This window comes from Homarus americanus, unplaced genomic scaffold, assembly GCF_018991925.1.
Source record: "Homarus americanus isolate GMGI-L3 unplaced genomic scaffold, GMGI_Hamer_2.0 scaffold40248, whole genome shotgun sequence".
NCBI lineage: Eukaryota > Metazoa > Arthropoda > Malacostraca > Decapoda > Nephropidae > Homarus > Homarus americanus.
Window position 1 is genome coordinate 733785 of NW_024712526.1, and position 72089 is coordinate 805873.

The window sequence follows — 72089 nt, forward strand, 5'->3', positions numbered from 1 at the left end:
GAAACCCCACCGGCGTCCCGATTTTCCAGAAAGTCCTTGTTATCGTCGACCGCCTGTCTGTCATCAAGGCGAACGACGTCCGCCACCATCAGCGCCACTACGACGCGTTCTGTAGAACCACGGAGCCCCCACAACGGACGCCCTACCGATGGTCATGTTTTCGCCCATACCGAGTAACGGCACGCTGAGGCTGCCCACACTCATCCTTAGGTGGGAATATTGAAGGCCTTCGACCTTTTGAACCAACACACTCACACGACGCCCCTGGAGGACGCCCTCGTTCTTGCCCTGCTCACCTCAACTTCCAAGGGGCAGCCAAGACAGGTTGACCCGAGCCGCCGTGCAGACGTCGTCGCCCCCAACGACCATGCCGTCCCCCAGGTGAGTGTCGGCACCAGTCCGGTTCAGACCCGACCTCCTACGTGGGACAAAGTAGGCGAGTCACCCACACACACCACACCCAACCCCCCAAAACCCCCCCACCAACCCCAACCCCCCAAACCCCCAACACCAAAAACCCCAACCACAAAAAACAAAACCCAAAACACACCAACAACCCCAAACCACAAACACCCCACCCAAACCGCCTGGCAGAGCAGGGGCCGCAGAAGTGGATTAGGGCTCGTGACAGCAGCTGGGTCCACGACAGCAGCAGGGAGTACCTGAGGGAGAAAAGAGGGGTGTGTGGGTCCGCTCTCAGGAGCAGGGGCGGCGTCTGAGGCAGGACGGGTGTGTTGGGGTCGGTAGTACGTGGTGCTTGGGGCAGGAAGAGGAGCTGGTGTCTGCTTTGAGAAGTAGTGCTGCTCTAGGGTGTCTAACCTGCGGTGTAGAGACAGTAGCTGTAGAGCCGATGAGAGCTGCCTCTGTGTGGATAAGCCAGTCTTCCATGTTGCTTGAAGACTGGGAGCGTGATCTGTTTCTCCTCCATCCTGCGTGAGTGGGTCACTCCGGGGGTCACCATTTGTGGGGTATGAGATGTTTGGTTCACACTCAGGATGGGTTGGAGAAAGGAAACTCACAATGTGCTCTCTATATACATGTTGTATTGGATGTACAATGTAGCTTGGTGCTGGGAAGGCAGCATGGTTACAAGCGTGATGTAGAGAGAGCTGGTTGGTGAGGATGCTCAGAGGAGGACCAGCTTGTGGGTCGCCATGCTCGCCGGCGGGAGCGAGGACCGCCAGGCAGCGGAGGAGGAGGAGGTGTTGCTGGCTGGTTGGTGTAGGTAGAAAGAGAGATATCACCACGAGGTCAGGTCTTAAATAGCTGGGGTTGGCGTGGCTTAGTAGTTGACCCCCGCTCCGTGATGTATGGCGGCTCTGGTTGACCTAGACCACGAGGCACACTGTGGAATTCGCGGGGTCAGCTATGCAGCGACAAACAGCGTTTGTAGGGGAGAAATCCACTACAAGATATCTACATGTACATACGTTGTGTGGCCATGCAAAGAGATAATAGACATCTAAAGAGAATTGACTACTGGCCACAATACAGTACACTACAGTACCTCCCTGTTTGGTAGCTGCCTACTACCTACTATCTAGCTTATACTACAGACGGGTAAGGGGAGACCTACAGTAATTGAGGTGTATAAACATCTCAAAGGGCACTACTCAGTCGAGTGTCTATACCAGAATCTGGCGGACACTCGCCCCACTAGGGGTCACAACTAAAGGTTGAAGAAGCCGTAAGACCAGAAAACTGTGAGGGCGAACTTTTTCGGAGTGAGATTGGTGAACTCTTGGAACAACCTGCCGGAGAGTGTTGTGACGGTGTCGTGCGACAAACCTTCCGTGCGCAAAACCTTCTGGGGTAAATGCTTAAGTAGGGTAAGATTTTGTAATGTTAGGTTAGGGAAGGTTAGGTCAGGATTCTTTGGGTTTCATTGGTTCATTTTTTGTGTTCTTACCCCACAATTTCCATCGACTTCAAAGAACTGCCCACTTTGTGCTTTCATTGTCTTTGGTAGTGAGTATGTTTCATATCATCCTTATACTGTAGTCAGTTTGCCCAAGATATAATGGGAAAGTCATTCAAACCTTCTGTTACCGTATATATTAATATTTTCAGCTCTCACAAATCAACCATACATCTTAGATGTCGACAATGAACATCAGTAATTGCTGAGCCCGGAAGGTTTATCACACCGGAAGATTTGTCGCATGACAACGGCACCAAGTGTGAGCAGGTTCAGGTACATTCAGGAGCTAGGACTTGCAAACAGTGCGTAACAGAGACGTGACCGACCGCCAAAGCGAAGAACGAACCGATCAGTGGCGAAGAGGATAAAAGTAAAAGAGAGCAGTGAAGGGATCCTACGCAGGCCACTGGCGTCCTTCCCTCGGCATGGCCACCTATAGAGCGGGTATGGATCCAGGAATATCAAAAGGGGGGGCCCAAGAAGTTGGTGGGGGAACATGGCGAGTGCAGTGAGCCTGTGGGGTATGGGATGTTTGGTTCACACTCAGGATGGGATGGAGAAAGGAAACTCACAATGTGCTCTCTATACATGTTGTATTGGATGTACAATGCAGCTTGGTGCTGGGAAGGCAGCATGGCTACAAGCTTGATGTAGAGAGAGCTGGTTGGTGAGGATGCTCAGAGGAGGACCAGCTTGTGGGTCGCCATGCTCGCCGGCGGGAGCGAGGGCCGCCAGGCAGCGGAGGAGGAGGAGGAGGTGTTGCTGGCTGGTTGATGTAGGTAGAAAGAAGAGAGATCACCACGAGGTCAGGTCTTAAATAGCGGGGGTTGGCGTGGCTTAATAGTTGACCCCCGCTCCGTGGGCGGCGCTGGTTGACCTAGACCACGAGGCACACACTGTGGAATTCGCAGGGTCAGCTATGCAGCGACAAACAGCGTTTGTAGGGGAGAAATCCACTACAATATTGTATCGGTAGTGTCAGTATGCCTGTCACGGCCTGTGGCCTACAAGTTGTACAACTACGTTACAACAGTACATATTATAAGCTATGGACGAAGTCGCTATGATGGAAAGCCCACTTCCTGGGTATGTCAGTGGCGTAGCTAGAGTGTGTGCGGCCCGGGGCGGCTTCCCGTGCCCCCACAAAAAATACATATTGCACAGTGACTCACTCTTATATATATATATATATATATATATATATATATATATATATATATATATATATATATATATATATATATATATATATATATATATTAAATAGTTTGTGTACCATTATAATATTACTGTACTTTCACATACTCAAATATAGTATGCTTTAAATACACACCAAACATACTTAAACTTTATAAGTTTCCTTAATCCTCAACAGGTTACAGGTTGTGTGTGTGGCGGGGGGGGGGGGCGCATAGCAAGGGTGTAGCTCATGACGTGGTCGTGATGATGTGGGTCAGGTGTTAGGTCAGACACGACAAGGATTAACTTGCCGCCGATACAAAGGGATGGATTAACGTCTCCAGTAGCTGCAGATATGGGTGATGAGCAGACCCAAAAGTGCCGCCCCCCAAAAGTGCCGCCCGGGGCCGGACCGCCCCCCCCGCCCCCCCCTAGCTACGCTAGTGGGGTATGTTCATTAGAATTGTAATAAACCCATACCACACCTAAGCTATTTACTTATATGTTACAAAATGTGTTCTGGGGGAGGAATTTACTCGTGTCAAGATCTTTATCCGTTAATCTAAAATGAGCCGCCCCATATGTTCAGTCGTTTCTCATCGCCCTTTGAAAACTGTTGTCATGACTTCACTGTCTAATTTCATGGACAGTTGGCTTTAATTTATTTTCTTTCCGCTTAATAGGCTTCAATTAGTGGTGTAATATCTACACAATGTATAAAACACAATCTGCAACTAAATTTTGAGCCACCGGGTTAACTCAAGGCGAGGAGCAACAACAACAGTCGCTCGGCCATCTTGGATCATATGGGGTCCTGTGAGAGTGTATCCCCACCATTATCACTTGAAGCTGAGGAATAATGTTAGTTATGTCAATGTTTTATAACCAGAAAAGTTTTTATATGTGCCATGGTGTTTCAGGAAGATTATTAACGTTAAACAGTAAATAGAAATTCAGATACAGGTCTAAAGCATAGTGGCTCATGACAGTGTGATAACGAAAGGAATGTTGATATTTTTTAATATTACAAGTAATCTATTTTCCTGGATTGTAATTTAATTGAAATTTAGAAGGATTTCGAGATTAGGAAATGTTAGACACGTGCAGAGGGGTTTGTGCTCCATACTACTTTTGCCCTGATTATTACCAGGGTTAATAGGGGATAAAATACGGGGTAAGGATTCATAGCTTATTTCTTTTGTTGTGGAAAATGCGATAATATTGTGTATAACTGGTGTAAAATCACTGCTAATATGGAGAACTTTACAGCCACATCCCCCGTCTCAGTAAGGTCAATTTACAGTAGTGAACCAGTCTGTCTTTTGGTATTAGAAATATGGGGTTGACCAATATGGGTATTATTTCACTCAGACACTCACTCACTTTTGGACATAGCGCCCCCGAAAGTTATAAACTACTGAAACATTTAGATCTCACTATTCTGAGCATTTTAAACTCCATATATACATTGTGTAAATGGATAATAGCGACACAAGTGAATTTAATTGATTAAGTAGTTTTCAGTCTTCGTCTCTGTGAGGAGATGTTATCGGCACATCACGCATTCGCAATATTGACTAACGTCATCCAGTCGTGGCCAATGAGGTATCGATATCTTCACGGGAATTTTTTTCGACCAATTACATTTGATTTTTTTTTCAAAGGAAGCAGCCTGGATAATTTAATTGACCAGTCTCACAATGGCCGTGGTGGAGGTTGGTTTTCGTTTGTGCTCCTATGATTATTTTAAGTTTATTGCCAAGTCTTACAAGAAAGACGATCATTCTATGCAATTCTTACGTATCCCTGGTCCTTCCACTTCTAACTAAGGTATTGTACTTTCGGACATGGTGTGCCCCATTGTTTTTAGCTCCTGAAAAATTTAGGTTAGTTTAAGCTAGGCCTACCGGAAGGTCTGGGGCTAGGAGTTAGGTTTTTGTTAAGGTCAGATGACTCATTTTCGTTTTCTCCCCCGCCCCAAAACCCCGATATTCCAGGCTCTCCCCATTAGGAGACTAGCAATTTTCGCCACAAATGAAAGTCAGTTTCTTTTAAAACACCAAAATACACTGGAAAAACATATTGGTCAACCCCAAGGGGCTCATGCCCTAAGGTACAAATTTACCTCAATATGTTTTTATAGTGTATTTTGGTGTGTGTTAAAAGAATCTGATCTTAAATTTTGGAGAAGTACTTCAAACGATAATCGGGGAGAGCCTGGGAAATCGGGGTTTTAACAAAAATGAGTCGTCTAACCTAACCAAACCTAATCTAACCTGACCTAATCCCTAGCCGGGGGCTTCACCCCCGGACCCCCAGTAGGCTTAGCTTAAACAGCAATGAAAGAAATCTATCATGATCTTGTTTACCAACACCTGATACTCTGTCACACACTATGGGGGGCCTCTGGCTCTTCAAAACACAGTCTCTGGTTACTGCACAAAAGAGAGTTGTATGGACAATGACCTACTTGAAAAAAAAATCATCACACAAACGAAAAAAATGCTAAATTGAAAATGTTAAAATTCGAAGATATTAACACCTACTGCTGTGCCCTCTTTGTTTACAAATCTATCAATCACTTGCTTGACACTAATTATTTCCAGTTCCGGGATAATCAGAGATACAACTTAAGCACCCAGAGCTACTAAGATCCGCCCTCTCAGTCCCAGACCTCCATGAAATATCACGGTGTGAAGGTGTGGAACAACTTACCCCCACACATCCGAGGAAAGACTGCTCCCTTCCTTTAAATCACCTCTAAAAAAATATCTATTGTCTAAGTATTAATATTTCTTGAATACCTACTATATTTACAGTACCTTCTTTTATTGTACCATCAAAACCGTTTTATCGGAAATTATTATGTAAATAGATAAGAAATTACCATTGCAATAAACATAATTGCCAACTAGACATACCGGGTAATCCTGACAGCTCTGTCCTCTTGTTCAACCTTATTACTGTACAACCCATGTTGTACTGCTCCCCCATTATACTTATGTTTTTCAATTCCACTGTAATTTATATATTTACTTATAAATAAAAAATGAGGTGATAATCGTGGTAACATTATGAGATGTTCTTATTACCACCATGCTATTGTACTATTCCAGATGATAGTAAATGTTACATAATACTTCCTTGAGATAAATGTATAGTATATATTAGGTGCCTAAAAGAGAGCTCAGGTTCTCAACTGGCTCAGCCATGTTAATATTGTTACAGTATTATTATCCACTCTGTATCTGTGTTTTTCTGGCTAAATAAACTATTTCAATTCAATTCAATTCAAACGAACTTAACATAACCTATCCTATTCATGGTAAAGGTGTAGAAGAGGGTGACCACCAGAAGGAATTGTCCGAATTGTTTTAATTTTTTTCTACACTACAGTAATATGATATTAAACACAAAAATGGAAACGACAATGCATAGAACCTGACCTAACGTACCTAACCTATGGGTATGTTTGGTAGGTTCTATGCATTATCATGTTAATTTATGTGTTAAACAACTTACCTTAGTATTGAGGTTGATATACATCAGCAATGGTGAGGAGGAATAGGTGGAAGCGTTCACCATCATTTCGGAAATGTCTCTTGAACAGGGATTCAGTAAGGTAAACAACAAAAATGGTATCGGGAGGAGAATTGTGAAGCGGGATAGAGTAAATAAAAAGAGTGTCAGGTTCTATTAGGTTCTCTGCATTGTCATTTCCCTTTCTGTGTTTAATATGTTATTCGCATTATATAAAAAAACCCAGTACTGTACAAAATAATGCATAGAACCTAATAAAACGTGACTTAACATACGGTACCCAACCTATCGGTATGTTAGGTCAGGTTCTATGCATTGTCGTTTCCATTTTTGTGTTTAATATGATATTAGTGCGTAGAAAAAATTAAACCAATTCGGACAATTCCTTCTGGTGGTCACCCTATTCATTTCCAACTAGTATAAATGGGGTTCAAAAGACTCAAAATAAGATCATCTAAATGTTTCACTACTTTTAAACTTTGGGGTGCACTATGTCCTAAAGTAAAATAATACTAAAATATGTTTTTCCTGTGGTTTTTAATGAGTTTTGAACGAATATGACATTCTTTCCGTTGGAATTCACTAGTTTTTTTATATTCACCCCCCCTCCCCTCCCCTCAACAATCTTATGGGAAGATATTTGGTAAGTGAGAGTTTTTGGGTGGAGGAAGTGGATACAAGTGAAGTTGACCCTTGGTGACTTCGACTCAGTGAACTCAGCCCAGTTACAGTGATCTCGGCCCATTTTGGTAATCTCGTTCGGCCTCACATAGGATGGGCCAATGTCAACAATGGTATTAAGGGTGAATTTATAGTGATACACCAGTCCTTCTCTCGCTGTTTTTAATATGTATTTCATAATGTTTAGACAATTCTAAGACATTTTTCTTCTATGATATCTCTTCCGGAAATTAAGGATAACCGAGTGTTGGGGTATGTGCCAATTTGGCAACATTGTATGGGTCTGCAAACGGCGGAAGTTCAACTGTCAGTTGACCCATACACTGTTGCCAAATTGGCACGTGCCCCAACTCGGAGATATTAATTTTTCAATATTATTAGATTTCCTCAGTCACAAGTGTCTCCATGATTTGTTTACATCTGGCGGAGAAGGTCTGACCCCACCTCAGCCAGTGCTCCTTACCTCCGTCTTCACTTCTTAGGAGTATACAGGGCATGTGTGGGGGTTGTGTGGGAGTTTCTTATTGGCAAAAGCAATAGGAGATTAATTATTGGGCAAGGGTTTCTTGTCTTAGCCAATGAACAATGCGTGGGTGCGTCAGGAGCGGAGATTTGAATTTTCAGTACCAGATATGGCTGAACAGGTGGAAGAGCTGTGCCGACATTGTGATAGAATATTTTACGTCGATTGCCGAGTTTCATCAGAAAAATAGTGAGGCAATTTCTATTTCTTAGAAAACACAGTGTATTACCGAACAGTGGTAAAGAGTCATCATAGTGTACAAGAGTATCTGAATGTAGCAGTAACATTTTTGCCTTAGAGAAGGCTTCATCTTCTACTTTGGTCCAAACCCATTGAACATCCTTCTTTGGCAATCTATTCAGGGAGGCAAGTATACAGTGGAGTGATTCTTCAGAAATCTGGAATAAAACATTATCAGGCCTAGGAAGGGTTTTAAGGCTGTTACATCTTTAGGGGGTGGAGCTTGACTTATGACAAGGAGTTTATCTTGTGTGGGATGAAGGCCCTCGCCATCTTTTCTGTGACCAAGATATGTGACAGAATTTTGCTCTAATTTGCATTTGTTCTTATTTAATCTGAAACCTGACTCTTGCAACCCTTGCAGAACTTTACACAATGTATCTAGGTGATCCTTCTTGTCTTTTCCTGCAGTGAGGATATCATCTAAGTAACTTATAACCTTTGGAATGTCAGAAAGCATATAATCCATTATTCTCTGAAAAATAGCAGGGCCAGAGTGAATACCAAAAGGCAATCTCTTGTGAGCATTGATAGTGAGATACTGTACTGTACTTACTAGATTCAATCGCTATAGAAATTTGGTGGTATGCTTGTGGCATGTCCAGCACACTGAACACAGAACAATTTCTCAAAACTGAATGTAAATCTTCGACCTTTGGAATAGGTTACATTACTACATCAGCACATTTGTTGAAAGTCACACTAAAATCACCACACATTCTGACTTTATCTGAATCTCTTTTATTCACAGACTCAATGGGAGCAGCACCAAATGGAGCACATGAAACACACTCAATTACTCCATCACTTTCCATTTTTATTAACTCATTTTGTACCCTGGACTGAAAGGCATAAGGAACTGGTCTAGCTTTGTGAAATTTTGAATTTTCTGAAACAGTGAGTTCAACTTCTGGACTATTATAACATCCTAGCTCATCTTTAAACACTTCATTGTAGTTTTCTAGGTTAGTGGAAACATCTGGAACATTTTTAGAGGCATGAAGATGATTTACAAAAAACACATCTTTCCAATCAAGTGCCAGTTTGAACAACCAGCTCCTTCATAGCAAAGCACATGAACCTTTTGGAGCAATCACTAGTGGAAGTTTAAACTGCTTCCCTTTGTAATCAATATCCACTTCTATTTCACCTAATGGTTTAAAGTTTTCACCAGTATAAGTGAGGAGACATACCTTGGATGGCTTTAATTGTAATTTAGAAAAATATTTCTCATACAAGTCATTAGGGGCAATATAAATGGCACAACCTGTATCTAACTGCATGGTAACATCATTCTTTTCAAGCCTCAAAGAAACATTAATGGGAGCATTTGCAGTAGTACTGGTATGTACAGAATTCACAGTATGTATTTGCTCTTGAAGTTGTAGAACATCTTGTACTTCATTGTCTTCAACCCTTACGGTGTGAATGTTCTTTCTGTTACATGCAGCAGCGATGTGTCCCTTGGTGTTGCACTTGTTACACACAGTCGCTGAACAGGCAATTTCTTCTCTGATGCCCGGGTTTAGCGCAAGAGAAGCACTTGTATGTGTAGAAGGTTTGATCTGAAAAATTTCCTTCCCTTGCAGTGGAGTGGTTATACTGCTTGGGCATGGCCCTTGCCTTGCTCACTGGCTGTGGTAACTTTCTTGAACGCTGGACTTGATGCACCGAAACTTCATCACTATCTCCAGCTTCAACTTGGTGAACAGGCGCATTTTGATTCCGGAACTGCTGCTTCTCAACGGCAGCAACCTAATGAGCTTGGGCTATTTGAAGACATTCTTCAAAAGATCTTTTGGCTGTAATCAGCCTCCTTTGGGTCTCAGCACTGTGGATCCCACTTTACAAACTGATCCCTCAATGCTTTGGTGAGGAACTGGCCAAAATCACATGTTGCAGCCATGTGTCTTAGCCTAACACTAATTTGCAGTGGACTCATTTGCTTCCTGAATGCATCTGTGGAATTTAAAAGTTTCAGCAATGTGAAATCTTTTGGGCTTGTAGTGATCTGTCAGTAACTTAATTACCGGTATCTCGACATTTCCCGAGTTATACTAATACATTCCGAGATCATAGCCATGCCGCTTTATATGAAATTACGAGTTATCGAGGATGTACTGTAATGGTTTTTGGTATAAATGAAGTAAAATTATATATCCTGAACACTCACAACAAGGACTATCAGGTAACTAAAAAATTGGCTAGTTTAGTGGCGTCCTTATTTGTAACATTTATTATCTTACCATTCATCTTTTCACCAAAACATTTTTTTTACTTAATAAAGTTGATTTCTGTGAGTGGAAATAATGTACCATGTGCACCAGTTTAACAGGAATGAACCACAGTGTATTGCTGTCAAAGTATAGCCCTTAAATGAGGGCCATCATTGGTGGAGGTTAGCTGCAGGGATGGCTGCCGTCATCTGTGGAGGTTTCATGTTTTTACACCCCCAGTGTACAAATACAGTAATGACTATAGCAGATGGACATTTGTTGATATCTTGTGCTGGTGAAGGGCTCAGGGGCAACCCCCATGTGCCATTCTATAACATGAGCCTTTTAAGAAAGTGGATGCCTATGTTTAATAGTGATGATAATATTACATGTAGTGAAGGATATTCAAATAAAGAATGTGAAGTGGAAAGTTAAGAGACAAAGTTTATACTGTTTAGATACGTTTACATCTGTAATGAAGGAAAATTTTTATTCTCCTGCATGAACAGGGGGAGGTTCTTAGTGCAATATAAGAATTAAACTTGAATTAACTTGAATACCATACTTGTCAATGCCATTCATATGTACAGTATGGTACCTTCACTGTACAGTACTATACTTTGTTTCATGTAAAGTAAACAATACATTACATTGTTATGTACTGTATGCAAAAACTAGTTCTTAATGCCAGTTGTTTTTCCACAGAAATAACCAGGCACAATGTCAGAGAGTGAAGGAAGTTACCACTCAGACTCCGAGCAGGAAAAGTCTGGGCCGGGCAGCGACAGTGAGGTAGGGTAAATGATCCTGTCTGTAGTCTAAGAAAGAAATCAGGGTTGTTTGATTTAAATCCAGTACATGTATTCAGCTAATATGATAACAGTTAAATCAGTCAGTATAAGGCTTTTAGCTGTTTCCTGAGCATCAGTAACTGTGGTTGACATTAACTTTTTGTAGAAGTTAAAGCAGACCAAGGCAGAGATGATCTAGCACAATTGTTCACTGTCTCATCCAGATTAGCACAAATTCATAGTGGGTGGGGCTTAGTGAGTGATAATTGGTTGGTAAGTATTTGGTACTGTATGAGATTTTCAGCTCTACCTTCTTTTGAGGTTAGCAGTGCTGGAGGATGGAATAGTTGGTCATTATATGAATTTGAACTAACATTAACCCTGGCTCAGGCTGGGATGGGATCCTATCCAAGAATTTGAGGACCCCCAACTAAATTGCCCTTTATTATATTAGGGCTGCATGGCTTAGGATGTGCTTGACACTGTCCTGTTATTGTGGAGTTTGTGTGTATCATTATCGTGATCAAATTTTTTGTACCGTTTAGGGTGAAAATCGACGAAGCCGAAGTCGCAGTGCTGGCCGTGAACGTTCGCCAAGCAGAAGCAGAAGTCGCAGTGCCAGTGGTAGTCGGAGCCGCAGCAGGTCAGGTAGCAGGAGCAGAAGTCGCAGTAGGAGCCGGAGCAGAAGTAGAAGCAGAAGTCAAAGTAGGAGCAGAAGTAGAAGCAGGAGCAGAAGTAGGAGCAGAAGCAGAAGTCGGTCTGTAAGATCAGATGAAGCGATGGAAGCACGAAGTGGGGAAGAGGAGATTAGTGGAGATGAAGAACCAGCTGATGGTGAAGATATTGCTAATTCTGTGAGTACTGGACTGTGTTGTGTCAAATGCCAATCTCATGGTCCACATAAGTTTGTATCTTATGTATTGTTGGCCATTATATTTTTAATAATTTTTATTATTTTTTGTAATAACAGAAGGATTCCCCTTTATATGTTAGTACTGTAATAATAATAATATGTTTAGAAGGCACTCCATACTTTTTGAGACTAAGACGTACTGTTTAGTATTTTGTTTTCCAATTACTGTACAGGTATCTGTCACGTAACGGAAATTTGGGCTATGGAAATTCTCCCGTACGGAATTTGTAAATTTAAAAAAAAATTTGGGATAAGCCCCATAAATCTGACCTTAAAGAAATTGGGTAAATTTTCAAAATTCTCAACACAAAAATTGCAATATAGAACAAAAGAAAAAATCACCGACATAATTTATTTGGTGTGGATTTCTTGATGTTTGCTACCATGAAGTGCCGCTGGACTCCCTTTGTTTATGTTTATATCTCCCAGAGTGTACGCTCCAGTGCTTGGCTTTGAGCCTAAATTCCATAAATCAATCAATCAATCAATCCCAGCATGTACGCTTGTTCATTCGACCTCACCTCTTGGATTTAACACTTACAGTCGACCCTCATTAATTCGGACTCCTTTAATCCGGATTTCGGATAATTCGGACGAAATCTGAACTAAGCGAGGGACTGTCCGTATCAAATTTCTGGTTCTGGGATTGTCCGATATATGGCGTGCTCGCCAGACTGCCAGTCATTGTTGACTTAGCGCCATATTCGAGTATCAGTGTTGTGTTGCCCTGCAATTTTCGTTGATATTTCAGTGATTAGGGATCTTTCAGCCTTGTATTTTACATCATGTCTTCAAGGGGGAGTAAAACGCCAAAGAGGAAGTATGTGACCCTTTCTGTGAACCAGAAACTGGAACTTATAAGGAAGTTAGAGGCTGGTGCCTCGGTGGCTAGAGTTTGTGATGAGTATGGTGTTAAAAAGCAAACAGTTTCGGACATATGCAAGGCTAAGGACAAACTCACTGCATTTTCTTTGAAATATAATGCAATATTAACCCCTAAATCGGTTAATTCGGATGATCGGCTAAAACGGACACCCTTCCCCCCCCTATTAGTCCGTTTTAACGAGGATCGACTGTATATACATATATTATTCAAGAGTATCCAGTGTATTATCCTTATTCAAGATGAGTAGAAAGAGGCCATCAAGTGCAAGTGAAAACAGGAGTGCTAAAAGAGCCCGTAAAGGAATTATGTTGGATATAAAACTTGATATTTTATGTAGTTTGATGTGGGAGAAAACTTAATTAGATTACAAAAACATTAGGGCTTGCTAAGTCTCCCAAGAACTCCCATTGCACCACCTCACCTCATGCAGCATTCACCATGGTTTGTGGTGAGTTAAATTCAAGTGTTTTGTGTATTATCATATATAAAATAATCAATATACAGGTATGTGTTTAAAAATGTTTATTTTCATTCATAAGTGTTCTCATATTTCTTCTTTTTGCCAAAAACGTTTCTTTAGAAATACATCTTCAATTATATAATGGAAGTCAATGGGACAGTAGGGTTCACGTTATGGTCAACTTTTCTAGGACGCATCCCTTCCATAACTTGGAGGATGATTGTAGTGTATAGTTTTGATTGTGTTGGGTCAACATTCCTTAGATTTTATGGAAATTTTATTGTACACCAAAAAAAATACTGGTTTGAAAGAAAAAAAATGGGTTGATCTTGTTTCATGGCCACACCAGGCTTCTGTTACTCTCTTCACATACTGAACTCTGATGAAAGACATCTTTTTGGTGAATATGGTGCAATATTGTACTTCTCTGTCCATATATGCTTTCTATCTCCCCTCTCTATTATTTTTTGATTAAGCAGTCTTATTTAATCATAGGAATTTTAAGATTTTATTTTATTTTTATTTTTTTATTTTTTACCTATTGTTGGTTAATATTTGGACTTGAACTCCATTGTAAAAGCTGGCACATCTTTCAGGGCCACTGGTAATACAGTACTAGCTTATATGACAATATAGATGCCCTTGTTCCCTCATCATCAGGATGTTTGCTTCAGGGATAGCCAGGTGTCCAACTTTCACCCTCAGTGCTGTCTTCATATTTCATTTCACCCATATTGTTCATAGGCTTTTTCCTTCGATTCTTACTTTTAGCTTTTCCTTCTGGTCTTACTAGCTATCTGGAGTACACAATTTCTTCATTCTCTTAGTGGTTGTCCTTTTATTTTTTATATCAAAAGGTTCTTTACTTAAGATGTGTTTGTGTGAGTGCTTTCAGCAGACCAGCTTACAACAGGGATCACTATAACACATTGTACAGTATTTGACATGAAGATACCTTCCTAGCAACATTATTTGCTACTTTTGAGTGTTATATAATGGCTCTATTTGGCTACTTGTACACCTAGACAAATGATTAATTAATAAAGCAGGGTATAGGCAGATACACAATGTTGTACACTATAATATTACTTATTAAGTGATGATAAATACATGACTGTACTGTACTAATTTACTGAGTGTTGAACACAGACATTGTGCCAAGCCAATCAGCTGTGTGCCCTTTGTAAACAAATGATTCATGGTGTTCAGAGAGATTAATTTTTCAGGAAAGCTGATTCTTTAAGGATAATATTTTATCCTGGTACCAAATGAATCTAAATTATATGAGAATTATGATGAAAATGCACAAAGAAGTATTAAAAGAATCTTTGGGGCTGGGAGCCACCCCCTCCCCTCCCCTCTGCCAGCTGCTCCTAGATAAACACTGGTCTTCCACATACAATGTACTCCTACACTTATTTGTTGTTATTTTTTTCTTTATAGTACTGTCCTTGTTTAACGTTGCCCCTGATAACGTTGTTTCGTTATAACGTTGCTACTCTTTAGATCTCCAATAATTCGGTTAATGTCCCAACGACTCAATATAACGTCATTTTTAGCGTCATCACTGACTACTTTTTACGGCACATCACCCTCTCTCGTCTTGGCGCGCTATATCTCACTCGCGGAATGTCACCGTCCCCAAGCGGCTTCAGTCTTTGTTAGGCTTCCATTGCGTTTGTGCGTGTTTAAGTGTTTTTGCTCTTAATACTGTTCTCTTGATAATTTGAAATGGCTTCCAAGTGCCCATCAAGTGCTACTGACATTAGTGTTGTGAAGAAGCAACATAAGACCATAAGCCTTGCTACAAAAATGGGGGTTTTAAACCGGGAGGAGGAGCCACCCGCCGGGTCTCAGTGACTCGCCACTTTCTGTATATGTAATGTATTTTATGGGGCAAAGGGAGGCTCAGAACGTAACTCCCGTATTTTATCTATTTCTTATGGGGAAAATTGATTCCGTTAACGTTGCGGTTTTGAGGAACGGAGCCATGACGTTAAGCGAGAACTTACTGTATACAGTTTTATCTTTATTCATAAGACTAATTCTGTGGTTTTACATATAACACTTTACAGTAAATAACAATTATCTTGGTGAAAACAGTTGTTGACAACTAGACAAAGTGTGATTTTCAACCCAAAGAGTTTGGTTTCATATTTTTTTATTGTTGATGTAATATTCTTTTAATAACCTTGTTATACACTTAAAGACCTTAGTTGTTGAAGTGCAGTAATAACATAACAACAACTGATTTTCTTTGAACAGTTCAGATAAGCTGTGTTATCTCCATCCCCCTCCCCCATATATTTGCTTTTTTTCTGACCTTTGCATTTTTCGGACTGGGGTCTTCCCCCAATTAGTCCAATTTATCAAGGTTTTACACTTTAAAAAGTAACCCAGTTAACTTTCCAGTGCTCATAAATATGCCAAGTGACATGCTCAAAATGATAAAAGATAACTTACTGGTACTTATAATGATTCCAAGTGACTCCCAGTTGCTCCCAATAACCCAAAGTGATTCACATGTGTTCCTGTAATGCCAAGTGATTCATATACGGTCAAGATGATGCCAACTAACTCCTAGTTTCTCATGACGATGCCCAGTGAATCATAGGAACTTATAATGATGCCATGTACCTCACATGTCTATAATGACACCAAGTGATTCACAGATGTTCAGATTTATTTTCTCGTTGTGTACCAAGGCTTAATACTTAGTGCATTGTATTTACACTACCACTAATGGGCCTTCAGGCCTATGGGTCCAGTTTCTTTCTGGTTTAGAAATTCCATCGCTGTAACATTGCCCTTGTGTGTATATTGAATTCTTGAGGGCCTTGTCTGTTCTCTACTCATGTTGCATTTAAGCCCTTGACTTTGTTGAAAATTCCTTGAAATAAGTCACCTAATTCTTTGAGTAAGTCACTTAACCCTTATGTGTACAATGACTTAAGCCCCAGAAATCCTAAATACAATGTCATTATAATTAAGGAGTTAACTATGTAAACTTAAACAGGTGAGTGTTTGTATCTTCCTGCTGTGTTATGGTTGACTGTTAGGAAGGCTTTTTCATACATCTAAACGTTTTTCTAGTTTTCACTCTTTGTATGAGAAAGGCATAAGCATATGGTAAGGAAGGCAAAAGACATTTTCTGGGTTTGACTTACTTTTTTCCTAGAATTTTATTTATGTGACTACTATAATTGAACTCGTATCTTTTATTCCCACTAGGAATATGACAGTGAAGAGGAGGAAGATGAAGAACGACATGCAAAGAAGAAGAGAAAAAGAGGTGCTGTGTCAGATTACTTCTTGGAGGAGGCTGAAGTAGATGATGATGAAGGTGAAGATGACGAAGATGAGGACGTAAGTCTTATATATATGCTGATGTTGGACTTGTTATAACTATTTAATATGTTATAGACATTACTCGGTTTCTGGTGTTTCTTAATTTATTAAAGCATTTTTTTTACTAAGAAGTCAATGTATATGCTTATTTTACGATATTCATTTACAGTGGTCCCTCGGTTAACGAACGGTTCGATTAACAAAATTTTGGTTAACGAATTACCTCCCATAAGATCTTCAATTCGGTTAACGAACAAAACTTCGATTAACGAAATCATTACGAAAAACATGTTTTGTTGTGAGCATCGGCTGATGAGCTGATGGGCTAGTCTGCCAATTCAGTAATCTGTTCTATGTTTACATCCGTTTCCAGTGGAGTATATATCAAGAAAGTTGTGCTCTTTAATATTTTTGCATTTTTTTATTAAAATTAATAGTCATTTTAAAATTTAGTTAACATATTGATAATATATGCAGTACAGGGAACTAGCTTTTTGTGCGCCCATCAGCCGCTTGACTCAGCCACCAGGCGTCAGTTTGGCTTTGTTGACAGTGGAGTGAACATCAATTTTGTTGGTGTCTTGAATATTTTTGCATTTTTACATTAAAATTATTGGTCATTCTGAAATTTAGTTAACATATTGATAATATATAGCGCAGTGCAGTGTTGATTTAAATAAAATAATCTTGAATACAGCGAGTGAACTTAAAATTTTATTGTTGAAATTACTGCATCAAGCATGGGTCCCCTGAAAGGTGATTTCTCCTCCATCCCCACTTCCTTCTCTTCTCCCTTCTCCTCCACCCCCACTTCTAATTCCCATCATCATCATCAACCAGGAACCTTCTACATACACACCTCAAAGTAAGTGTACTTTTCTGTGAGGGGACCAATTACTCAATATCCCATTGAAACAATGGATTCGGTTAACAAAATTTTCGGTTAACAAACGACTCTGTGGAACGAATTGTGTTTGTTAACCGAGGGACCACTGTACGTTGCTTTATACCCCAATTTACTGGTTTGCTAGACAGTGTGTTATGTGCTTGGCACTGTAGCCATAAAATGTCCCAGCTCAGATCAAGTTTTCCCAGATTGGAGAATATAAACAAATTTAGCTGCATTTACTGAATTTTATCATAAAGTTCATTGTAGAACTGATTTCAGGGATATGGTAGATGTATTCATATGATCAGGCATAATTTGGTCTAAGAATAACCTGGTTCGGGCAGATAATTAGCAAAGCCATAGGTAATAGCTAATGACATATTAGGTGCTGGATTTTATTTATCTTGTACCTAGTGCTTGGAGTGCTCCAAATTTAGACATGGCTGTCTCCTGCCCTGACAGTTAATTTAATAGAATATACAATAAAACTTTTTTGAATCTGATGAGGATGAAATATTATAGTTTATTTTTATTTATTTGGTTTTGGGATCCCAGACACACAAGCTTGGGATTCAATATCCTAAACTTTCTGGCTCATACGGGACTGTGCATAGTTTCTACATACAAGCTTCATCATGGAATTGGGTTTCAGGATCAATTACTCATTATATCGTAGACATCTGCCAGTATATTGATTCAACAGTAGCTGGAGTTTTATACTAGAGGAAAGCACATAGAGTATTGGTAGATAGTTGTGTTATGCCAGATAAATCTTCATGAAGAAAAAAAATCAGTTATCCATGATTATATTAATAGTTTGAGTTTCTACATGATTTAGTCTGTTTAGCAGAAGTTGTGTATTGTTTAATGGGTGATAAATTGCCTTTGTATTAATCTTAATGTCAATGATGGTATTTTATATTTAATTTTCTTTTAGATATTACATAGAACTTTATCTTATCTGTTGGTTTTGTTTTGCAGGGTGATTATTATGATCTGTTGGGTAATGAGAAGGAGGAGGTTGGCGTAACTGCCCGTGAGATTGAAGCCAACCGTAGAGCACACAGTGTTTGGGAGTAAGTTGCCATCTCTCTTTTTGTTTTAATGGTAATGATAGTGGTTAGTTGAAATTAGGCATGTTGATATATACGTACTGTATATACTGGGTAATTAAAATAAACCAGTTGCCTTATTTGTTGGAAAGAGAAGAGAAATAGCATACATAAGACATAATGTATACTGTATAGATTTTATATGTGCATGTGATTTTATTTATTCATATCTATTGTACCCAGCAACTTTGATCATCTTTCCTGGAAATGGAAGGAATAAGTCATTTATACTTTTATATATTAAAATTAGAAGTTGAGAATAAATTTGTGTGGTGATTTAAGATATTCTTGACAAGGTAATCCTGGAATGAGTTTACAGTAATTAAGAATGGAACTGAAATTGATGTGCTGTTTTCTCTATTGTGAACTATAAGTTGAGTAGAAAGAACTAGAAAAAAATATTGCATATCATTTTATAGGTTTACAGACAACTTACATATTTAACAATTATAGGGTTTTGAGTCTTATTATATATTAATTGCTTAAGTCTATTTTTAAGTGCAGCTAGGAAGCCATTGCATGTCACATTCTTCTGTTTAATTTGAAAGTTAACAGTGAATCTCAATACAAGGTGAGATGTACAGTACAGTATTCCTAAATGTTGGGAAAGTTTGAATTTTATTAGTCTGGTTTAGTTGTTTATATTTTATATATGCTTTGTTTGCACAGTGTACATAAAGGGAACTGAAACCTCAAGATACAGTAGTGAGAAAGTGATAAGGGAGAATGTTGAAAGAAAGGTGTAGAAAGCAACAGGGTGTGGCTGAAATAGCAAAGAGGAACTCACACTATATCCTCAGTTTGCTTATGAATTTATGCAAAGTGATTCCTGAATCCCAATATTGATTGTATTCCATATAAACTTATTCTGCAAGACAGTTATCTGGCACATACTGTACATTATTAAAAGTTTATGAATGAAATGTCTCCAGTGTATACAGCCCACAATCACTCTTATAGCATTATTTAACATAACTCTGCAGCTTGAGTAAAGCTAGGATTCCATTCACGCGTTTGCAGTGGTTGTGCGTTTTCAATCGCTACAGGGAGCGAGTATATATATATATATATATATATATATATATATATATATATATATATATATATATATATATATATATATATATATATATATATATATATATATATATATGAAGAGGTGTGAAGTGAGAATAGGAGCTAACTACTTTATTATTTCAGTAATGAGCGAGAGGAAGAGATTGAAGAATATTATCGTCGCAAGTATGCCGAAGAGTCATCAGCAGCCATGCGTTTTGGTGAGGGAGGTGAAGAGATGAGCGATGAAATTACTCAACAGACTCTGCTTCCTGGTGTTAAGTAAGTTTTGTGTTTGTTTAAGAAGAGTCGGGTTACTACATTTGTTACTGTTTTTGCTCATCCAAATCCAAACACCTTCTCTGTAAAGTTGCTGAACTTGCTCTCAGGAACACAATGAATTAGGATGACAAAGTGGAATTTTTCATATTGATCTCATGTCAATATGGGCCTCTAAAACAGCAATTCCTTCAGCCTCTCAAGCGTGCCCATACATGGTCATAATATCAATGTAAGTTGAATCATTACTGCTTATAATAATGTTCAGTCTTAGCCATATTCACAATGGTAGTAGATTGTTTACATTTGATTTCTTCTGGATACCAAGATCATTTTTTGCCTTCCATCCATTTTCATTGCTGTTCATAATTATCTCGGTTATATCATCACTTGAAATAACTTAAGGTATCTCGCAAATCCTCATAATGGCCTCCATATTCGAGAGTTTTAAATATTCATGAATTTATACCAAGTGTGTATACCATGAGTTTGTGTGCTCAGAGGGAGGTATGCATATGTTGATACAGTGTGGTTGTGCTTATTGAATAACCAATTATCACACTCGGGATCGCCTGAAATTTGTTTAATGAGCCTGTCACTTGTTCTGTTTGGAGCGCTATTCTTGGCTAAGATATTGTCAGATATTTATTCAAGTGATGCCTTCCTACAGTATGTTAAAAAGGCTGATAAATCACATGAAACACTCTAAAATAAGTAAAAATAAAGGCCATTTTGGCGAGTATTAGTGAAAAAGTGAGTTTACTGTTGATTCCTCTTTGTGCAGTACCCACATCATTGCATCAGTAAGTATAAAATTCACTTGGCAAGAAAGAGTAAATCGTGAGGAAGACGATGGTGTAATCAGAAAAAAAAGATTAATGTAAAATGTAATGGAGTTACAGAATAAAAAGTGAAAATAAGTTGTGGTTAGGCACGTAGTCGCTGAAATGTTTATACCCTTTTTTTTCTTGCTAGTTTTTTGTCAAAATCTTTCAAAAGTATTTTTTCTTTTGAAAGATTAATTATTACTGTACACATACTAAGGAAGAGACATAGACCAGTTAGAAGTTTCTCTGACAAAAATTTTAATTTAGGCACTATTTCCACTTACCACTCAGAGGAGGTAGACCTTGGCACGACAATGGCGATGCCGTTACAAATACATATCACATAAGCACAATATATTCATTATAATTCACCATACCCATATGCATGCTTCTACTGCACTACATTTCACTATCACTATTTTTCCAAGCTAGGCCTATATATTACAACATGCTTTTGTGTGGTATATGTGACTGTATTGTGAGTAGCCATCTCATCAATGTCTCATAAATAAAAAATATTTCACTATTTCATTATAAATATTTCAATTTACATCACTTTATTACTTCATAAGAAGAAATATCGAGGTTGTAACCAATTAATATTTGGAGATAGCGTCCACTTGACCACGTGGCCATTGCATCGTCTCACAAATTAAAAAATATTTTGAAATATTTCATTATAAATACTTCAATACACATCACTTTATCACTTCATAAGAATAAATAATGAGGTTGTAAGTAATAAATATTTGGAGATATTGGCGCAAACACCCACGGCAGCCATTTTTAAGTCACGTTCAGGACACAAACACCTCTCGCTTACTGAGCTAGATGCAAAACTAGCATGTTTGTCTGGACACCTGGTTCCAAGCAGGAGAGTGACATGAAGAAAGTGGCGTTAAAATTTGAAGTAAATCGACCTGGAACTTTTAGGGCAAATGAACCATATGCTTGGTGACGTGTCTGATCGTGAGGCAAAGTTTCATTTCCATTAAATCAAAACGCCACTTATGAGTGATTTATCCCGAGAGTGTTAATGAGAATTCAGTTTCATGACATTGGTGTTTTAGGATACAAAAATTAAATTATCAAACTTCTAATCAATTTAATGATCAAAATTTTAAATTGAAAGACTGCTCACATGACTGCATAGACCCTCAGTAAGGCATATGGTAGTTGACAGATATCTTCCATTTTATTTACATTAGGTCCATTTATTGTTTTTTATTCATAAACAGAACTCTGAACTCATTTATTAGATTCCTACTCATGATATCTGAGTGGGAATAATGACTAGTTAAGGTGGTTGGGGATGGATATTATACAGTAGCTACTGTAGTTCAATGTTACACGAGCTTTTGATCATATTGTCCCATACTTAAGGCACGTGTGTGTGTATATGTGTAACCTATAAGATTTTATGTTTACGCTAATCACTCCTTGGTATTAAAGAATATGGTCAGAAGTGTTGTATTAGTGTGTGTGAGGAAATGTTGACGCTGTTATTTGCTCAGTATATTGTCTACAGTGCTATAACAATTGATCAGAACAAACATTACCAAAACATAAGCAAGATTATGTTCATCAATGAAGTATCTTAAATGTATAAAGTAGGAGAAAGCCGTGGTTGGTGGGTGTTTACTTCTCTGCCCAACCAAAAACTTTGGAGGCCTGTCACTTCACTTTTGAGGTAGGAATTTTGAATTCATACTTAAGGTGTTTACCGACTTTAGAGTGACTGGGGTTTAGAGGTTCTATTTATGTTCTGTATTGGTTGATTGCGGCTGGTGATAGTCACTACGCTGACTGGTTCACCTGTGCCCCAAAAGCTGCAAAGATTGATTGTATGCCTTTAACCCCCTATGTTTAATTTTGCCTGGGCACCTAACCCCCTTATTTCAATTGAACCAATGTATCAATATACCACAGGTTATCCAGGAATGTATCCCTCACAAATGCAAGAGGGTTTACTGTACTCTTAATGACCTGAGGTGCTTATAATGAAGCCAAGGGAGTCAGAGGTGCTCATAATTACTTAATTTTAACTCATGATGGCAGATAGTCTTAATTTTCCTTGGGATTGATTTGACATTTGATAGTTAATAGATAATTAACAGCAACCATATTTCAGATTTAACAAAATCCTAAGAACTGTAGTCCCTTTCTTGGTAGGATACATTAGATGTGTTTTTGATTGGATCATTCTTTAGGGACCCGAACTTGTGGATGGTGAAGTGTCGCATTGGTGAGGAGAAGATGACGTGCTTACAGTTGATGCGCAAAATGATTGCGTACCAATTCACCGAAGAGCCTCTTCAGATTAAGTCAGTTGTGGCCCCAGAAGGCGTGAAGGGCTATATTTACATTGAGGCGTACAAACAGACTCATGTAAAGTCTGCCATGGACGGTGTATCAAACCTGAGACTTGGTATTTGGAGGCAGACGGTAAGAGTGTTGATGTTTCTGATATGTTACAGGTTGGCTTTGAAGTTCAGATTACAATTTGACTATGCATCTAACCCATTGTTTAAAGGTGGATCTTCAAAGTGTTTAAAATTGCCTTTGTATCTACTTCGAATATCTTGTAAATACATGAATATTTATAATGATGCCCATCATAAGTATTTTCATATTTTCATGTAAGATTTTAAAAATAAATTTGGTTAAAAGTATTTCATGAATCCCAAATCATAATGTATATTATTCCACAGATGGTACCAATTAATCAAATGACTGATGTCCTGCGTGTAGTGAAGGAAGTCCCAACGTTGAAGCGTGGTGCTTGGGTTAGACTGAAACGAGGTAATAGGTTTCTGTTTACTGCACTTTATAAATTTCTCTTTAAATGTTTGTAATTTTTACTGAATTTTTCAATATTGTAGTATGGTATGTTTTCTTAGCAGTCACTTATTTCTTTTAGTGAAATTGGTACAGTTCTTTATAGAAAATCAATGAAGTCAAAGCCATGGTAAGAAAGGCATAATGTAGAATAACTTTTATATCCTAACAAGTCCTTGCTAAACACAGATAGATTATCTTTGAATATATATCTTATGGTACATTACATGGTGATTTTAAATGAATTCAGCGGAGTGCTGAGGTAGTGAAGATACGGTGGTGAAATTTTACATAGGTATACTGTAAGTGATATCTCCATTAGCCGGAACAATTGGCGCAGAGCACTTCCAGAAATGAGAGGTTTGAGTACATGTACAGTACTGCTTTGCCCTTAGGACAGTGTGTGCATGTAAATGAGTAAAAAAAATGAAGAAAGTTACATAAATCGAGCTAAAAATATGAGTTGAAAAACTTTATGTAGACAGAGCTTGGGTAATACTTGCATAGCTGAAACTGTGTAAGACAAATATGCCTAAGTTGCTAGTCTACTATATTTTATTGACCTGATAACTTTTTTTTTCTTTCACATTTCCGAATTTTTTCGTAATTTTCTGATTGTCATCATATTTTTGGTTGGACGCTCCCCTCAAATTACTTTGTGCATTTGGTCTTAGGTAAGTCAAATGACTTAAGTGTGCTAGCAGAGAGTTACAAGTGCCAGCAGAGACTTAAGTGACTTAAATATGTTAGTGCATCCATGCCCAGAAATGACTTGACACCATAGTTTATGTTTAGCCATTACTTGATGTCACGCTGTATAGTACTTTGGTGCTTAATTATGATGGGCACTTACAGGTATCTTCAAGGATGATCTTGCACAGGTGGATTATGTGGATGCCTCACAGAACACGGTGCACCTCAAGCTTATCCCTCGTATTGATTATACGCGGATGCGAGGAGCTCTTAGGTGAGGTGTTCTCTTTTATTTTACTCATTTATTCATTTATTTTCTTAAAATAATAGTTTTTCACTATTTCAGCAATAAGAATAAATGAATGATAGTGAATGAAAGGAAAGTGTATGTGGGTGGGTGGAGTTTCCATGGTGGCACTTTCTACATGCAGTTCTATGCTGCCCTTTGTGTCACCACAGATTATGATAATAGGTATTGGAAAAAACAAACAAACAACATGATGCAGTACAAACAATTTTTATCCCTCAAAGGATGTTGGGAAAAATTAAAATATTAGTAGGCTTGAAATTTAATTTATTAAATTTTATTCTTAACTAGAAATGCAGTAATAAAAGGTACAAATTATCATTAGCTACATGGGACACTATTATAGTATAGTGCCCCCCCCCCCTCCCCATCAGTTATGAAGGCCTGACACCTCCTACCATTAACTTAGGGAAACGGAAACCAACATGCTCATTGAAGCTTTTTAGTTTTCTGGAAAAATCTAAAAAAAAATTTGCAAGATTTTTTATTTCCATTAATTAAATGATTTGTTAAAGTATTGCCTCAGGCAAACTAATTCAAATAGGAAATAGAAACGTCAAGTAAAATAGCAGCAGATCCTGAATTAATTTTGGTGTCATCTGCATACCAGCTATTGATTAGTCATTCTCTGTTCACCAAAAACCATGAATTCTAGTCAGTTTTTAATGTCCATTAGAAGTTCCACTGACCATTACATTAGAGCATTTACGGTATTCTAGGTTTTAGAATTTCAGATGTTTTAGTTTATGGTACTGTAGGGGGTCGCTGACTTATGAACGTCCAACTTATGAATTCCCACTGATACAGTATTTTATTTACCTGATGACTTATTTTTTACTTTCATTTACTATATTTTGTTTCTTCTTTTCCCTTAAATTAAGTGATTTTAGATGTATAGAGGGACTAAAGCTATGATATAGTGGGATTTTAAATCTTGATCTGTAAGTACAGCATGCACATAGCATGTGTTAGGACTTGGGTACAAATCCGACCTAAGAACGTCCTCAGGAACGGAACCCGTTCATAACCCGGGGACCCCCTGTACATGGAATTTTGAGAAAAGTAAGCCCTAAGAATAAAACTCACAAATTGGGAAGAATGTTACTGGCTTTTGTAAACTCTTTAAGCTGTGAGTGAACTAAGCTAAAGTCAGTGTACAGTGGTAAGCCCTCACATACCATGTTTGGGTGAATCAGGTGGTGTGGCTTAGCTGAAACTACTGATTGACATTGGTGTGAGAGGGATATCATACTCTACTTACCAAGACTTTTATGCATTCAGTCATTTACAGAGCCTTTTCCACTTTCAATTGTGGAGGCCTTAATAATGAAAATAACCACAAAAATAGGCAAACAACCTTGAAAATACTGTAAGGGCATAAATACAAGAACAAAGTAAATGCAACATGTGTGAAGTTTTGGCATTGTTATAATAATGAGATAGGGTTTATCAATGTTACATTAAATGGGCTGATTTATGAAATTCTGAGCTGGAAATTCTATTATTATGATTCAATACTTTCATTTCCTTGGCTTTCATATCCCTGGTATTCTCCTGGAACATAACCCCTGAAAAATATACTGTAAAAAGTAATATAATTTTTTTTTCCAATTACGATTCATTAAGTGGGAGAAGACTTTAAAAAACCTTAAAGGATTTTTTCTCAACTACTGTAACCTTGTGTACCCAGAGACTGGAAAATACCTCCAATATTTCAAAATTAAATTTTTTCTGCAATGAAGTCATCATGTCAATTAATGACAACATTCTATAACACACTGTGTGGGTATTTTTCATTAATTAATTTTTGTTTTAACTTTTAATAGGTCTAGTCAGTCTGAGAATGACCTCAAGAGGAAGAAGTTCCGTCGGCCACCACAGAAACTTTTTGACAACGATGCCATTCGAGCTATTGGAGGAGAAGTCACTCAAGACGGTGACTTCCTCATATTTGAAGGGAACCGCTTTACACACAAAGGCTATCTGTATAAGACATTTGCCATCTCGGCAATCATGGCAGACGGAGTAAAGCCAACACTGAGTGAATTAGAAAAGTTTGAAGAACAGAGCTTGGCAGATATGGAGGTGAGAGGTGACCATGTCTTAAACTGTATATAGTAGTTTTTAATTATATTGCATTTATTATAATGAAAGATAATTAATATAGCTTTGCTTATACCTATGGAAATGGGTTACTCAGACTATATGAAGCTGACTATTCAATATTTGATAAATATCAGTAGTTAGATAATCATCTTAATTTTGTCTTATCCACAGCTCACTACATCTGGCCGTGAGGATGAAGGCCACAGCTTTGCACCAGGTGACCATGTGGAAGTAATTGAAGGTGAACTGATGAACTTGATGGGTGCTGTCACACGTGTGGATGGGAACAAAATCACAATCTTACCAAAGCATGAGGACTTGAAGGATGAGCTGGAATTCTTAGCTCATGAACTGAAGAAGTATTTCAACCAAGGAGATCATGTGAAAGTCATTGCTGGAAGATATGAGGGGGACACTGGACTGATTGTCCGAGTAGAAGAAAACATGATCGTTCTATTCTCTGACCTTACCATGCACGAACTTAAGGTACTGTTATTAAATAGTTTTTTTTACCATTTTTTATAAAACTAAGTTTCTGTTCTTATCTTGTAACATCACACTATTATAGTACAGTACTGTCAGTGATGAAAGAGGAGATTAAGATGTATTTATATTGTTTATACCTCTTCCATTAAAGTGTTTATATTTGTCCTCCTATCTGCTGTGTCTGCAATCTTAAATTTAAATGTTTTGAAAATGAAATTAATGTGTAACTGACTTTTTCATAAAATGGTAAATTTAAAAAAATCAGCACTGTAGAGTAACCAGTCTTCATATCTAAAGCTAATAGCATGACAATATTTCTTCCTTCGTTATTAGGTGCTGCCACGTGATCTTCAGCTGTGTGCTGATGTAGCCACTGGCGTGGATTCTCTTGGACAGTTCCAGTGGGGAGACTTGGTGTCTCTGGAGTGAGTATTAGCATTACGGGGTTTAATGCTAGCTATTTCTGAAGAGCACTTAATCTTTATTTTTATGCATTGAATATTTCACTAATGCTTAGAGCCATGCCTTACTTTACTGATGAACAGGTGCTAACTATTTCTGTAAGCTATATGTAGATGTAATCTGTGAGAAGGGTTGGTGTTGGGCACTTCACTCCTTGATTTGATGGAAAAAAATACAAAATAAACACAAAAATTGTAACCATACAAGAAAATGTTCAGCATTAAACATTCATAGGGATAGATCAACATTTTTCCTCTTGTTTAGAATTAGATATTTCCACAATCGGTGTTCTGATGAGCAATATTCAATAATGCCACCGTCAAGTACCAGCCATCAGCCAACAAAAACATCTTGGATTGCCCATTCCTTTTTAGTTCAAATTCCATTATACAGAACCTCTGCCTACCACATTTCATTCATAACCTGGATCAGCACCCTGTGGAACTCTTCTCCACTGTTTGTTTTTTCAATGTTATATTCCCAATATCAGATCAAATCATCCTGCTTCAAGTATTGTTAGTGAAGGTATTAGTGAAAACATTTGACAGCGAAACTTTGATCTCTCTCTGTACTTTTTATTTGTTAAAAAGAAATGGCAGGCGAGTCAGCTTCTTTTTTTTTCCCCAGATGACATTGGTTTTATCTAGTGGGTATCTTGGATGAATAATACAATTTTTGGTGAATAAGTATGGAAGAGCTTGTATTAGAGAAAATTAGTTGCTCGCCCTCTGCTCATTCTCAAAACAAGGGGAACCTTGCCTGCCTGTCTAGTTTGAAATAAGTCAAACTGTACCATCATTGTCATTGTGTTCATTTGGGATTATTTTCCTATACTGTATTTCAAAGAGGAAAAGTGATACAAGTAGTGTGTCTGCAAAGACACACAGAACAACTACTTGCTAAGAATAAAGGAAAATATGCTAATAAACAAACATTATTTGTACAGAGTAAAACTTGGTTCACTCAAAAGTAAATTTTGCTCTCAATGTATCATCATTCTTCTAGTCACCATATAACCTACTCCTAAAATTCGCCAAGGACAAGTAGACTCATATCCACCACTCAGCCACTTGCCTGATTGTACAATATCACCTCATTTACTCAACTGACACAGGTTGAATCTCAGTAGTTCAGGGTCCAATAGTTTGGCACAATTTGTATCTGGCAGCCTTGGTTTAGTTTCTTGGCCAGCTGTTTACAACTGCCAGAGCTTACTTATAGTAGTTGGTGCTTCTATATTTGTCTTTATTTACCATACTGTATATATTCGAGTACAATTAAAATTTTATGATAAATTTTTATGCAAAATGCAGGGGGTCAAACTATATGTGCATTTCCATGGGTCATTTATGGTGAATGATAGCTACCTGTGACATGTTCATGGTAGGCTAACCTTACTGGGTAGATATATGTAGCTTTTTCTTATCTTCTTTTTTTTTCTCAGTTACATGCACAGTCAATCATATGTACATAGATATACAGTCTCCCCTCGACTTACGACTGGGTTAGGGACCCAAATCCAGGTCGTAAGTCGAAAATAATACATAGAAAATCTAAAATGGGTGTCATTTTTCTTCACAGCACCACAAAACTCTCACTTTTAAGCTTGCCAGCCATTTTAAAGGGAATTACAAAGGAAAATTTTTTCAGTACACAGTGCAATCACTAACGTCGGGACTCAAAAATATGTAATTGGAAATTTTTTTGTTACGACTGGGGCGGTCGTAAGTCGAGGAGTGGCTGTGTTTGTAACCTGTGCTCTCACATATAATTATCTTATGCACAGTAACGTATTTTTGGTACAGTACCTCGATTATCCGAATTATCAGCTTTTCCGACCCACCAATCCCCCCATATAGGTCGGTTAAATGAGGGTCTACTGTACTACCATCAGTACCAAACAGTAAACAACACTCACCACATCATACTGGACAAGTCTGGTCTTCATCACATGTCCCCTTCAAGGTTAAGGGGACTCCTGTAGGTGGAGTGGAGATGTCACTCTGACTCCCACACAGCCTCTGGGGAGTCTCATGCTGCTTAACAATGTCAAGCTTTGCCCCAGAGACACGGTTGTCTTGGATGCCTTGGCCTTCCCAGACATTTTCAAAGTTACACTGCTCACTTCACAGTCACAAAAACAACAAAAGCACTTGCCACAAAAAGAGAGTGAACAATATAATATAAAATTGTAAAAATTGTAAAAAAGTGCATAAATATGCATCTAAACCCCTGAAATAAAGAATATCATTAATACTTGTAATAAAAAAACAATAAATTAGTAAAAAAAAAATGTTCGTTGTAGGAGTTTTGTTCGTTATATCATTCTCAATTTTATAGGTAAAACCGTTCGTTATCGGAATATTCGTAGTAGAATCCATTCGTTATAGCATACCCCACTGTATAATGTTGGCTGATCATCGTGTCGCAATGCAATTGTGGGTTTACGATAGACAAAGAACCGAGAGCAGGAATGTAGTGCACGGGTTGGCCGTGTGGCTGCTCATGGGTAGGCTGACAAGTGAAGGTAGAGATGCTTGGTGCATAGGGTTAAATATTGTTTCCTTATAAAGTGTCACTGACTTGACATAAAAAAATATAATTTGCATTGCTGGAATCCTTGGAAGACAGCGATTAATTCAAGTACTGTATATACAACACATAGTTTGTGCTAGAGATAAAAAAAATCCCACCAATGTATATCAATGGCTATTTGATGGATATTGTTAACATGATCTTAATTTATGACCATTGTTAAAGCGGAATACTCTTTTCGGGATATTGTATTTCAAGATTTGCCAATACATACACTGTATTAACTTATTTTTTATTACATGCAATGTACATTTATACAGTAGAATGTCAAATATGTATTTGGGGTGTGGTACATTGTCATACATGTATATATGTACTGTATTACTTAGTGGAGAGGTGGTGAGGATTTTTTTAAATTTATAACTCACCAGGAATGAATTGCCTATGTATAACTTGTTCTTATGGGAAAATGCAATCCAACTCATGACAGTTTGACATATGATGAAATTTCTGGAACAAATTGTGTTGTAAGTCTGAGGACTTCCTTTAACCACATTTAAGATGTACTCTTGCTTTCATATAAGTGTAGAGTCAGGCAGTACATTGTGAGAAGAGACTACTGCTGGTACCAATGTGTATGACGACTGGGTCATATTATGATTCTGACTGATGGCTGTTTCTCATTACTCATAACAATCTTGATATTTATTTTTTAGTGCTCAGACTGTTGCTGTGATTGTGAGGTTAGAAAAAGAAAACTTCCAAGTCCTGAATATGCACGGAAAATTGGTCCACGTCAAACCTCAAGCAGTTCACAAGAAGAAGGAAAACCGTCGTGCTATGGCCCTTGATGCAGAACAGAATACTATCCAAGTGAAGGATGTGGTGAAAGTGATCGATGGTCCACACTCGGTAATTATTTATTCATTTTAACATTTAAACAGGTCATATTTGCTTTCACCCAGGGTTGTGTTCATAGAAGTGGCCAGGTTAGCAAAATTGGTACAGTATAAACAAATACAAGTTCTTTAGTAAAAGAGGGTTACATTTCTAGCCACAGCCCAAGTCCTTTATTTATTTATTTATTTTCCACTCTGTTTATGGTCTAAGATGTAATATATGAGGCATTGATTAATTCAAAGGCAAACGTGCCAGTACCAAGTTCTGAGACAAGGATGTTTAAAGTTTGCAGATATTCAAAACGTCATAGAACTTTAAAAAATTCAACAATTCTGTTCAACGAGATCTCATTTTAAAGGTTATTTAATGCAGAATATGATAGTTGTATTAAATGACATGTGATGTGTGATTTTGGTGCACATTAATGTTAAATAATGAAATGGTGTGAAATTTAACATTCATGAAAATAATGAAATAATAAAATTCTGTAGCACAAAATAAATTTATATTGTAATAAAGTAAAAAAGAAATTGGTAACTCACTCTAGATGATGACTATGGTCTGCTAAAGAACCTGGTAGAGGGGGGGGAGTAGGTGGCTAGTAGTCCATCTGGTCATCATCAGATACATCTTCCTCCTCCGGGACGCCGAAAATAGAATGTAGCGGGCTTCTCATTGGTTGGCACGCTCCTTCTCGACCTGCTGATTAACTCAGGGACTAAGGCAGGCTGTGATTGGTCGCTGGGCCACTGGTGTGTTTGACCTTGCTTTACTCTCGCCAGACACAGAAATTACCACAGGCAGCACAGAGACGCCGGGAGTTTTACACCATATGATTTCGGTAAACCAAAGACGAACTCGTCATACCATCTTGTGTCATAGTAGAATGAAGCTTTTTGAAATGAATGGTACAAAAATCGCATTTTCGCTCGGGTGGCAAGTTTGCCCTTATATTAATCAACGCCACATATGTACTGTAATCAAACTACTGAATGTATCTTTACTAAATGCAGCACTACAAAATGCGAACATACACAACAAAACAGTAGAGAGAAGAGATCTTTACAGACAGTACTCTACAGTAGTAGTGTATGGCACCTGACCAATGATGCCACAGTGGTCAGTTCCTAAAGTGTATATTATGGCTCTTCTTACAGCATAACTATATTTAGAGGACAGTAATTAGCCAGATAATGTTAGATTATCATAAATATTTATAAAGTAAATGGGGCAAACAAGTGAAAATAGAAAAAAAAGGACCAGAGTAATTTGAAATAACATATTCTTGAGTCTACTGTGTAGCATCAGTAAATGGGATACTTTTTAAGAACATGATTTTGGCAAAACACATTATGTTTGAGTTGTAACAAAATTCCCTTAATAATTGAATTTAAATGAGTTTATACAGCATTATGTAATTTCCTCTAAATTGCGTCAACACTCTGTTATGCCTATGGTCAGAATATCCCCCCCCCCCCACCGTTTTTCTATATACAGTATACACACACATATAGTTTTAGCTTTCATGTAAAGTTAACAACTTTCTTAGATGTTATCAAATTACTGAATATTATTTTCTCATAACATTACTTAGTGTTAAGTAAAGGCCAGACAAAACAGTGAGGAAGAGGTGTAGACAATCCACTCTCACAGTACTTGGTGGACAGAAAACGTTTTGGTAATTTTGAAGGGAATGATTTATGAAGGTATACTACTCAGCATAATTATAATTAGAGTACAGCTCCTCCCCGACTTACGATGGGGTTAGGGACCCAAATCCAGGTCGTAAGTCGAAAATGCTTAAATAATACACAGAAAATCTAAAATAGGTGTCTCTTTTTCTTCTCAGCACCACAAAACTCTCATGTTTAAGCTTGCCAGCCATTTTAACCTCTTCCCCGGCAGAAACGTGTATACACGTTTTCACAAAATGTTCTTTTTTCAGTCGTCGACGAGTATACTCGTCTAAAACTTTACCTTCAAAAACCAGCTACATACGTATATACTCGTCGATTTTAAGCCTTTGTAAGCCATTCTACGTGTGAAACGAGTATTCTCGTCAAATCGTACGCCTGGCAGAGGCGATAGGGTAGAGCTGTGGGATTTCAAGGACATTGTTACTAGACTTGCTCCGACAGCCATTGTCGTCGGATGGGTGTTGTTTGCATCCACATTTGCATTCATTTTTTTGTAGCATTTTCAAGTGTTACACCCCAAATGTCTAGTTCAACGGAAGATAGTGAATATGAACCTTCCCTCAGAAGCTTGAATACTTCTGATAACTCTGCCAGTTCATCAGACAATGACTATTTCTCGACAAGTGAGGAGGAGGAGGAGGAGGGTGAGGGGAGAGCTTGGAGAAGCCTCGAGTTGTCAGAGGAGCGTATGAATACACCACCACCACGTTTTCCTTTCACAGGAAATCCTGGAATAAAGATTGATGAAAACCCAGCAGAACTGAGTCCATTTGAATTCTTCAGTCTTTTTATTGATAAAAGGATTATTGACTCTGTACTGGTAGAGACTAATCGTTTTGCTGAACAAACTGGGCAAGATGATTCTTTGTGGCGCCCTGTAACAGAGGCTGAACTTTTTGTATTTTTTGCCATGAAAATGCTTGGGGTATTGTGAAAATGCCAGAAGAAGAAATGAACTGGTCACATGATGAACTGCTTGAAAGACCAATTTTTCGGCAGCTAATGACTATGAAACGGTACAGTAAGATAAAGCAATATCTTCATTTTGTAGATAATGAAACTCATGATGCACAAACTCACCCCAACCCAAAATTGTATAAGATTTATGATGTATTCATGACATTGTGTGAGAACTTTGGGAAGTGTTACACCCCTAGGCAAGATGTATGTATAGATGAGAGCCTTATGTTGTTCAAAGGAAGGTTAGGATGGGTACAGTACATTCCACTGAAAAGGAGGAGGTTTGGAGTGAAATATTTCATGTTGTGTGAGTCAAAGACTGGATATGTGTACAAAATGACCATTTATGTTGGCAAAGGAACACAGTTTGATCCAGAGTATGATGCATATCCTGTGAGTTCGCGTGTTGTTTTATCTTTGATGAAGCCCTTATTTGGGAAAGGTTATTGTGTTACTGTGGATAACTATTACACTAGTCCAAATATGGTTTATAGGAAGACGAGTTGACTCGTTTTTGCCGACAAAGGTATTTTCAAAATAAAAAGTTAACCACAAAAATGGGAAGAAAAAATAATTAAAAACTGTTTTCATAACCAGCATCAAAAATACAATATAGAACCAAAATAAAAAAATTAGTCTGAAAAAGAAACGTTTTAAACAAAAAAATTGTTGGGGAAGGGGTTAAAGTGAATTACAAATGAAAATTTTTTCAGTACACAGCGCAATCACTGACGTTGGGGGTTCAAAAATACGTAATTTGACAAAATTTTGGTACGACTGAGGCGGTCGAATGTCCGGGTGGTCGTAAATCGAGTAGGTCGTAAGTCGGGGAGTAGGTGTATTATACTTAGACAATTGCTGTTAAAATTGCCTAATAGTTATTAACTATAGTATATGGTATTCAACTGAAAAACAAATTATGACTAGAATAGAATACCTGTATAGTAATATTTGATAAAGGAGTAGAATAGTACTACTGTATATAGGTGTACAATACAATATAAGAAATATTTTTGTCAGAAGCTGAATTTCTACACTCCGAATCATCGTCTTTTGAGAGGTTTGCCACACAAATTGTTGAATTGAAATCTTTGCCCGTCTTGAACACAAATAAGACTCCAATATACAGCTAGACCCCGACTTACGACGGGGTTAGGGACCCAAATCCAGGTCGTAAGTCCAACATAGATAAAAAATCTACAATGAAATACAGTACAGTAAAAGTAATAAATAATAAGGAATGGATACAGTGTGACTGAGCACTTACCTTTAATGTAGTCAGCTGAATGCACATGGGGCCCCCATAATTTTCTAATTATACATGGAGACTACATTAACTGGAAACGTTTCGGTATAGAAAATGCGTGCGTCATTTGAAAAAAAAAAAAGTCACAACTGCGGCGGTCGTAAGTCCCGACGGTTGTAAGTCGAAGCAGTCGTAAGTCGGGGTCTAGCTGTACAGTACTTGACTCATTCACTTAGTATGGTCTGCCCATTTTGACTGGGAAAAGGTAAACCACCTACAGAACAAGCTGATCTGGTGCTTGTGAATCAGGTGAAAGCAAAGGTGACCTGTGCTGTTGTCACATTCATTAAGGATATGAGGATTTAAATATTATTATAAACAAAAAAATAAATATATATTTTATATATTTATTTATTAATTTTCTTTTTTTTTTCTTTTTTTTTCTATGGGAATATTGTATTGCAATTAATTATTTTGCTTTTAAGGGTCGTCAAGGTGAAATACGTCATCTGTACCGAAATTTTGCATTCCTACACTCCAAGATGATGATTGAAAATGGTGGAATTTTTGTTTGCAAAACAAGACACTTGGTTCAAGCTGGAGGAGCTAAGGTGAGACAAAAATGTCAATTTGTAAACTGTTTACTTTTCATCTATTTTATTTAGAACAAAAAAATGCTGAAACATTGTGCTGCATATTGGTCACAGTACTTATTGAATTTATGTAGATTATGGGAAATGTTGACTTTGTATGGGTAATGTGGAAGTTTACTCAGACTCTTCACAGAGTTTTTGTATTGGTTGTAGCACATGTGTGAGAATTAATGGTAGTGTTTGTAGGTGGTTTTAAATAACTATAGGAGTGCATTGTGAGTGGGTGTGACATCACATGGGTTATTAAAAGCATTTACAGATGGGTTATTATTTGAAATGAAAGTAAGAATGGGTGACTTGATTGAAAGTAAGATAAATGCATGATGATAAAGAGTGGGTTTATTATTTGTAGTAAATGTTGTGCTATTAGCTCAGTCTGAGGAGGAGTTGGAGAGAATGGCAGAATAATTAATGAAGTTCATAGGAGAGAAAAAAAGTGTATTTCAACACAGTATAATGTTGGTATTTTAATCAAATTGATAAATGAGTATATAAAATTATGGAGTACCTGTACAGTAGTGTCTTATTTGTGTCGGCAATCTTTATTGATGCTTGAATTTTTCTTCTTGAGAATTTCTCTTTACTCTTGTATAGATGATTCTAAAAAACAATTATATGGTTTGTGCATTTTTTTGTTTCTGAAAATGTTCCATCAAGAAGTATCATATTGACTTCTCTTCTGTTAATAATAAGATGCCATAGTATGTGTCAAATTTTCCGAATGATTATTTTATAATGTAATTTAAGATGCTGCAGGAGTTCCATTTAATTTCCTTGGTAATCAGGTAATAAAGTTTTAAATATGTTGTTGAAACAGTACTCATAACTTTTTTATGGTGTACAATATATTAATTCTATTGTCTTTTCAAATTTATACAGTCAGCTGGAGGTGGACTAGGGTCGGGTGGCATAGTTATGGGCATGGGCCTCATGTCTCCTCGGCTTACTTCCCCGGCCCATCCAGCTGGCGGCACTAGTGAGCGTGGTGACCGTGGTGGCGGTGACCGTGGTGGATTTGGAGATCGTGGGAGAGGGCGAGGAAGAGGAAGAGGGGCTGGCAGAGATCGTGGTGTCATTGGTCAGACCATCAAGATTACCCAAGGACCATACAAGGGTTAGTCAGTTTATGTTTTGAACTGAACTTGGATTTGAGACTTTTTCTTTCTTGTACAATACAGTAACGTGTCTGTCAACTGAAAAGATTAGGACCAAGAGGCTTCAGTGAAGTGAATAATTGTATGAAGTAAACAAGACTAATATATCAATTTAGTTATGCTGTATTATTAGTTTCTGTAAACATAACGAACACTTGCCAATTTGATATTGTTGGGACTCAGGGTTGACTCTTTTGTCTTTTCTTCTATTAGTTATTTTAAGTACTGTACAATACTCGTGGATTTAATTTCTTGAGCCTGTTTTGAAGTTTTTAAGTTTCTTGACTCTAGTGCATATTTATGAATACAGACTACGACGGGGTTAGGGACCCAAATCCAGGTCGTAAGTCGAATTGGTCGTAAGTCGAAAATGCTTAAATAATACATAGAAAATCTAAAATGGGTGTCTCTTTTTCTTCTCAGCACCACAAAACTTTCAATTTTAAGCTTGCCAGCCATTTTAAAGTGAATTACAAACGGAAATTTTGTCTGTGTACTGACGCTGGGACTCGAAAATATGTAATTTGACAAAATTTTGGTACGACTGAGGCAGGTCGTTAGTGTGGGTGGTCGTAAGTCGGGGAGGAGCTGTACTGTACTACAACTCTAACATTCTTTAAGTTTTTCTTAATTTTACTTGTGTATAAGTAAATAAGCTTTAAGCTTATTTAGAAAATAATAGAAATGATAGGTAATACAGCACCTTTTATCAGAAAAAAGTAACTAATGAAATTATTGTGATTTACATCTTTAGCTTTTGCTGAATGTGACAAGGAAATTCAAATACTTTCACTCTGGCAGACAAATGATTTATATGAATGTTTTTTATCCAGGTCATGTTGGTATTGTAAAGGATGCCACAGATTCTACTGTCCGTGTTGAACTTCACTCCAAGTGCCAAACCATTATTGTGGATCGGTCTCGTGTGGCAGTTGTGGGATCCACCAGTGCCAAGGCTGGCTCATTCACCTCTTACACACGGACTCCAACATGGGGCTCTGCTACCCCTATGTATGGCAACACAGGCTCTCGCACACCCATGTATGGTTCTCAGACACCACAGTACGATGGTTCACGTACACCACACTACGGGAGCATGACCCCGTCCCATGATGGGTCTGCTACTCCGGGCAGGTCAGTTTATTAGTGATTTTTTTATATTCTTATATTAAAGCTTTTTACATTCACGTCTTGAATGAATCGCCATATCTCTGAAATTAAGCAAGTGCACTTTGGAATTTTTTTAGATCACACTGGGAAGCTTCAAATATAGGTAGGGCAGATACCGGTATACGAGATATAAGGGTTGGGTATAAATGGACTGCCTAGTATGTGCCAATTGGCCCACTGCAGTTACCTTCGTTCTTTTGTTCATCAGTTCTTAATACATGTCTATCAGTTTTATTACTAGGACATTCAAAGTACACTCCCATTGTAAATATTGATTGTCATATCTAGTCAGCTCCAATTTAAAACTGTTGAATACAATTTATTTTCACACTGTAACCTAATACAGTAATGTATGTGGTGGGAGGGTTGGTAATTTAAGTAATACATGCCAGATCTCATTATAGCCTGTACAGTAGTAAGACCATGAACCTGCTGGCTAATAAAACCCAGACCAATTCTCTGCTGTCCATTTAAAATGAGAAGTGGATGTGGGTGCGATATAGTGTACTGTATTTGTCTTATCTCACTGTGTGTGTGAGACAGTGACTTCATTCCCAGTTAATGCATAGTTTGACTAAAGATTAATGCTCTTAGAGGGGCCAGTAAGCTGTAACCAGAGGATGGATAGATGTCCTGCTTACTGATGTTAGATATCATGCAAGAAGCTAGACCACCATAAGTCAAAAGTCATAACTTTAATGTAAAAGGAAATAAATGCTGGAAATAATTACGATTACTGTATTAGACATTTCAAATAATTCCTCTTATTCCTCATCACCTTTAGACAATCAGCGTGGGATCCTACTATCACCAATACCCCAGCACGACAGTCTGAGTTCGATGACTATCCCTTTGATGAAGCATCGCCTTCACCCGCTTACAATCCAGGTAAAATAACAAAAGCCTAGTTTATATAAGCAGTTTAAATGTGTTTGTAATTGCACTGTACTGTTTAATAGTAAATGCAGGTGTTATGTGTGTAGGACAATAGTAAATGCAGGTGTTATGTGTGTAGGACAGTTACTGAGAAGTAACATTTTATCAGTTACAATCGTTTCCTAGAGATATTTATTTTTATTATTATTATTATTATTATTATAATATCATATCTAGATTTCCCCCATTTCTACTGTATGTGGTAGATCAAGTGAATAATAGCTCTTACTCTCTTTGCTAGATAGGATGTGTGGTGAGGGGGATGATGACCAGGGCAGTATGTATGGCAAAGGGGGGGTGATGACCAGGGCAGTATGTATGGCAAAGGGGGGTGATGACCAGGGCTGTATGTGTGGCAAAAGGCGGGTGATGACCAGGGCAGTATGTGTGGCAAAGGGGGGTGATGACCAGGGCTGTATGTGTGGCAAAAGGCGGGTGATGACCAGGGCAGTATGTGTGGCAAAGGGGGGGTGATGACCAGGGCTGTATGTGTGGCAAAAGGCGGGTGATGACCAGGGCAGTATGTGTGGCAAAGAGGGGTGATGGGAAGTACAGTGAAGGGTTATCTGTAGGGCAGTTGTGGCTGTAATGGGAAGGGCAGGAAGTTTGCATTGAGTAAGTTTTGGGCAGGGTAGGAGGTGGAAAGTTAGCAGTGGTAGGCATTGCCTTTAGAGGCATCTTCAAAGCATAGGAGGCAAAAGGTGTGTACCCTCCATTAGCCCCCTGGATTTACGCTAACTGTAAAATATTTCAGCAGAGAGAGTTGCAAAAATTTTCAGAATAAAGCTTTTTATTTAAATTGATACATTGTTGCTGTATGTGGTGACTGGGCTTTACTTTCATACTTAAACACCGGCTTCGGTATTCTTGAGCGAAAGAGAGACACAAGTTATCATGTGAGTGATTTTGGACCATTCAACCTAATTTGGAGCAAAAGTCACATTATTGGGAGGTTGCTTGTGTTTCTAATCTTGTTAATTGCCTTGCATTATACTTGTTGCAGTGCCCAAATATGATAAAAGTTAACCAATAAGTTTTCATTCATTGCTATTTACAGGGACGCCAGGTTATCAGTCAGATGCTGGGCAGGGTCCATATACCCCACAGACCCCTGGCACAGTGTACAGCTCAGATCACAACTACAGCCCCTATCAGCCTGAGCCATCACCCTCAGGTTACCAGCGTAAGTTTATAGTTTAGGCTTATGATGCTTCAATCAGAAAGGATCAGTACAATTAAGGGCCTCATAGAATGTTAATGGTCATATCTCTTAAGTTTAGTACAGTACAATAAGATCTTGTATTTTGCGAGTAATATAGACTGGAAAAATTGCGCCAAATGCATATACATAAACTAATAGGAAAAATAACAAAATAGACTGGCCACTCTACATCAACCTCTGATTTTCCCATTTATAACCTCCAAGTGATACAAATTCTGCCTTTATTGACCTGATTGTGCTTTCTGGAAAACCAGTAATCTTTCATATCTCACTAGTTTTTAGGCCTTCCTCAAGTAACTTAATCACACGCTGCTTATCCTGCATCGAGTACCGTATACGTCGGCATATAAGATGGAATTTGAACCTTAAAAAAATCAGCCCAAAATTAGGTGTCGTCTTAAACGCCGGGTATAAAATTTGAATCTCTACATCCTGTGGTTTAGTGTGTATATTAAAATAATCAAAATGTATTATAAATTTGTCTGACATACTGTAAATACCATAAAATAACAACATAATAAATGCAGGTATTATCACGCACTGCCTGCCATTTGCAACTGCCGCCAAAGTAAACAAACAGCCGTCTTTAAATACCGGTACGGTATTTAAAGACAGTTTCTTGGAAAGGCTCAAGTTGCCACTCCTTCATAAGCAGTAGCACTCTCTCTGGGAGAACATTATATTAATATCCAGCTACCATAAAACCCCATCATGGCTCCAAATGCTAAACAAAGGAGATATGAAGCTTGTTTTAAGCTGAAAGTGGTAGCATATGCCAAGTCACAACAATTGTGCTGCTGCAAGAGAATGTGGTGTAACCGAAAGGATGGTACGAGCATGGTAAGTGTCAGATTTGCGGTAGTCTTATACAGCGAGTATAGCTCAAAACCTACATTTAAATGGAAATTTTGGGAGTCGTCTTATACATCCCGTGGCCCTTATGATAGTCCCGCTTCTCCTTTTCCTTTTTTGGACGCTTAGGTGGGTCTGTCCCACCCCCACCAGCACCAGTAGGACCCCCAGTAGAGGTAGAGGCCATTATCTTGAATCGACAGGTGGTAGCACCACCCAAAAAAAAACAATAGCAGCCCGTACGGTAGCTAGGATGGCGCGGGCTACAACGCGATAGTTGCGTTCTTGTAAACCTCTTACTTTCACCACCGGCAATTCAATCACCAGAATGCTTCTTGGAAACATTCTTCTTAACTTGTCTTTCCATATTCATCACTAACACAACAAAATTGGAGAAAACAGCGAAAATCACAGAGTACAGAGTACTCGACAGAAACCGCGCGATTCAACTGATCACGTGATGTAAACAGAGAGCGCCGGTGTAAACCGTTATTAGTCTGCACTGCGAAACATTCTTTTTACTTATTCTTTTCATACAGTATTTATGTGTAACAGCTAAATTTGCAAAAAAAGAAAGAAATTTACAGAGTGCCTCTCAAAAAACACTTCACAAACAAAAGACACGAATCAATTGAACATGTGATGTCGAATGTGAACTGTAAACACTGCGTAACCCCGCGCCACTTGAAACGTTGACGATGGAATTACACTATAGCCAACATTCATATGCAAAAGTTTGCATTTTACAAACGGCATTCCCCTATTCATCAATCGCGTTACAACCAATTCGTGTTGACAAAACACATGTAGCAGAAATGAGTGTAACTGGTATGAGGGGCTGTGACATCATTCAAGACGGTGGCCAGCATTCAGCTGGCTGGATCTCGCGAAACTCATGATAATTTACACCAAATATTAGACTTGGTTACATTAGGTGGTGCTCACGAATTTCAAAAACGGGAAATGAAATCGTGCGAAATATGAGATCTTACTGTAATTACTCTACACTATTGTTCGTAGGATGATATATAAAAATAATAGATAAAACTTCCAGCTAACCTGCTGCTATTTGGGAAGCCCATTATCATCCCCAAACACAGTTACTATAACGCCTTGTAAAAATCGTGTTATATAATAGAAATAACACTTGGTTTCGAAAAAATTTAGTATTAGGTAGGTGCTCACGTAACATTTACAAAAACGAGGTGTTATATCCTTTCTTTTAATCATCACCAGGAATTCTATCACCAGAATCTTGTTGATATTCTTCTTTACTATATTCACGTTAATACAATGCTATGAGATACTTACTGTGAGAATTAACGAACGAAACTCTACACTATTGTTCGTAGGATGATATTTTATAAAAATAGTGGTTGTATTTGGGGGCCTGGAACGGATTAATCCTATAACGAACGAATGCTTCCAAGTTCTAACCAATTAGATTCGTTATAGCTGTACCACAAAATTATAGTAAGCAAAAATGCGTTATAGCAAACAAGCGTTCGCGTTATACAAATATCGTTCCTAATTCATAAATCGCGTTAGAGCAAATTCGCGTTATCAAAACACGCGTTATAGCAGAACTCACTGTACTGATGATAAATACTAATAAGGTAGAACAGGAGCTGTGTTGGGAGGTAGTAATGAATTGAGGGAAATGTCAAAGTTGAAACTTAATCAAGATACCATTTTCATATCTAAGGGTTGGATACCATGGCCAATATATTAACAGGCTGTCATTACCACTTCTTCCAATTTTTGTATTCCTAGGGATCCAGCTTTTAATCTCATTCATCCTTCCCAGTCTCTGCTGTACCTTGGCCCTACGATGCTCAGTTTTACCCACTTGATAAATCTCTCATTATCTCCTCATCCTTAATCTTATGAATAAAATATCTCATTTTTCCTAATCAGTCAATTTATTAATTTAAAAAATTCTAGTTGACGAAAGAGTAAAACAAAATTGAACTTTGTTTTTCTGGTTGTGTTCTGTAGATATTGATAAGACTCAAAGATTACAACTAGCAGTAAACTTAGTCATAGATAAAAGAGCTGGTAATTTTTATATGAAAGTTATGCAGGGGTTCACATCTTGTCTGTGATTATCCACAGCTGGTGGTAGCCCTGCTGCATATGTGGGAACACCAAGCCCTGGTACAGGCTATCAAGGTACACCATCACCTGGCTCTGGGTATGCATCACCTTCACCTCTTGCATCGTACAGCCCCATGACACCAGGAGCACCATCTCCCTATAATCCTCAGACACCAGGTGCAGGTGAGTTCTGGTGTTTTGTACTTAATAAAATAGGTGAACAGATTGTCTAGAAAGAATATTTTAAGCTAACCTATTGGATGGATTTATTTCAGAATTTTAGCCATTTTACAAGGTCATTTGGTGTGATACTTTTATTGTGTACATATAATGTTCATACCTTGTGTGATTTGAGGAAGGAGTTTCATAACATAACTCCATGCAAGGTATACTGTATACATAAATTATTGTACCCTTACTAGGAGACAATTTATTTTATTTATAGTAATATCTCTGTTAGCCGGAATCCCTCAAACCCTGAACTCTCCAATAGCCGGAATTGAAATTTTCTCGGAAAATCTTTCCCAAAGCTGGAATTTACCGGAAAATTCCGGCTTTGGCAACGATTTTCTGAGGGGTACATTTTCCAGAAAATTCAGAGAAAATTATCCTGAAACCTGGAAAATTCCAAGAATGGGGGAGTTTTGGGGGGGTTTGAGAGATGAAAATTGGGTGCATTTTCCAAAAATTCCGGGGATGTGGGATACTTTTCTAGGTCTGAGAGATAGTGGAATGTGCAATTTCTGGAACTTCCGAGAAAATTTTTCTGTTACCCGGAAAATTTCTCCAAATTCCGGGGATGAGTGATTTTTTCCAGCTTTGAGAGAGTTGTCTCATTACCCGGAAATCTCTCCTTCCCGGATGTGCACTGCACTAATTATTCCTGCTAACGGAGATATCACTGTACTGTATTTTTTCTTATTAGCTTCAAACTAAAATTCAGTGGAGTATACAATAGGACCTCCATAGTTAACATACCATTGGGACTGACTGACTGGTGAATACGTATATCAATTTTGCAAACTAAAGAGTGACTTAATAATATTGATGCAGTGAACTTTAGGATAATGAACCCAAAATGTTAGGTGCACATTATATGATGCAGGTAAGCCTCGATAAACGATGCCGTTAGGTTCTTGAAAACCCCATCGCTAATTGAAATATCATAGATAGTGAGCATTATAACATGGGGTTCAATGAGGTACATTCCCAGCCAGTCCCCAAACACACATGTATCACCGACCAAAAAATTCCTACACTTATAAAATCAATAGAAAACAATTAAACAACACTCAAAACAACAACCCTGGTCATCAGAGCAAAAGCACTGAACTGTAAGAAAAACACCAATGACAACGTAAGCACAATGATATCTACCAACACAGATCACGTGTTCACGAAAACATAGGCGGAGTACTTTACAGTTACACAAAAAAGAAATATCACTTCACAGTCACCATAATACAGGTCAATCTAAATTTTAGTGCTGTCTTCTCACTATAAGAAGGGGAAAAAAGCACCGATAATAAGTACAATGTACATACAGCCAACGATGCTGAACGATAATTGTGGAGCTATGTGATGGCGGGGAGATGTGATCAACAAAGAGCCATGCTCGCGGGTTGGCTGTGTGGCAGCACATGGGTAGTTATTACCGCTGCTGAAAAGTGTAACGAGAGGTGCGTTACCTATGGTGGTGCATACTGTAGGGTTAAATATTGTTTCCTTATAAAATGTCACTGACTTAATCTAGAAAAAGCTGTTTTTCTTTCTTCTAAAAAACAGTTTTTGTGATAAAGTCCAGAATACGACATCTAGCTTTATACCTAGGTATGTTAATGTCTAGCATTAACTTGCCAGGCCAACATACAGGCAATTAAAACATTTAATAATTACTTAATAAGTAATATTAGGAGGACACATCTCTACCTGGCATTTAATTGCAATTTTCAAAACCCCCTCCCGCACCCTCCATCACACGCATTGCTACCGTCATCTCTTGCCCTAGAGCGAGCAGTAGACAAATGTCAACTCTCGAGGGGTGGAGATGGGTGGGATGTCGACGTCGCATTCTGGACTATATCACAAAAATTGGTTTTGGGAAAAAAAACTGCTTTTTGATCAATCCAGAATGCGACGTCTAGCTTTGATTACCCGAGCAGGAGGTGGAGAGGGAGGTGACATTGCGTATAAGGCTCTGCAAGCTTAGGTCCAGATTATAATTATAAACTTATTGGAATCTTTTACAATATTAGGAACATTTACCGGAAGGTAAAATGTTAATTTACATATTCCAATTAGGATACTCACTTTATTCTGATGAGGAAGAAGAAGGTCCTGGTTGTGGAGATTGACTAGGTGGGGGAGGGGACCCCAGTACCACCACATGTGAAGCATCTTTCAGAGATAGATGAAGATGGCTGTTTTGAAAGGTTTTTGAAGATTTCCTAAAGTCCACTTCTTTGATCTGACTGAGGCTCATATGCTGCAGAAAGGCCACAGACCCTGCATATATCCTGGTGTCATGTGCCAAAAATTTCTTGCCAGGGTCTGCTTCACTCACTAACTGAGATAAACATTTTGTCATTTGACTAGGAAACAATTTCTTACCATCCTGTGATGAGAATACATAGGGGCCTCGATTAGGGAATGTAAATAACCATTCTTGAAGATTCTTAACTGGGCACAATATATGAGGAACCCTTGTCTCATCCATCAGCCGTTTTATCCTGATAAGTTGAGCTTGAAAATCCTCCCTTTCACTTTTTTCTTAGATTCTCCGTAGGAAAAAGGATGACATCTTCCTCAGAAAATACCAATAATGATAGATTATAGTAGAACGTCAATTTAAAGCTATTCAATTTAAGATTGTTGATATAAAGTGACACTCACAATTTAGGACAATGTTTTAATTTAAAGAGAATCTTTCATATTTTGCACGAGTCAATCTGGTGCATCATATTTAAAAATTTGTGCCTAATGTTTCTCTGGGCACGCTACACTGACCTAAGGGCAAAGCTGTACTGTACATGTACTCAAAATAATGTACTAAATGATTACTAAAATTTTTGTCTAGTGCAAACTATAGCATGATTATATTCAAATTAATCACTATCTTATAAGAATTCCAGCAATGTAAATTATATTCTGCCTGGTTACTTCTGTGACATTTTATAAACAAAAAACCAAAACTCGATCTAAAAGACATAAATAAACAAATAAATACTTCACTAGACCTTCAACCCCAACTGTCAAACATGTCACTGTCACCTTCTTCCCCCCTCCCAGCCAGGGTGTGGTGGTTATACAGTAGGCTTTAAGTTTTATCTTATATCCCAGACTAAAGTTGGGAGAATATAATTTGCATTGCTAGAATCCTTGTCAAGACAGCGAATAATTTGAATATAAACGTCATATATTTTGCATGAGATAAAAATTTTAGCTCTTTGTAATAAAATTAATTAGAACTAAAATTAGTATGTCCAATGCAAACTATAGCATGTTTATATTCAAACTAATCACTATCTTAAAAGAATTCCAGCGATGTTAATTATATTCTCCCAGGTCAGTTTAGTGACATTTTATAAGAGAAAAAACTTAGTCACTCTTAAGGACAGATAAATAAATAAGCACTAGACCTTGGCATCAACTGTCAAGCATATCACCTCACCCCCCCCCTTTTTCCCATCAGCTGATCACTAGTAAACAGACCATTTCATGTCCCATAATTTTAGTTGTGTTGATTTATGAGTGTTTGTTTTAACATAATACTACAAAAAACAACATTTTGTTTATTCTAGGAGATGGGCTGAGGTGCATCTGGGTAGACTGTCAGTCTTTTTAGTATTTTGTGTTTCTCTTAAGTACCAAACTAAATTATTCCATTGAAACAACACTTCAATTTAGTGCGAATTCGGTTTCAATTGACCTCTCTCGGAACGTATCTCGTGTTATATCGACTTTCTACTGTATTGGAAATTGAAATCAGTTCACTGATTCTCATACCTATTGCTATTGCGAGAAGGAAGGCTGCCTTCTGGAGCAATCTGTCCCGGTTAAGATCTATATTGTAATTAGGCCCCATAAGAAATGTAGTAACTTTATCTAGAGACCAAGGTGGGATTCTCTGAGGCCTAGGGGGTCTTTGAATGAAAAAGGACAATCTGAGCATCTGATAAATTCTTGAGTTCAAAGTAATATTAAAACCCCACGCCAGAGGGTCAACCAATGCTGATTTATAAGATGCAATTGTAAATCCTTGAAGGCCTTTAACTCTGAACAGAAGATCTAAAAATTCTAACACCACTGTTTCCGACAATGTGATTGGGGTCGTTAACCTGATAAATTGTTGAAAAAGTTTCCAAGCTTTCTCATATTGCATAGAAGTTTGGGGCCTATGACCTGCTATCACTTGGTTAACTATATTGGAATTCCTCAACAATCTATTTAAACATCTTTTGAGAAACTCCAAGCGTGAAGTGCCAAGGATATCTCGAACTGAGGGTGCAGTACCTGGTCTAGATATGCTTGTTGCAATTGTAGTGGATGTGGGCACCATTCTAACAGATCCAGACACCACAGTTGTAGGATCCAATATGGTGCAATTAAGAGGACCTTGCCTTGGAAGGATCTGAGTTTATGAACCACTTTGGGTAACATTTTCACAGGTGGGAACAGATAGATTGAATTCCAACGGTTCCAATCTATGAGTAGAGCATTTCCTAAAAGATTCGATCGTTCCAGCAATGCCTAAGTTGGCATCTTGTGATTGTTTTGTGAGGCAAAGAGATCTATTTGTGGAGTCCCAAACCTCCTCACTAGACTCTTGAACTCTGATATCTTTAGGGACCATTCTGTTTCCGTCGATACTGGCCTGAGACGGGATAACGCATCTGCCCAACTGTTTTGTACTCCTGGTATGTGAGTTGCTTTGAGGTAAAGTATTTGTGTTACACAAACTTTGAAAAAAAAATTCTGACTGTGTGAGAAGGGGCCAAGATCAGGTTGAGCCTTGATGATTGAGACAACACTGCCGCTCTGTTGTCCATGGCAAACAGAATTGTCATATTTTTTAAATTTGGGTTTGCCAACAAAAAGAATAGGACCACTGCTAATTCTTTTATGTTTATGTGTTTGTCCCAAAGGGAGTTGCTCCACTTCCCTTGACGGAACTCTCCTTTTGATGAATGGTCTCCCCATCCTATCTGGGACGCGTCCGTACAAACGATCAAGTCTGTTTAAGGGGGAACCCAGGGAGATGAACCGATAGATTGTCCAAATTTGTCTACCATGACAGATGATTCTTGATCTGAGTAGGGAGAGAAGAAGCAATATTTCTGTTTCTGTGAAGCACCCAGATGAGTTACCAGGCAGTTGCTTCTTCCTTAACATGCCCAAAAGAACTACTATGGTGGCAAAATTCAACAGACCCAGTAGTTTTTTCCAATCGTGCCAAGAAACCTTTTGCTTTACACAAAAGGCTTCTACTTGGTTTATCACATCTGTTACCTTTGCTTCTGGTAGACTGACCAACTGCTGATTGGTGTCCCAATGGAGACCTAACCAATCCAATCTCTGACATGGTAGGAGATTTGATTTGACCTGGTTTATCTGTAATCCTACGTTTTGAAATAGTACTACAGTACCGGTAGTGTACATTGGGTCGCCCTTTGACAGTCTTCGAAAGAGTTTCCCACTATCAGCCAATCGTGTAAATAAGCGAAAGTTCTTATGCCCTCCTTCGCAAGGATCTCCCATCCAGACATTTAAATACGTCCTGCATTCCCACACTTGTTTTAAGGCAGACCACTGGTAAACACCCTGTTTCCATCCAGAAGCATTTGTACTCTAGTTGTTTCTTAGTAAGTTAGGAAAGTAAGAGGTTATTGTTACAAGTATAATATCTGAAAGGTATATAAGTAGAGTAATTAATAAATAAACACAACTCACTAACTACTGTACCTCGTAGTAACACTGCCATTTACTAACACCCAAATATCGGTCACTCGGACTGCCAACACCTAAACTTCACTCGGCAACACTTGAGTCATTATTGCTTGTTAATATAATGAAATTGTGCATGGAGAAAAACATCCAGCAGACAAGTTGTAATATAAATTAAGACTTTTTTCTGCTTATTTGTCTGCAGTTCTATAAGAAAATATACTATTTTTGGAATGTTAAAAAAAAATATTTATTGTGCTTAGGCAGTACCCAATTTTACCTGGGCTGCAGTTTAAAGGTTAAATTATCATATCCACTTGCATTCTGGACTTGAGTAGTTACAGGTGAGAAGAGAGCTTATTGCTTGGAGGTAGAAGAGCAATTCTTGGAATTCTTTTAATTTTCTCATTGAAAGTAATAGTTGGTTGGTAACACAGCTTAAGGAAAGGAAATTATCCACAAACCTCTTATTGTTTACAGTTGTCATCAAGAAGATCATTGCCGCATTATCCTTTCTTCTAATAGATGTACCATTTTTTTCCTCCAGTGCTATTGGAAAGTATGACATGCTATTTTAAATTTTTAGCAGGGTTTATCAATTGGTGAATTAAAGAGATTCTAATGTATTTATATTATTATATGGGTAAAATTCTAGATGGAACATACATAGTTTGGCGAGTTGCTGCACTAGCTTGATACTGACTGAGATAATTTGAACATCCCAACCCAGTACAAAAAGACATTATTTAATACATTGGCTGTGATATAGTGGGGTTTCCTGTATTGTTAATTTCCATGTCATTTGCCTTATCATAGTTTTAAGTTGCCCTATCCCAGATGATATCCTCAAGTAACTTTGTGTAATACAATACTGTACAGTACTGAATTATGAAAAATGTTCACCCATATTTACCATAGAATGTTTTGTCATGTCTACCCAATAATTTTTGTAGTATTGGTTTGATAACTTTCATATTTGTTATGCATTTTTGTACTGTGCAGTTTCTTTGAGGGACAACTTCATAATTTTAAGGTAATTTATTTGAAATGTTACGCTGTGTAAATTTACTCTTGAAGTGAAGTACAGTACTGTATATTGTACAAGAATTTCATAAACTTAGTAAAGAATTGTTTTTTATATACGTATATATATAAATCATCTTCCTTAGATATTCAACTGACAAAAAATAAGATGTAAATATACTTATAGATTGGCTATATTTCATATTCTTCCCATCAGGTATGGACTCATTAGGAATGCAGGATTGGCAGACGGCAGACATTGAAGTAAGAATCAAGGAGACTAACGATGACTCGGGTCTCATAGGGCAGACGGGCATCATCCGGGGAGTATCGGTAAGAAGTCCAGTCTCTGTTTACTTATTTTATTTCCCCCATCTTAAACACTAAAGGGATATAGTCACCAAGTTATCCCCATAATTCCCTGCATGTCCATTCATGGTAATTGTCTCTGTATCTTCTCCCAAACTTTTCATTGAAAGAGCACTTCAATAATGCTCACAAAGAATTGGAGCTGATATATTGCTCTGTTTAGGAGTTATACCAATAAAATTTAATTTTTATATATCTCGGCATTTCCCAAGGTATACTAAAATACATTCCGAAACCATATCCATGCCGAGTTATATGAAATTCCAGTTATCAAATGCCGAGGTATTGAGGGTTTACTGTATTGTCAAAATATTAATGTTGACAGTAAGGTCATTGCCAGATGCTAAGGAAGGTTCATATATCGCCCAGCTTCATTTGTTTTCCTTTTAGGTTTAATAGTATAAGCTATTTATCATTTTGATTATAATATTTATTTATTATATTCTTTTACTCTTTTGTAGGGGTATCAAGGTGTAGAAAAACCTTAGAGAAGGAGAAGTAATGGGGGGTAGTGGTGTAAGACAAGTCCAGAAACAAACAGAAAAGGATTTAGAACAACAAATAGAAATATCCACACACTTGTCCATATCCTCAACTTGCTTACTCAATATACAAATATAAACTAAAATATTCACATTGATTCACAACACCTTATTACAATTCACTAAGTCATCAGATTTGTCATGTTATCACTCGTCCATGTAGATAGGCTCCATTGTACATTGATTTACAAACATTCTTAAGTCATTATGTAGCCCTTTCTTTCATATTGCTTTTCAGTTATGTTCTCAAAACAAAGAAAAAGATGGAAAAAAATAAGCAATATTATTCTGTTGACTGGCTATCACAAAGTTTTCTTTTACAGGCTGGCATGTGCTCTGTGTACCTGCCAGAAGAGGAGCGTGTTGTTAACATCCTCGGTGAACATTTGGAACCTGTCACACCAGCACAGGGAGATCGTGTTAAGGTCAGTTTTCATGGCAAGATTAATTTTTTATTTATTTATTTATTTTTTTTTTTTTTTTTAAATAATATAGTCTGCAAGAACAGTAAAGCCATCATCCCCATCAGTTTATCTGTTTATTTTGTGTGCCACCCTGCTCAATGGTGGGACCATTGATGGATTGGTTGTTCATGTTTTGTTTGAATATCCTACATAATGGTGCCAAGGTAATGTTTAATTGTGAATGTCACTTACTCATGAAAATACTCTTGTGTGGTCCCTAGATCCTTCAGAATTGGTGATTAGTTTCAATAGGTATACAATATATTTTTCCTATAATAACCAAAATTGTTTAAGGTGACTATCTAATTTTGAAAATTACATGCAGTATTTTCATAACAGTTGATGCCTACATACTTGTATTCAGTGGCTTCATAACCGTAAGATCACTTATGATTACATTACAATGCAACCCATAGTTCTCATTTGCGTATCTTTAATTTCCACTTAATTTCTCCATTTTTTCCATAAATATGGCTTGAGTGTCCAGAGCTAGCCTTGAGAATACTGTACCAGGTGTACAGTACTGCAACAAATTGCCCTCATTTATACCAGCTTCACAATCACAAGATTTGCATATACAGTACCAAAATTTTGTTTGTGCCTGTACTAGATTACTGTACTGTACTTCACTAGTGATTACCATCCTCCCTATTTCATTTCAAGTGTTACTAGTGAAGTAGATTATTATTTTAGTGAGAAAATTTTCATGAAAAATAACCCTTAAGAAGGTAACCCCAATTAATAACATTAACCTCTTGTGTACGGGCTCCCCTCTGATCTGAATAAAATTGTAATTAACTAAATCAGTGAATTTTTAAGGGAATTATTAAAATTTTCTCATCAAAAGAAATACTGTAGCATGCCTTATCTTCTTAATACCACCAGATGCAATAGCATCTATTTTGCTTTCTTTTTTTGTTTTGCTCATTTTCTGTGAGGTATAACTAAATATTTGGTCACAATACAAAATACCCTGTACTGTATACATACTGTAAACACATCCAGCTTTCACTATACCAAAACAAAACAAAAACAAAGGAAGTGCAACAAGCAAAGAGCATCTGCTACCATATGGCAATGGGCAGGTCCATCGTGTGTTTTAAGTGCGTACTCGTATTATCAAACATATGCACCATACGTAACATCAAACAATTGGTACCATTATAAAATCAGTGTCAGGCAATGTATCTTAGGCTGGTACAGACTGTATGGTACATTTAGTTTGATACAGTATTTGGTAACCCGACTGTTTATGTTTGTCAGTTGTGCATACAGTACTGTACTGTATATGTAAAGCCACACCACTAAGCTTATATACTGTATAATGTTTACTTATAAGTATCCCCCTCTTGCACATTTGTGTCAAAAAGATAAGATGTTAATACTTTGTATTAATTATTATTTTTGTTAAATGTAATCCCACCAGATATTAATGTTCAGTACAGTCTCTCCCCGACTTACTACGGGGTTAGGGACCCAATTCCAGGTTGTAAGTCAAATTGGTTGTAAGTCGAAAATGCGAAAATAATACATAGAAAATCTAAAATGGGTGTCTCTTTTTCTTCTCAGCACCACAAAACTCTCATTTTTAAGCTTGCCAGCCATTTTAAATGGAATTACAAACAAAAATTTTGTCAGTACACAGCGCAATCACTAATGTCGGGTCTCGAAAATAGGTAATTTGAAAAAAATTTGGTACGACTGGGGCGGTTGTATGTCCGGGTGGTCATAAGTCGAGGAGTAGCTGTACTTAACACTCTGGAGTACTTAAAATATTTTGGCTATTACAAGGTTGATGGATATGAAAAATTTGCTGAAAATTTAATTTTAGGTTGATCGCTGAGAGCACTGATAAATTTAAACTGTCCCATACTTTAACTGGTGCAATATTTTCAGGTGATCTTTGGGGAGGAACGTGAGCAGACAGGCAATCTTCTTTCAATAGATCACAATGAAGGTGTAGTAAAACTTGACCATGCAGATGTGAAGATGTTGCAGCTTCGCTATCTTTGCAAGATGAAGTAACAAGGGCATTCACAATTGTGATAATTATAATAGTTTTGTCCTCTAACATATATATATTTGACTTGCCCTTTTATAGGGTGATTAGCTTGTATATTACAGGATTTGAATTTAAAAATTGACGAGGAAATATTGTATGATGATGAATGTGTACAGTATTTGGATGGTCTCAAGGATATGAAAAGTAACCATCTTTTGAGTCAAGGGGAAAATTTTCTATTATTCTACCTCTCATCTTTTATATATTTTCATTTTAACTGGAGTTTCTTGCACTACCATTTAGAATTGCAGTGAATGGAAAATATACATCAATTAGAAGAATATTTTTGAGATTTCAACAAAATTAAAGTCAGATGTGTTTCATTAATCAGAAAATATGAATTCATTGTTTTATGAATATTGTATCCGTTAGCATTTCTATCTGTCTGTTTCTTTATCTATGCTTATATTCTTAAGTAGTAGCATTAACAGACATGCAATGCTTGACAAGAAACTTAAATAAAGCCACTGATCCTCTCTTCAATTTGTAATGGTTGAAAGAAGGTGAATCAAGACATGCACTCTGCGTAAATGTTTATTGATTGCTAACCTTCTTTGCACTGTTCATTTGTCGGTTCACTCTCACAATCCTGCGCGATTTGTCAGCTTTGTAAACATACACTCCACTGAAATCCTGCAGGACATTATGATTATAAGGAATTTCTACCCATAGGGATAACAAAAATAGCCAAGTGTAGAATGGACGTCATTCAATTACCTGCTCTTTACACTTAGTTATATGTTTTGCTTAGTTACATTCTGTCCACACAAATACCTTCTTCTTTTATTATTTATACCTAACGTGGACTAATTTATTTTATGTGATTATGAGAACTACTGTCATATCATTTGCTTGATTGTCTGGTAAAGTATTTCCCAAATGACAATATATAAACAGTATTTCAGAATTATCCTCATTGCTTTATGTATTTCAACACCTTGGTTGTTTATAACTGGATGAATTTATTGAGTTTATAGTGCCCTGTAGATACGGGTACACAAATCCTTACCTAGACTATAAGAACCCGTGTTACTACTATGTGTATTGACATAGAAAAGGTCGTTTTGGTGTTATTTGTAGCTATGAAATCATTTACTGACATGGATGAGGCTTCTAGCAGACTGCTTGTATATACTTTTGTATATAAGGGAGATATATAAATGAGTTGGGGGTTTTGGATGTTAATGGAAATACCTTGTGGTGATTTTGGAAATGAGGCACCAGTTAATTCATTGTGCTTTCTGTATTGATTCGCATGAGCGGTTAGACCTCCAAAAATGATAAATAATGTGCATGTGCAAAATGGAAAGATTTATTAGACAGGGTGTTGTGTTTCAAGGTGAACTTTTTTTTTTTTTTTTTTTATACACGTATAAAGCTGTTATTCCTAGTACAGTAGTCAGTTTTTTATCAATATGAAATCTAATTTTATGTGAAAAACTGTACAATATTTAAGTATTTATGTCAAGTGTGATATTGTCTAACATTTTGTATTGATGGTTTTGCCTTTACCATTTTCTTTCTTCAGAATGAGTTTGTGGAGATGTTTGGAATTTTTTTTATTTTAACCTGTTGTAAAATAATCATTATCCTGTGAAGCTATTATCTATTCATGTTTTATGTACGTTTTGTGTACAAGATGTTAAATTAATCATCACATGTGTGATGTTCTTTAAAGGTTCAAACTCCTTTGGAAAGAAGAACTATAACTAAACAAGAAAAATTATTTTTTTAGTATTTTTTTTTCTTTCAATTTAAGATAAAATCATGCATATTTATTTAGCCTTTATAATGAAGAGCAAAATAAATTTAATTTTCATGCAATTTTTTTGTTTCTATTACCGTAATACTGTATGTCTTGTATGTACAGTATTTGACTTGTATCATTATGATGTAAACAACAATGGTTGCCTGCCTCATAAATCCCTAATTTCATCCATTTGCTCTTGATGCTTTTCTAATTTTCATTTCTTATTGATACTAAATTTGATTGATTTGAAAATCACATGACCGTGCAAAATATGCTGAATTGGGAGATTTATGAGGTTACATGAATGAATTACTGTATACAGGGTACTTGTATATAGAATACAATGATTCTAGTTGGACCTACATTTATGTACCTGTACCTGAAAAATATTTTAGGGCCCTTCTATTCTTTTCACATGCAAATTTATTTTTATTTTATCAACATTTTATGGCCATTTTTTATTCTTGCCATAGGTTAGCTGCAATTATCTGATGGCAGCTGTTGATTAATACTAGAATGGAATGCCCCAGCTCACCACTGCCAACCCAGGGTGCCAGCCCAGAAAATGCAGCAGAGACTTGAGGATGGGCACAGCACTGGTAATCCATTTGCCTGACGGCAACTGGATGCCTTTCCTAAAGTCAACCCACAAATCATTAATATCACCTTTTTTGCTCATTCAAGCCTTTATTCACTATTATGCAGGGTGGCTGTAATTGAAAGCCATCACACTCACTCTTCATTTGCATTCTTTCATTCTTATTACTGTAATAGATGTGTCCTGTGCTATGACACCCCTCCTCCACAAGAAGACCCCAAATGTCTGTCTGGTGTAGACCTATTGTTTTACACTGATGAGTATCGCCCATCAATAGCATCCCGATCCCCAACTATCACTTAAGGCAGGTTTTTTTTCTTTTTTTTTCTTTTTTTCTCTCCCGTTGCACTTGACCCTTGCTATTCGCGGGGGTTAGGTTCCACGGACCCCCGCGAATAGTATTAGCAGCCATAGTACAGTATTGGATGTTTGAGATACTCAAGTCACCCATAAACACAACCATAAAGGGCAGACCCGGGGGGGGGGGTTGTCCTTGGGGTCCGGATTCCCCCCTCCCTTTTCAACAGAAAATTCCAATATTTTTTCTTTAATACAATATTGTACTCAGGCATTTTTGAATAGTAAAAAGTTATTACTATTGACCTCAGAATATCTCCTAATATCAAGTGCGCATGGCCTCAAAATGCCCATGATATTGGTCAGATTTAAAAAAAAATTTCTGGAGGGGGCTTACAGCGCCGCCCCCCCAAAAAACCCCAACTGGGCGGGCTCGCTGCGCTCGCCATGTTCCTCCACCCACAACTTCTTGGACCCCCACTATTGATATTTCTGGATCTACCTCTGCTATATATGGTATTTCAGAAAACATTAATAAAGTATTGAAATGGAAAGGGAATTGTGTGTGTGATGGAGTAGGGTGGGTGGCTGGGCGGGCTGTACCCAACCCCTTTATAACAACAGTATGTAAGTATGCCAACATTCCCGTATTGATTAGTTTCATTTGGTGCCAGGTTAAAAAATCATTATCATAAAATATTTAACTTCCTAAAAAAAAAAAAAATAACCCTATATGAGTTATTGAGTTTGTTTACATAGGCAGACAGCTGACCAGCCAACAAACCCCCATGTCTACCTGTCTAGTGTTGTTTACGTATTCATTTATATATTTGTGTAATGGTGTCACCCAGAGTATGATATGAGAAGGGAAGGAGCCATTTATGTAATATAGAACTACTGTACTATAATTGTTTTTGTGTCCAACTTTATTATGGTATTATCATTGTAGGTAATGAACAGTGAATGGCAAGGGTGCACTGTACACGCATTGCTCCTTTTAGGTCATTCCCTTTCCTTCCTACCTTCTACCTCAGATATGTTTTACCAGTCTTTTATTCTTTTCCATTTGATATACATGTATTGATATGTATTATAGTGGAATAGTTTAGTTGTATAGACCCCTGGAACTGTATGAGAGAACCAAGATAACGGAATGCAAAGAAAGAGATATAAAAGCAGTCAAGGTTTGCTTCAGTGGAATGGACAAAGATTTTCAGATTTGCCCTATGAGGGGGGCTACATTATTGGGCACCCCATTACATCCTGTGCAAGGCAAAGCACAAAAGCATTTACAGCACCCAACTGGGAAGCATGCAGAGTTCATGCTTACCTTCTTGACTCGTGCATTTAAGGACGTAAGTGCCTGAAGGCCATGGATTATGTTGGCAAGTTACATATAGTGACAAGATGAGTGTGTGTGTGTGGGGAGAATTCTTGATAAAATACATCTGTTTATGGCAAGTCCCTATTAAGTCAAGTGCCAGGCCTGTCTGTAGGAGGAGAGGGTGATGGATGAGGACTGTGCTGTGCTGTGGTAGGATAGGCATGGTGGGGGTGGAGGGAGGCACATAGGCATTGACAGTATTAAGGAACAAACCTTTTAGTGGGTGTACAATGCCGTATGTCTGTAGTTGCAGCGGCGAGGAGGAGGTTGATGGGGATGTCCTTCCTGATGGAGATAGTAGGCATATTAAGAGCATGGAAGATTGGTAAAGACTATCTTGATTAGGAGAGAATATGACGGAAGGAGGGGGAAGCATTAGCTGTGAGGGGATGGTCGTCCAAGGAGCAGCAGTGTTTGTAAATGACCTGAAATTGGCACCAAGTGTTTTTGGGGGATGGGTTAATGCTAGGTTGTGTGAAGCAACAGTGACATGTCAGGCTTATTATTTAAAATTTGAATAACAACAAATGGCGGGAAAGTGTACTGTATGTATGCTCTTAATTATGATCACCCTACATCATAAAGGCAAATGGCTTAAGAGAGTGGAAAAAAATAAAAGTTTTCCAACAAAGTACTTGTTTGAATTTCATGAATACCGTATTCACAGTTTTTCTGTCATTACACACATTGCTCCTTTTTGGTCATTCCCTTTCCTTCCTGCATTGTACCACTGATATGTTTTACCAGTCTTTTATTCTTTAACATTAGAAATGGATTTTTTCTGAATTCAAATATTATTGAAGTTGATGCAGGAAGAACATCATGAGTCTTGTTTATACATATGAGTCAATGAAAACACAAAATAAAACTTATTTCAGAAGTAAAATGTTAATGAATTTATGTGAAGTATTGCATTGGAAATATATCTTTCAAAAACACCTTTTCTTTTCAGAAAAAAAACATCAGATATCAGCACTGCAGGGTCCTGTAATTCAGCCAATGACTGGGTTCTCAAGATTCACTACAGCAGGAGGATATGTAAATGAAAAACCTCTCTTCTCTCACTGCTTCTGTTTTGGAAGAGGTAATTGCTGTTATTGTACCAAGAAATTATTGCATCAGGGTGCAAAACTGGTAAAATTGACAGTGCTGTAGAGAAATACCTTGGTAGTCTATATAAAATCAATTACTGTACAGTATAGTGATATCCAAAAGTTTGTGGGTTTTGTTTATACTGTAGAAGTTCCAGTGAATTGTGAACTACATACAGTACAACTTCCTTACAGCTCACCCATATAAAAGCAACCCATAAATGCAACTTAATCAGAGGTACTGTACATTGTACACATAAGTCAGACAAATACACCCAAAGTTATAAGAGTATTATAAGTTTTTGATAACTTCTTTCAGATAGTTTATGCTATTAGTGATAGCCATGTTTCTCATAAGTATTGAGTTACAGTATAGAATGCTCTTTATAAGAACTTTATATACACTTTCCAAATAAATGACAGGAACTATGTAGTACTGTACAGTATACCTGTGAACTTTTAAACAAAATTTAATTGCTTTCCAACTTTCAGTCAGGCCGTTACTATTGAAGGTTATTCCAATAATTTCTGATATCACTTTCAGGTGAGTACTGTATATTAATTATAGTCCATCAAATTAAATTTATTGAAATTAAAGTCTCCAAACTCTTAAAAGAAATTTGATATAAAAGTTTGAGATTAAACATACGGTACTGTACACCATGCATAAGAAGTTTATAAAAAAAAAATTACAACACAAAAAATTCCTATATCAGCATGAACTTTATCATATTATTTAATGAAGTTTACAAAGATAAAAAACAAAACAATTATTTGGTGATGAGAGAGAGTTAAAGACACTAGGTGTTATCTTGTAAACATTGAACTTTAATCTAATCATAGCTTATCTACTTACTATCTTATCTGTTTTGATCAGTGATTAATTAGTACTTCACTCCCTGCACACATCGCCAGTGGTAGCCCCAGATACTTTTAGGGGGGGAAGGGAGGGGGGTGGAGAGAGTGAAATTTTCCTCCAATATAATGGTCCCCCCTAAATAAATGGGTATTATAAGAAAAGAGAGCATGTCTGGATGAGTTTTATGGCCTCAGTGGTGTAGACTGTCAACAGATTCATGGACTACAATTCCCCAATTATAGGAAAATTTAAATTTCCTAAAGCTTCTTCACAAACAATGAGTTATGATTGATTTTTTCTTCATGTGTAGAGGCTGTACAGGTATTTTATTTCTTCCAAAAGTATTTATTCTACTGCATCCACAATTACACATCTCCATTTCCTGATAAATCTACTTTTGACCCACACAAGTGTGGAAAATGGCTGTAAAACATTGATGATGATGACCATATTTCACTTATATTAAGTTTAAATTTTATTGATATTCTTTAGCTTGTCACAAGAGATTAAAATAAATCCAACCGAATAGTAGATTCAGCTAATGCCGAGAAGGTCAAGTTATCAGAGCTGGACCAGGCTGCTGTGTGTTACCTGTGTGAGAATCACTGGAGTTATAGATGTATTGGCAAGGAATATTTTCTGATACATACTAATCACTAAATAAACACACACACAGACTCATCTACTATACAGTAAAACCTCGAATAACGATGCTAATGTGTCCTCCAATATTGCGGTTTAAGGTGAATCATCGTATAATGAATCATTAATTACTATTCAAATAAGCAATAATAATGAGATGCATTCCCCATTGTGACCTTTTCATATCTTTTGTGTGGCTTTTTACCCTCTTTTCCCCCCAAAACAATAAAATTAATGAAAAATTAAAACTAAATTCTTTAAATAATGTTTATGAATGGTCCTTATACAATATAAATCAATAATAATAAGGTCACAAGAGGAGATGGGATGCCATTGTTGTTGTCAGTCTTTACATCCATAAGAACATAAGAATGGAGGAAACTGCAGCGGGCTTATTGACCCATACTGGGCAGTCCCGTTTACACCCAACCCCTATTGCTCATATAAGCATCCAACCTATGTTTGAAGCTATTCAGCGTATTCGAGTTAATGATGATATTTGGTAACTTGTTCCATTCATCCACTACTTTGTTTCCACACCAGTGTTTACCTATTTCACGCCTAAATCTAAATTTGTCTAATTTAAAACCATTGTTACGAGTTCGCTCCTGGTTGGATAGTTTGAGTACCTTTGTAATGTCCCCTTTGTTTAGCCCTGACTTCCACTTATACACCTTTATCAGGTCGCCCCTCGCTCTACGTCTCTCGAGGGAGTGCAAATTAAGATGCTTTAACCTGTCTCTATACTCAAGGTTCCTAATGCCCGGGATTAGTCTTGTCATTCTCTTCTGAATTCTTTCCAATGATTCTATATCCATCCTGAAATACGGTGACCAGAACTGAACTGCGTAATCCAGGTGTGGTCTCACAAGCGCAAGATACAGTTTTAGGATGACCTCGCTAGTCTTGTAACTAACACCCCTTTGTATGAACCCAAGTACTTTATTAGCCTTGTTACGGGCAAAAACACATTGTTTACTTGGCTTAAGGTTCCTACTTATCATTACTCCTAAATCTCTCTCGCAGTCGGATTTCTCTATGGCATCATTGTTCATCTGGTATCTGGTTTCCCTGTTTACATCTCCTATACTGAGTACTTTACATTTGTCCACGTTGAATTTCATCTGCCATTTTTCAGACCATTCGAAAAAGTTGTTTAGATCTTCCTGTAGTTTTGCGGAGTCCTCGTCAGATTTAATAACAAGTCCTATTTTAGTGTCATCAGCAAATTTACTTATGTTGCTGTCTATGCCGATATCTATGTCGTCTATGTATATAATAAATAATAATGGTCCAAGTACTGAGCCTTGGGGAACTCCACTTGTGACGTTGCTCCAATGGGACTTAGTGGCGTTAATGCTCACTTGCTGTTTCCTATCCTGTAACCACGCCCTAATCCATTTAAGGATATTACCTTTGATGCCATGTGCTTCTACCTTTCTAATTAGTCTTTTGTGGGGGACTCTGTCGAAGGCTTTGCTTAATTCGAGATATACCACATCATAATTGTGCCCCTTGTCCACCGATTCAAAAACCGATGAAAAGAATGTTAATAGATTAGTTAGACAAGAACGTCCGCTTGTGAAGCCATGCTGGGAATCATTGATCAATCGGTGCTTCTCCAGGTGATTTCGTATAGACTTTGAAATGATTGCTTCCAGTAATTTGCCTACTATTGATGTTAGACTGATTGGGCGGTAGTTAGAGTACAATCTGTACTCACCCCTGAAGATGTGAATTACACGAAAGCGCTTGGGAACTTCGTGTTTTCTTCTTTCCTTGTGGTTATCAGCATATACCTAGATCATGCGCACCTACAGTGATTTACTTGCATATATATATATATATATATATATATATATATATATATATATATATATATATATATATATATATATATATATATATATATATATATATATATATATATATATATATATATATATATATATATATATATATATATACAGTATATATATCCAAATTATTTACCTGGTACCTCTGTCAAGCTAAATGAAAGACTTTGAATATATACTATACAGGTAGCTGTCCTCTTAGTTGATCAACTATTTTATATATGGTCATTAGGCAAATAATATTTGTACAGTTCATGAATACTGATACTTTACATTTACTTATCTAACCTCAGAGGATATATACTGTTATACCTTCAAAAGCTACACACATGTGAGCCCTACACCCAAGAAACTCAGGTGATCTTTCTTTCCAGTCACAGTCCTGTGTTTTGTCGATGGAAGTACAAACCGCGCGATTCGTTGGTATCCTAGCAACACTCGATTAAGACACAAACGAACAATTCATCGACAACTATTAACAAGGCCATCGGTCGACACCAAAAGAGACAAAGTAATAAGCGGAAGCCATATACACATGGATGTGGTAAGTGCAATAGACTGATACCTCTCAAGTGATTGACACCGTATTATAAGTTGCTCAAAACCGGTACCAAGTTATGCATACTTATATCGTTATCTGGTTATGCATTCTCAATCAGGAATTTAGTAGCAATAAGGTAAATTGGCAACAACTAAAGTGCGATTGACCGTTACAATGCTAATCGGCAGTGTTAGCGTGACCACATAAGGGGACAGACGTGCCCATAGGTGCTCTCGACTTCCCGATCGTCCCACAAAGGTCCCCTCAGCCGGCAAGTTTTTGCCAGCATGGGGGGTCGACATAAACGTCCCAGAAGAGGCTCTCTCATGGACGCAGACATCTCTGATATGGATGCCATCACCAACTCGCCTGGTCATACTGAACTCAACACCCTTCAAGAGTCAGACCCCAGTGATTATGACAGTGACGGTAATGTTTCTATGGGAAACACTAGCCAGAGTGGAGACACTAATACCACAGACTCTATCACCCTGCCCTCTGCCAACCATAAGCTTAATCTACACTTCTCCAAGGACTCACTGAAAACTGTAGAGGACTGCTTTAATTGGATGATGAAGTACTGCAGACAGCACGGACTCGACATTTATTTCCGACAAGGTAAGAACCGGAACTTTGTCAAGTGTCAGACTCCTAAGGTCTATGAAACATTGAGTACTGTTGGCTTTGATGGGGTCGTCCTGGTGCCTCCCCCCCCCAGTAGACGTGGATGAATGTTGCCACATCCTAGTGAAACGTTTCCCCTTATACGCTGACATCGAAGAAGGCGCGTGACTTTAACTTTAGTATACTGAGTATACGTCGCCATTACCGGGGGAGAGTTCCACAAGCTGCTGTCATTGTCAAGTGGAAGGGAAGGGAGTGCCCAACCACTGTGGATGCCCACCCACTCCTCCCTCCACTGTACGCAGAATTCTATCACCCCGGGCCTGCATTTTGTGTTTTCTGTTCTCATTGGGGTCACACCTTCACTGCCTGCTGCCGACGTGATCGTCCCAGATGTCGCTTCTGTTCACATAACCATAACTCCGCCGCCTGTGCCCAGAAAATCAAAATGTGGGCTATGTAGTTGATCCCAGGTGATGTAACTGTGGCGGCCGGCACAATGCTGACTCATGGCAATGCCCCAATCGCCCGTCTGTCCCAGGGGAAAAGCCTCCCCAAAGGCTGCATCTACCACAACGCCTCCCTCCCCCCAGTCTACCGGGGCGCACCCCTCTGTGTACCCTCTGTCTCCAGCAACACCTTCTTCAACAACACCTGCCTCTGCCTGGCCTCTCCTGGCTACAACACAGCAGTCCCGGCCGTCTCCTAACTCAACTAGTACTGGGCCCCCTCCCCGTCTCTACTCTGAAGCTGCCAGGCCTTGTGCTCCCACCGGTGCCCTCCCACAACCCCCTGCCAGTGACATGACACAGATCATATCCCTCTTCCAAGAATTTACCAACCGTATTGAAAAACTCTTCGCTACACTCTGTACCACCATCTCCGACCTACTCTTGCCATCTGTTGCCACCCAGTCACTCCTCTCTTCTGGTTTGACACAAGCTGGTAGTGCCTCTGCTAACGGCCTACTCCACCGCCGGCGGCTTTCACTACTGGTGTAGTGCCTACCGGGCCTGCCCTGGTGTGTCCTGCTGCCCCCGAGCGAAGTCCTACTCCATCTTCACGACACTTGGTGCCTCAACCTGTCCTCCACCCACCGCAAGCCGCGCCTGCTACTGTGTCTGTGCTGTCTCCACCAGGGCTACCTATTGGACCTGAGGACACCACCCCCGGCTACCTGTACCCCACCGACATGTCGACGCACACACCATCACAATTACACTAAAAGGTGTGTCCTCAATGTTGTCAATGCCTATGTGCCTCCCTCCACCCCCCACTGTACCTGCCCCACCACACCATATCACCTCCACCACCCCCACTGTACTTCGCCATGCCTAGTACATTGGCATCCTGGAGCCTGGCCGCACTGTTTGTAAACTTTGTGGTCAACCGATTCTCACACCCTCTTTCACCACATCCTCATTTGCCCTATGACCTCCTCCTACAGGTCCCCAGCCGTTACCAACACCTCTTCCCTCCCTGACCAGATATCCCTCCTCCTAGTGACAGGCCTGGCACTTGACATTATTAGGGACCTGCCACACTTTGCCATAAACAGATAAATTGTACCGGGAATTTCCCCCCCCCACACACGCATCATTCTGTCACTTTATGTGACTTGCTGACAAAACCCATGACCCTTCAGGCCTTTACGTCCTTAATGCATGAGTCATAAAGGCAAGCATGAACACCGCATGCTTCCCAGTTGGGCGCTGTAAACGCTTTTGCGCTTCACCTTGCACAGGATGTAAGGGGGTGCCCAATAAACTAGCCCCCTCGTGGGCAATCTGTAAAAAAAAAAATCTATACGATCGGCTAACGAGTAACGGCTCGATCATGGGGACCACTTGTAACGCGGGTGGTGGAGGAAGACGAGAGGATGGGAAGGCACCTTAGCCAAGGTTAGGGTTAACTATTGATCCTCTAGCTGGCTCGTTACGGTGCTGGCCCTAGCTATAAAGAAGGATGCTGGGTGCTGACCCTAGCTACAGGGGAGGATGCTGAGACCATGGATGATGAGGATTTTTTTTTCTCACCACATCAGTTTACTAGCCGCAGTGTTAGTACTGGAGGAAACCTCACTCGTGTCCAGGCTCGAGCCCTTGAAGTTTGGTGTGAGACGCGCTGTACCACTAACACGAACAGTTACAAGGGAGGATCTTAAATAGTAAGGTTATGGTATCTATAGAGGGGAGGATGTGTGATGAGCCTAGCTAAAGAGACTCATGGGTGCTGAGCCTAACTAGAGAGGAGACTCATGGGCGCTTGGGTGGTGAGCCTAGTTTAAGAAAGACGATGCTGAGCCTAGTTTAAGAAAGACGATTTTGAGTAGAGTTTAAGAGACGATATTAAGCCTATGCCTATCTAAAGAGGAGACGGTTCTGAACCTAGCTAAAGAGGAAATTGCTGGGCGCTGAGCCTAGTTAAAATGGTACTAGAGAAAAAAGAAGCATACATAATGTACTCACAAAGATTATATCAATATTAGAATAAATGGGCATGAAAACAATGAACAAAAGCAGCAATATACGCACTCCTCACTGGTGTGCACATATACCAGATATTTACGTCCAAGTTTCTTATATTTCGCTCAAGTAGTTCTTAAACGCGTGTAACTTTGTGGAGGGCTTAGACTAATATATTAGTATTCGTTACCATGATGTGTACTCTTTATTTCTTGTATATGCGATTAGATCATAAGTTCTGTAGTTGCATGATACGAAGGTTGCATTTTTTGAATTGTGTGTAAGTATTCATTCAAGACATGTAAAGTTGCTTTACCCTCTGAATTATTGTTGTACATATTTTTTTCTGAACAGTTATCCATGGGTTGCCTGTAAGTATATACTGTATAGTGATTCTAGAACCGGAAATCAACCATATGTATATGCTATTGCTTAGCGACAACTTGTAAATATATGAGGTTATGATATACGATTTTGTTTTATAAAAATTGCATTTGAAAAGCTCACGCCTAAATATTATATAGTACTCAATGAACTAAAACGTGTGAGAATATCGATCCTCAGCGATGACGTCACAGGCGAGGTGTAAGGCAAGCGAAAATTCTAAGGTACAGCAAAATCTTTTAAAGGTAAACAAATGTTTTAAAGTCAAAAGTTCGGGTTTTTGCAACAATATTGCAGTATAATATTATAAATTATATTGTATTGTATATATTTTTTTGTAATTTACAAAAGAAATTTCAATCTAAGAGAAAAATCGAGTCTGAATTCTTGTTCCAATAATAGGTTTTTCCAAGCGATTGTGGCCGGGTTTTCGCCTTGCCACGTCAGTCCTTGGTCGTTACTGCTGTCGTTGATATGAACACTGTCGATCCTATGATGATTTTCCGTTTACAACATTAGTGGATATCAGTGGTAAATAACTCAGTTTAGTCATAACTTCTTGCTGCACTAGTAGTGAAATAATATCCCAAAAGAGTTATTCTTCCGAAAAGTGAATGATGCATGATGCCTTAGGCACTGATGGCGTTTCGTCCTTTGGCTACCAAGAAGCTGGTCTCGATATTATAGATGAATTGAAACAATTAATATAGTAGCGTCCCCTAAAACACGTAAAAATACTTGTAATATATGGAGTTAGACAGGTAAAAGAGCATAGATAGGCGGGGTCCGACCTCATTATTTGTCCTTGAACTAGCGCAGACTTGTTGACGTGATTTTATATTTGCTTCTTTATCCCTCCCTCCATTTTTGTTCTTTGTACTTGTGCCTAGTTTTCTGTAGAAGTATTAATCATTATGAGCCACTTGGTTGGAAGTTATTTTGTGTGTATGGGTGAGTAATATAACTTGTGTAATGTCTAACGCGAAAGTATTGAACATCCAAGTGCTGGTAGCCTCGCGCCGGGTCCCTGGTAGGGCGGCCATTGCAGCTGGTCATGGCGTCATGTGGACAGCTGCACTATAACTCGACGGATTTTGTAGCCAGCGGCGGGTACGAGGGTATCAAAGACCAGGCAGGAAGATCATTTAACATCAGAGCTTCCTCATTGTCTCGAGAACAATAGTATTTATTCCCTGCCGGATGCTTAAAAAGCCAAAGTTTGGAACGTGTGAGCATATTTGATTTGGCAATCAAAGTGATGCCTCCGCTGAAGTATGTACGTTGGTATGTTCAGTGCCATGAGGCCTTCCATGGAGTGATCCTATTACCTTCATAACATGACATGACATTTATTCAACATATACACTGAAGAACAAGCGGATTGGAGACAAGTTATCAATGTGGTGACGTGTGAATTGACAGGTTCGGGAACCTGTGTTATATGTGAAAAGGTGCTCTATGACTTACTCGATTTTTCTCTCTATTTTCCCCTATTCATCTATTCTCTGTTCTTTATTTCTGCTTGTGGTTAAAGAGTTATGGTAGGGGGAGGTTCGGCTATAATCAGCACACCCCGTCCCCTCCCCTTGTCCCCCCTCTCCCCCCTTCCAGCTAGCCTCGCACAGCTGACATCCCTCCCCTCCCCCACGTATTACGCCATCACAAGAAAGTAGTATTTTTCATCACCTATACTGACGGGTGAATGATTATTACTTGTGTGATGGGAAATAGAACCCTTGGTACTATAAATCAACAAACTTTTGGGTAGAATTTGGGTGAATAGCTTTTATATATTTATAAAATAGTAACGTGTTGGGGTGTGGCGCCTCCCGCACGTTATATTACGATTTAAATTAAGAATTAGTCGCACCCTTCTTGGTAATTGTTCTTTATTCTTCAGTTGCGTTACTTGTAGAATAAAACATCGCTAATGGCTTATAAGATTAAACGGAAACCATTTTGTTGGTTCATCGTTTATGCGTTGTTAAAATTTGTGGATTAGTAAAAATGCTTTCTTATCGGTAAACTTTTTAACTCCCAGATAAGCAAATGGCGATCAGAGGTCAGTGTTATGTTGGCAGTAACCTCACAATCATGACTGTGGAGGGCTGGCATCTCGTGTCATTGCTGTATGTTTAATATTAGTGAGAATTTTGATGATTTTTTTTTCACGTTTGATATAACCCGTTGCCATAGCACCGAGGGATTAACAATGGTGGATCGCGTCACGTTTCTAATAGTAATGCCAGAATTTTAGTCGAAAACGAACCGTTAAATGAGGTAGCTTGACGCATGTTATAATTTATAATAGATGTTTCCGAGGAATGTAATGACATTACAGTAAGATAGCGGTGTTACTTGTTAAAGTGAATTTTACTTTCTGAGGAAGAAAGAGTAGGGCATAGAACATAGGTACCTTATGGTTGTGGTTTTGTTCACTTTCAGTGTTTTTGTTCTATGTACTGAACTATGCCTACATTTGGTGTTAATCGCCATAATTGTGCTGCACACCTTGGCCCACCGAGGGCTTAGGAATTTGCGAAAATACTAGCGATTTTGTACCTAACTTAAATATTTTATCATGCTATTGAATGTCACTTTATGAGTACAATATGGTTGCTTCGGTTCAGTTAGTAATGTTTGTTGAACGTTAACGGTAATGCCCTAAAAGTTTTATATATTGTATAAATGTATATGTGTTTATCTGTAGTTATCATGTGTTACCTGTATGAAGTATTTTTTGACTGATGTGAAAGCTCAGCTCGGGAATGCAATCACAATTTGTTCAACTTTAAGCGGTTTACTTAATACAGTATATGATTCACAAGCATAACCAACGATGGAAAATCTAATATTGTGTTCTAACAAATATTATTTCTTGAATTTCGGTTATTAGTTTCCCTAATGTAAATTAGACCAATATTTCTCCTGGTTCGTTGATTGCTTTTATCCGTATTATTTCAGCAATTTATTGAGATTAATGTTTATTTCTGTAACTTGGGCAGTACATGATCCAGATTCTTAGAGCTCCATATACTGATTGTTCATCGTAACTGAAGGTGCGAGAATGCACGAAAGTGGCTTTGTTAAAACTACGCATTTTCTTTTCCGAAAGGCTTTATACCCTAATTTTGCTCCTATTTCGTGGAACATTTTTATATTTGACTTTCTTACATCGGCTATCAGGTAAACTCATTATATGGTACGTACCTTAGATAATCTGGTTTTCCAGAATAACCCGTATTTGAGGAGTTTCGTAAGTGTTCTAAATCTTAAAGGTGAACAAAGGCTACAAATAAAGTTTAAACAAAGAATTGGGAACTTTGATAGTGATGACATTTTTTGTTTTGTAATATTTTATTCTAATATTGCATTGCATACCGATGTAACGATTAAATTCTGCATCGTGGATTAGTTAAGGATGTCGAAAACACTTCCATCGCATTTTTTTTGCTATAAATTATAATTGAATATATGCTAAATACTTCCATGGAGTCTTTGGTGTCATTATTGAAGCGTATAATATTTTGATTCTTAAGACACTGATAAGAGCGTGTGTGACTATTATATTATTGTTCAGAGAAAGGAGACTTTTCGTAAACTTTTGAACCAGTCACGTATATTTTTAGCTGTTTTTCGATCGTATAGATGAATTTAAATGGAAATATGTGGGACCCACACAATGACGCTGAGTGGGGGAAGCGTATGGGCTAACCTAAGAATGTTGGTCTCTTTAATTATTTGATTATACTTGTTGTCTCAGCCTGTTCTTACCCTTTACTTTACTTATTGCTTTGTCTTGCACCACTCCCTGCCATAACCCTCCTGAGGTTTCTGTACGCCTTAGTATATCCCCTCAAAAGTGGGCTAGGATTATTATAATTTTAAATTTACTTATAATTGGGGCGTATTCATATTTAAGGTACTTGTACTCATATGTTTTGTTATGAATGTTGTGACTTCAAAGCGTGGTGGTTAATAGGATATCTTTGAATATTGTTGGCTTCTTTAAAGACCTCAATTCACGTGTAAGTTTGTGGATAATTTAAAGCTTACTTTATACTTCCACTTCAAGAAATACTAGTACAGCATCATGGATATATATATATGTACAGTACATGCTGATTGTTACAAAATTGGACTTAATATGAATACCGCACTACAAAGGTTCAGCTTCCATTAACTCTTATTCTTGTAGTCACTCACAGACCTTTAAATTTGTTGAGTGGCTAAGTTAGGAATGAAAATTTGCTTAATTTTTTTTCCGGATTTATAATAAAACTGGACTTAGAGATTGGTGAGAATGTGTTGAAATTTTACAAAGGTCACTTGTCCCATGATACAAAGATTAAATACCATTCTGTGTGGAATATTTACGTTAACAAGTGCCTCTTTATCTAGAGATATTGTTATTTGAACGAGATTGGAAAATAGTGCAGATAAGCCACGAAATCGTAACTACCCCAGATTTCAACAGAAAATGCGCACTCCTCCTTGGATTCTTGTGACGTAACACTTTTTCAGAGTGTTTCGTTTATCGCTTCGCTGATTATGGTTTTATATGCATTCCTTAGTTTTTTTCTGATTTGGATTATTGGCACCCTTCTCTATTTGCTTATATTTCTTTCTTCACTAATATGATTTGCTCTTTTTTGTTACAACTTGTCTTGAATTTTGTTTTCTATATACTACTGTACATCTGTTTTTGCTGTTACATTTTAATCCAGTTTTATTTGGCTTACTTTACCTTTTGAGTAGTTTTCTATAGTCTCAGCTATATTTCTGTCAATATCTGGTGTATTACATGTGTAGTTTTGTTATTTTTTAGCTTTCTTTAAGGATTATTGTATGCATGTCCCATAATTGATACACCCATTCTGTTTCCCAATACACCTATTCTTTGGCTCAGTGATACACCCATTCTGTACCCCATTGATACACCGATTCTATTTCTCATTGATACACTCAATCTATTCCTCATTGATACACCCATTCTGTGTCCCATTGATGCACTCATTCTGTACCCCATTGATACACCTATTCTATTTCTCATTGATACACTCAATCTATTCCTCATTGATACACCCATTCTGTGTCCCATTGATGCACTCATTCTGTACCCCATTGATACACCTATTCTATTTCTCATTGATACACTCAATCTATTCCTCATTGATACACCCATTCTGTGTCCCATTGATACACTCATTCTCTGCCCCATTAATGCAACTTTTTTTTCATCATTGATTCACCCAACATAAAATATGGATCTGGGGGAAGACACTTCCCGGGGTCATTTCTTATGCTCGAGGTTCTTGGAATGCCAGAATGAATATTTTTTTCATAGTTTTAATCATTCTCAAATAGCTGTACAGTAGTCCTTTTCTGTCAAGTAAATTTCAAGGTGGGTGATTTATTCCTGTTAATGATTGGACATTTGGTGTAAATAATGTATGCCGTACTGTATGTAGAAAGTTGACTCGTTTGTTTCTGTTTAATTAGTTACCTTGTTCTCATTTTTGTTGTTCTCTGCTTTGTATCCTACGTTTAAATTTAATTGTTTTCTTTGTTGTTCCCCAATGAGTACAGTACATTTAATTTTAATCCTTTGTTATTTTGCATGTAATTTGCTTATTTTCTGTTCCCTATTAGTACCTGTACATTTAATGTCCTGCTTTTCTTTCCTCAATTCATGTTTAATTTCCTTATTACCTGCCCCACAATTAATACGCTTGTTTGCTTTACTCTAATTACAGTAGTATATACTGAACGTATAATTTACCTTTGTGCTGTTCCCTCTTAGTTTTGTACCCTTAATTTACTTCATTGCTCTCGCCAGAATCATGTGCTATTTTTGTACCTCATTTTCCTTGTTCAGTCCTACTCTCAGTGTATCATCTGTTAATATCAAGTGAATCATATCAGTGTAAATAAAACCGGTTATTCATACAAATTGTTCCATCTCCTTTCTCCCTACATAGTTTAAGTATTCATATACTTTCCTCTCCCCCATGTTCATT

The 72089-nt window shown here is 37.9% G+C and overlaps 2 protein-coding genes across 2 annotated transcripts in view; both read left to right on the top strand.

The window, feature by feature from the left end:
- The first annotated feature begins 3858 nt into the window (after positions 1-3858).
- Positions 3859-55402, top strand: LOC121860622 (transcription elongation factor SPT5-like). The gene is made up of 22 exons (XM_042357867.1): positions 3859-3961; positions 11006-11092; positions 11637-11945; positions 16582-16716; positions 18569-18663; positions 19900-20037; positions 23072-23306; positions 23573-23663; positions 24555-24666; positions 26526-26784; positions 26977-27291; positions 27625-27716; positions 31005-31200; positions 35577-35702; positions 36624-36858; positions 37732-38032; positions 38853-38956; positions 40062-40187; positions 43194-43358; positions 50359-50474; positions 51376-51477; positions 53413-55402. The coding sequence occupies exons 2-22, from the start codon at positions 11021-11023 to the stop codon at positions 53539-53541; spliced, it is 3453 nt and encodes a 1150-aa protein (XP_042213801.1). The 5' UTR covers positions 3859-3961; positions 11006-11020; the 3' UTR covers positions 53542-55402.
- An 11482-nt stretch (positions 55403-66884) lies between these two features.
- The window catches only part of LOC121860626 (protein suppressor of sable-like), a gene marked incomplete at its 3' end in the record, with an annotated part of 15068 nt that continues 9863 nt past the window's right edge, over positions 66885-72089 (top strand). The window contains 1 exon segment of the mRNA XM_042357881.1: positions 66885-67353. Within this exon segment, the coding sequence (XP_042213815.1) occupies positions 67328-67353 (26 nt within the window).

Excerpts from the sequence above, each read along its gene's own strand:
- LOC121860622 (XM_042357867.1), top strand. The coding sequence starts at position 11,021 with ATGTCAGAGAGTGAAGGAAGTTACCACTCAGACTCCGAGCAGGAAAAG. Across the intron at positions 23,307-23,572 it reads TTGGTATTTGGAGGCAGACG|ATGGTACCAATTAATCAAAT; the intron begins GTAAGAGTGTTG and ends ATTATTCCACAG. Across the intron at positions 40,188-43,193 it reads ATCACCCTCAGGTTACCAGC|CTGGTGGTAGCCCTGCTGCA; the intron begins GTAAGTTTATAG and ends GATTATCCACAG.